Source organism: Lactuca sativa, chromosome 2, assembly GCF_002870075.4.
Source record: "Lactuca sativa cultivar Salinas chromosome 2, Lsat_Salinas_v11, whole genome shotgun sequence".
In the NCBI taxonomy this organism is placed as follows: domain Eukaryota; kingdom Viridiplantae; phylum Streptophyta; class Magnoliopsida; order Asterales; family Asteraceae; genus Lactuca; species Lactuca sativa.
In genome coordinates, this window is record NC_056624.2 from 40,159,020 (window position 1) to 40,224,412 (window position 65,393).

Sequence of the window (65,393 nt, forward strand, 5' to 3'; positions counted from 1 at the left end):
GCATGAATACGTAGCCACAACATCGCCTGGACTCGTAATTCATCACCTACAGTTTATGAGCCTGCAGGTGTTTCCACGGGGTCATCTAGAATAGTCCGTGGTCGCCATCTATATTCTGGTAGATGACTACATCGCCAAATTTGCCACATCGCCGGTCAAGGTTATGGTATCTCCTCTCATCTCACATCACCTATTTATCATCACCTATCTATCATTACCTTTATATCATCACCTATTTCTCATCACCTAATTATCATCACCTATTTCTCATCACCTAATTATCATCTCCTATTTCTCATCACCTAATTATCATCACACATCATCTAATTCATCTACCCATGTTCTACCCAACATATTTGTAGATATAAAATACATACACAGATTAACTCATTTAACACCTATATAAAACATCCATTCCATGCTCATCTCAAATAAACAACAATATATAAACACATAGCACGTATTTCATAGCAAATACTTAATATGTATATGTTAGAAGAAAGTGATCACATACTCACCCAAAACGTATACTTAATACATTCACACAATACTTGTATTGAAATTGTGTTATGAAAGGGACTATACACTCACACATATAAACAACTTTATATAATACACATAGCATGTATTTCATAGCAAATACTTAATATTTATGTGTTAAAAGAAAGTAACTACACACTCACTTGATCAGAAGATGATCAGACAGCACTACTACTTGCAGAAGTAGAAATCCTCAGCAGATCTGGAAGATCTCTACAAAAATCGAACTTCTCGCGGGCAGAGCTTCGGCTCGGGAATCGCACTTCTCAGGATCTTCGGGCTTCGGGACTTGCTTCGGGTCTCGGGGTTGATACCGGGGCTTCGGGGTACTTCTGGCATGCAAATCGAGGTAAAACGGGAGAGAGAAGAGAGAAAATAGCAACCCTAAACGGCTAGCCCTTCAAATCTATTTATAGGGCAAATTTGGCCCTTGCCACGTCGTGGCAACCTTTTTCCACGTCGTGGGCTTGGCCGTCACTGCATGCGTCATCCCAAGTTGCATCTGGGGGCCTCCCGGAGGTGTCAGGAGACTTGCCACGTCGTGGCACTGCTTGCCACGTCGTGGTCTCTGACAGTTTTGGGGTTTCGCGCCCCGAACTTCAGAAATTCATAACTTTCTCATACGAACTCCGTTTTCGACGTTCTTTATATCGCCGTGAAGGTGAGATTATGATCTACAACTCTCGTTTAGACTCCATTGGCTAATTTTGAATTTATTTTTAATATATTATAAGTATATTACTTATGTATTATCTTTAGTAGGCCGGGACAGGAAAACTCCGTTATAAACTCATAACTCCTTCGTCTGACGTCCGTTTTCGTCTGTCTTTCCGTCGTTGCACTACTATCGATGAGATATTCAATTCTCATTTAGATCACTAAGGATAGATATCTATCTACCTTAAATTCCCTATTTACGTCGCGTTGGGTCGCGCTAGGTCGTGCCGGTTCTGTCGCGAAACTTTGACGGGTCATAACTTCTTCGTTATAACTCAGATTTTGGCGTTCTTTATATGCACGGAAACCTTGTGACATATACTACAACTTGGTTAAGATTAATCCTTCTAAATAACCTTCCATCAAAAAGTCATTTTTTTATGCTTATCGTCTCTAAATTGACTAACCCTGATCTACGGGCGTTACAATTATCTCCCCCTTAGGATGATTACGTCCCGGAATCATCAATGAAATAGGATTCGTATAATGACTCCATACGTTATCTCTCCCTCCTAAGTAATAACCTTGATGCTCAATCCTGCATCTGCTCTTCGTATTATCTTGGACTTTCAATCATAACCTTCGAGTTACAAAATAAGTCCTTTTTGAGGACTCCTTCTTCTTCTTAGGATAAGTACATTCCCTTATCTATTGTAACAGACCGATGGGTCGTGTCTCGATGACCTCTCATCGTAGTCGGACTCAATTTGATATGACCACTAGGGTCGGAATAACAACCATCTTACTAGTCATTACCGAAACAATGGTAATGACATACTTGAATAAAAATGAACTCAATTACAAGCTTCTTGGTAACCTTGTGACTTTCCCTGATCCAAGCGTGAGTCCTGTGCTTCTAGTAGTATAGATCTCTACTACTATTCACACCTACTCATACTCGTCCCAAGTATTGTCTCGCAGTCCCCAAGTCCTAAAATCACAAAACAATTTAACACATACTAATATGTCCAATTAATCATAAAAAAATTCTCCTAGACTCTACTAGGACTTCTTCCATGCGTATCTTCTATCATCAATCATACTTCAACTCGATTGGTGATGGAAATTCTAGATTATGGGACAACTTTAAGAATTACACCAATCGTTCCATCATCCTGCCAATTGAAGGTGTACTTCAGACGTACCGTACTCCTCTAAACGTTCCGTTATTTTACCAGACATATACTAAAGGCAAGACACCACTCTTACGATATCTTCCGATAGGTGTCATTCACTATCATAAGCCTTTCATTTCCTACATTTACTCAATTCTCTACGAGTCTTCACCATAACGTTTTGTACATCCAAGCAGACTTTCGGTGCACCGGGCGAGAATTTAAGATAAGAAAGCTTTATTTACAATAGACGTATAAATCTCCTTATCACTCCGAAACGTTTACATGCTAGTTCTAATATCATAGTCGTACGCTTAGAATCCTAAACACATAAGGTTTCCAGATCTGGTCGGCAACAGACCATAAATCCGAACAAATAACATCATATATGGCAAACATATAACATTTAGCACATAAAAGCATTTTAGGCAGCTTCCTAAAATATACTAGTGCTCGTGTCTAAAATACGGTAGACACTCATCTCACAATCATCGCTTGGCATTCTAAGTTTAAGTCTAGAAATCCTACAAATTCCTAGTTCGCTTAAACTAATGCTCTGATACCAACTGTGACATCCCCAATTTCACGGCCAGAAAAGACCGATTTGTTTATGCTTTGTTTTATAAATCAGAGTATTCGTTAAAGAAAACAGTTGCGGAATTTGTTCCCAAAACAAGATATGATAAAAACTTATCAAAATATTTCTCAAAGAAAATGTATTTTTATTAAATAATAAAACCTCGGGATGTCATGTTCCGATACAGACACATAAGCATAAACAGAACATACATTCATTTACTCTAGTGATTTACATCTCCTTTAATCTCTCAGTGCAAAGCAGCTTCGTATCGATACCTGTGATGCAATTAAACTGAGTGGGTCAGGCTTGGGAGCCTGGTGAGCATATAGGGTTTTCAACCCACAATAATATAATTATTATATTCAATCATCAAACAATCAACCCAATTACCCATCCCCATTATCTTATTTTAATCTTCCCTAAAGATGTTATCCTAAGGGTCATCTCCTCTATCATATTTACCGCTCATCTCCTTACATCTTATATCCTTATATGCTTGTTCCTAAGAACTTTTTCTAAGGATCATCGCCTACATTGCGTAGACAATACTAATTCGGGGATCACTCCCTCAATATATGTCTAGTAAGGGTTAGGGTATCATCGCATGATTACGCAGCCACAACATCGCCTGGACTCGTAAATCATAATAAGGGTTAGACTATCATCGCATGAATACGTAGACACAACATCGCCTGGACTCGTAATTCATAGTAAGGGTTAGTCTATCATCGCATGAATACGTAGCCACAACATCGCCTGGACTCGTAATTCATCGTAAGGGTTAGAGTATCATCGCATGAATACGTAGCCACAACATCGCCTGGACTCGTAATTCATCACCTACAGGTTATGAGCCTGCTGGTGTTTCCACGGGGTCATCTAGAATAGTTCGTGGTCGCCATCTATACTCTGGTAGATGACTACATCGCCAAATTTGCCACATCGCCGGTCAAGGTTATGGTATCTCCTCTCATCTCACATCACCTATTTATCATCACCTATCTATCATCACCTTTATATCATCACCTATTTCTCATCACCTAATTATCATCACCTATTTCTCATCACCTAATTATCATCTCCTATTTCTCATCACCTAATTATCATCACACATCATCTAATTCATCTACCCATGTTCTACCCAACATATTTGTAGATATAAAATACATACACAGATTAACTCATTTAACACCTATATAAAACATCCATTCCATGCTCATCTCAAATAAACAACAATATATAAACACATAGCATGTATTTCATAGCAAATACTTAATATGTATATGTTAGAAGAAAGTGATCACATACTCACCCAAAACGTATACTTAATACATTCACACAATACTTGTATTGAAATTGTGTTATGAAAGGGACTATACACTCACACATATAAACAACTTTATATAATACACATAGCATGTATTTCATAGCAAATACTTAATATTTATGTGTTAGAAGAAAGTAACTACACACTCACTTGATCAGAAGATGATCAGACAGCACTACTACTTGCAGAAGTAGAAATCCTCAGCAGATCTGGAAGATCTCTACAAAAATCGAACTTCTCGCGGGCAGAGCTTCGGCTCGGGAATCGCACTTCTCAGGATCTTCGGGCTTCGGGACTTGCTTCGGGTCTCGGGGTTGATACCGGGGCTTCGGGGTACTTCTGGCATGCAAATCGAGGTAAAACGGGAGAGAGAAGAGAGAAAATAGCAACCCGAAACGGCTGGCCCTTCAAATCTATTTATAGGGCAAATTTGGCCCTTGCCACGTCGTGGCAACCTTTTTCCACGTCGTGGGCTTGGCCGTCACTGCATGCGTCATCCCAAGTTGCATCTGGGGGCCTCCCGGAGGTGTCAGGAGACTTGCCACGTCGTGGCACTGCTTGCCACGTCGTGGTCTCTGACAGTTTTGGGGTTTCGCGCCCCGAACTTCAGAAATTCATAACTTTCTCATACGAACTACGTTTTCGACGTTCTTTATATCGTCGCGAAGGTGAGATTATGATCTACAACTCTCGTTTAGACTCCATTGGCTAATTTTGAATTTATTTTTAATATATTATAAGTATATTACTTATGTATTATCTTTAGTAGGCCGGGACAGGAAAACTCTGTTATAAACTCATAACTCCTTCGTCTGACGTCCGTTTTCGTCTGTCTTTCCGTCGTTGCACTACTATCGATGAGATCTTCAATTCTCATTTAGATCACTAAGGATAGATATATATCTACCTTAAATTCTCTATTTACGTCGCGCTGGGTCGCGCTAGGTTGTGCCGGTTCTGTCGCGAAACTTCGACGGGTCATAACTTCTTCGTTATAACTCAGATTTTGGCGTTCTTTATATGCATGGAAACCTTGTGACATATACTACAACTTGGTTAAGATTAATCCTTCTAAATAACCTTCCATCAAAAAGTCATTTTTTTATGCTTATCGTCTCTAAATTGACTAGCCCTGATCTACGGGCGTTACAGTAAGACTCAGAGTCCGAGTACCGATGCCGAAATAGCATAAATGAGTCGAGTACCATATGCTTCCGCCGTTGGCTCGATCATGTATACTATGACATGTACTCGCCTTGATGTAGCTTTGGTTTGAGCATGGTTAATCGATATCAAGGGAATCCTGGTAGAGCACATTGGATTGCAGTAAAGAAAATTCTTAAGTACCTGCAGAGGACTAAGGACTGGGTCCTTACCCTCGTTGGGAGTGATGACTTGAGAGTGAAATGGTATAGTGACACCAAATTTCAAACTGACAGAGATAATTTCTGCTCTCAGTCGGGCTGGGTATTTACCGTAAATGGAGGAGCAATAACATGGAAAAGTTTCAAACATGAGACTATAGCTTATTCAACGTGCGAATCAGAGTACATATCAACAAGCGAAGAATCGAAGGAGGCGATATGGCTAAAGAACTTCATCGGAGACCTTGGAGTTGTACCAGCTGTAAAGGAGCCTATGGAGATTTTCTATGATAACGAGGGTGCAGTCGCCTTAACCAAGGTACCAAGGGATCATGGAAGATCCAGGCACATCGACATAAAATATCACTTCATAAGACATCGAGTAAAATAAGGAATCCTCATATTGAAGAGGGTGTCGTCAGAGGATAACCCAATAGATCCCCTTACGAAGGGACTGAGTAGGGTTAAGCATTTGATGCATGCTAAGAGCATTGGCCTAAGGGACGATATTAGTTTTAGTGATTAGACAAGCAGTTAGAAACTTGTAATAAATAAATGTAATTAACATTTTATGATTAACTAATAAACGTTTTACTTATTAGTAAATCTTAGTGTCTTCTGTCAATAGTTTACTTTGTGTTTCATTTTTGCATTTTTTGACTTCTAAAATAATAAGATTATTCAAATTATCTACAGTCAATCTTACTTTGGAAGTAGGTATTGAGGTTATACTGTCATGAATTGGTTTGTAGATTGTCTAAAGAGTTTAGACATAGCAAATGTTTGCTACAACATTCATGAATGCTCCCGAAATAAGATTTGAGTATTGGATTAAACCCACGCTCACATGAATCACTTCATGGAATTTTTCACGAGTGATTGTGAGACGATAATATCGTATAATCTTCAAACCAAGATATATGAGTTGTTGATTACGAGTTGTTTGTGCATTGACAGTACGAAAACGCATCAGTAACTTGATGTTATTAAACGTGTTGTTGTGTATAATTTAGTAAGTAATTAGTACAAGCATATAAGTCGAAATTTATCTGTTCATTTTATCCCAAGAGGATTAAAAGCAATATCTTGGACCCCCCGATGATTTTGTTCTGACTTATGTGTCGGGCCTGGTCAGGACGTAGTTGATGTGTTCAATTAAGTTCTAGGTCAAACAAATCAGAAGTTGGGAAACAAACTATTGGACAATGAGTATGACTTTATTCCATGTCTTTTTCCACACGATATCTTGAAGAACAGAGGATTATATGATCCCTTATCTAAAGGACGCGTCATTGACTAGGTCAGAGTTCGACCGCGGCGTTTGTGAGCTACGATTGCTAATTAGATTTTGAAGTTACATTGGCAGTTATAGTTATTAGACTTATCCAAGTGGGAGACTGTTGGATTAGGTTTCTAAGCCTAAAACTATGTGCTTGACCCGATAATAGCATGGTCCTTTTGGGTTTCCTTCACTGGAGCAATTTAATAGGATGGATATTTGAGAAAGAGGTTATTTGTGATTTATTAATATATTAAATGAATAATATATTAATTGATAAATCATATTATTTAATTGGTATTGATCAAGAATGAATTTAGTGATCAAAATAGACTGATTAAATTTACAGGGACTGATTAGGTAAATCAGTAATATTTATAGTTTGGGCTAATGATTCATGTTGATTAGGGATGGGCTAAACCTATACGAGAGTCCATGAAGGTTTAATCCAAAGGGCCTATGAAATGTAAAGAGTCATGGTGAATTAGGGTTTGCATGGAAGAAACCCTAGGAATTCTACACTATAAATGTAGCACCTTGCATCCCAAAATCCGCCTATCTCTTCCAAGGTGGAACCCTATCCGATTTTGTGCTTCATAACCTCTCTCTCACAAGCCTCCTTTTGCTCTTGGAGTTTCTAACACATTAGAGGTATCGCACTTGAGGTACTAAGCTCTTGAAAAGCCAAGAACTACAAGCTACAACAAAGAGGTGTTCATCTAACTAGTTTTTATGTTGTATATCTTCAATTGCATGCTAGCTAGGATATATTATTTGGATAAAATGATATTGCATGTATAACTTGAGAAAACTTAGATCTAAAGCATCTAGGGTTGTATGTGCACCATATGATTGTTATAGTGCTCAAAACCCATCAGGGTATGGGTTTTGAGCACCATAACAATCCTATGGTGCACATACAACCCTAGATGCTTTGGATCTAAGTTTTCTCAAGTTATACATGAAATTTCATTTTATCCAAAGCATATACCCTAACTAGCATGCAATTAGAGATATATAACATAAAAAAAACTAGTTAGATGAATACTGCTTTGTTGTAGTTTGTAATCATTGGCCTTTCAAGGGCTTAGTACCTCTAGTGTGATACCTCTAATAAGTTACAAACACCAAAAGCAAATGGAGTATGATGAGAGTGAGGCTAGGAGGCACCAAAACTGGCTAGGGTTCCACCTTGGAGTACAAGTGTCGATTTTGGGAGTGCAAGGGTTCAATTTATAGTGTGGAATCCTTAGGGTTTCATACATAAAACCTTAATTTACCTAAGCCTTTAGGTATTCTAGTAATCCATATGATAGGCCCTTTGGACTAACTCTTCATGGACTCTCACATAAATTTAGCCCATCCCTAATCAACATGGATCATTAGCCCAAACTATAAATATTACTGATTTACCTAATCAGTCCCTGTAAATTTAATCAGTCTCTTTTGATCACTAAATTAATTCTAGATAAATACTAATTAAATAATATGATTTTGTTAATTAATATATCATTCATATAATATATTAATAAATCACAAATAACCTCTTTCTCAAATATCCATCCTATCAAATTGCTCCGGTGAAGGCAACCCAAAAGGACCATGCTACAATTGGGTCAAATATATACCAATTATAGTTATGTGCTTAGACACCTAATCCAACAGTCTCCCACTTGGATAAGTCTAATAACTATAATTGTCAATGTAACATCGAAATCCGATTAGCAATCGTAGCTCTCAAAAGTTGTTGTCGAACTCTGATAATATCATAACCGCGTCCTTTAGATAAGGGATCAAATATTCCTCCGTTCTACAAGATATCGTATGGACAGAGACATGTATTATTATCATTATCTCTGTCCACGTGTTGTTTCTCGATTTCCGATTTATGACGACTGACAACAGACTACAATTGAACACATCAACTTAGTCCAGGCTTGGCCAAGCGCTTAGGGTTTCATCAATAAATCATCGAGGGGCCCGCATATATTGCTTTTATCCCACATTGGGTAAAAGGAATGGATAAACGTCAACTCATATGCTTGCTCAATTTACTCATCAAATCACACACAACAATACGTTTTATAACACCAAGTTACTGGTGTGTTTATGCATCATCAATGTGCAACCGACTTGCATACTACAACTCATATGTCTTTGTTTCAAGAATATAAGATATTATTGTCTCACAATCACTCGTGATAAAATCCATGAAGTGATTCAGATGAGCGTGGGTTTAATCCAATACTCAAATCTTATTACATGAGTACTCATGAACACTGCAACAAACTTGTGTTATACCTAACATTTAGACAATCTACATTCATGATAGTCTTACCTCATTACTTACTTCCAAAGTATGATTGATTGTGGATGTTTGAATAATCTTATTATTTGGGAAGCCCAAAACATGCAAAGTGAAACACAAGAGTAATCTAATCAAATATGGTCTCAAAACTTTTGAATTTAATCACCATATTGATTACACATGTTTCGACTAATCAACTTAATACGTGAATTAAAAAACAATTATCCCATGCTCCAAGCATGCACACTATATTTATCAATGGTCCTTTCTTTGTGAAATAGATCAATTAAACACATTTCTAATGATGCTTATTTCACAATTCCCTAACCCTTATTATAAGTGTAAGAATACAAAAATCCTTGCCAATAATAGAATTCGTTAGAGTCTGAACTTTCACGCAATCTTCCTTTTGTAATGTCGAGGTATCAAAGTCACAGAGACTTGGACAACGATATTACAAAGCGTTCCATTGGAGATTGTTACAAGGAAATTCCCCGAAAATGAAGTCTCACATTCAAGGTACATTCCTTGAACATCCTTCTTGCTTAAATGTTTCTAACTTACACTTAGACTCTTAATATCCAACTCCCATTATGGAAACATTTCCGTAATTTCAATATGACTATCCATTCTAAATAGAATCCTATATATTCAAAATTTTCTCAATATAGTCCATCCATTACTATACTTCCAACTACCCACAAGCGACCAATGCTTAGCGAACCTTAGATCGTCCTTGATAGTTGTTTAACTACTTTAGTCATAACCGGTTCTTTTCCTTTTTTCCCTTTCAATGCCATAGGCATTTGGAAAATTAGAACGGGCGAATATTATAGTATATGCAATCGATCCTATACCCGAAGCATATGGGATATGATTCATAATGTCTTACATAAAGACATGATGTTTGACCAGTCCTTTGCTATAATATTTCCACATATATAATTTCCTTATGTTAAAACATTTCAACATAACATTCATGTATGTACATGACTAGATTCTATTAAAATCTCAATCTAAGCTTTTAGATTCAAAATGAAGTATTAGTTTCTCTCCTTTAGTCTTTCTATAGCGAAACAACTTTTCATCATCTGCAACCTTGCAAATTTAAAATTTTGTTTCCTATAAATCGCATTGCTAACTTGCAACACTTAACTTAATAATTATGCTCCCACTAGCAAAATAATTACATTTTACTGGCATAACACTTATGCTCCCACTAGCTTTGACATGTACCCATAAATTATTTGGACTTCTACAAATCCATACTTATTGACTTTCTATCTGAAGTTCAAATTTTTGATATGAGATGCTTCGATAAGTCTTTATCTAAGCTCATACACCTTCTATTAGAAAGCTTCTATGTGTGTCTAAACCATTTCAGAACTATTAGCAATAAGTCCCGAATGTTCAGACTAATTTTCCATTTCTCATAATTCGAACTATGAAGAGGAATATCGTAATCGTACTCAAATTTGAGAACGCAATCACAACTGCTAATACCTTAAAATCCACTTAGTGAAAGCATTTCCTCATAATCATATTCATGAAGCGGAGAGAAACCTTACATCACTTAGATTTAATGGTGTATGTGTTCCTATCCATGTTAATTTTTCATAACCATAATCACAAGAAAAGGTTTGTGACAAATCCGAACTCATATGGACTGAACGTGTTCAATCTTAATTTCTTGCCATTTGGTAGCACAAGGGCCTACCACTGCTTCCAAGTTATTGAGCAGCTCACTCACACAAATTAATGTACTTTCACTGATCAAGGTGCTTTTCCTTATGAGATCAAATGAGGACTCATAGAACTTACATGCATAGTCAAGTTAAATAGAATGGCATAAAAACAAGAATGTGTCAACATGATAGGTTACGAACCTCAAGTCGTGTGCTAGTGATTAACAATATGTTTACTTTTGATTAGTTCTTGAAACTTTTCAAGATCTTTGAAACTCTCACTGACCTCTTGAAATATAAGATTCTTTTGTCAAGAAACATTCATTGACAGACAGATATTCAAGAGTTAGTGCGGGTTCTTACCAAGAAAACACTTCATTTAATTGGTTTTAGTTGGTCTTTGTTTTAGCCAAAACATCACAACTACCAATTCCAAATGTGCAAGAGTAAGAGAACATTTTTCTACTCCACATTTCATGATGTGTTATAAACCTACTTAAGATATGTCACTCAAGACACAATCTCGGAGTATAACTCTAAGACTCGATTTTGGAACGAAGTACGACTCATCCTTTTGATTTTAACCATTTTAACAATTCCCGATACCTCTCCTTAGTCATATAAATTCACTAAGGTATCCTTAGAGGATCAATTATGATATGGTTCCATAATCATAAGGATGATCATAAAACACGATACTAAAGTACTCTCCTTTCCTTTCAGATTGGAGAAACTTTTATCTTTCTACTTAATTGATTCTTCTTATTCGTTCTGCTCATACTTCGAAACTTTTCAATGTATTACAATTATACTTAATAACCATATTTATTGAACCATTAGTAAATCATGACGAATAGTCTTTATAACTCTTGTGGTGGATCCGACCAGTTCACATCAATGTGTACTAGATCCTTTAGTCCTTCACTTGACTCACATATATATGCGAACAAGGAATTAGTCTAAATTTTCCCAAGTACCAAGATTTATATACTTCATATAATTCAAATCACATGATTCCAAGTTTCTGTCCAATTGAAACTTGGGCGATGAGAATCTTTGCTTACTTAGAAAATTACGACACTACCACAATCGATATAACTAAGAATCAAACATTTTCAATATTGCTATTAATAGAAACATATAAACAACAATTTTCACAAATGTCATTGCAAGGATATATAAAATAAGACAAAATCAAAATTTTCTTCTATTTATAAAATGCGGAAAACTTGTCCTTACAAGACAAATACAAATGAAAACTATCTTACTAAATATGCCTAAGCAATCTATCATAACACCTAAACAGTGGCACAAAAATCTGATCAACGAACCATGCGATCGAAATCCATATCTTCGCAACCAGACTCAACTCACTCTTTCCTTTAAGCTTCCTTTATTAAGAATCTATGAATAAGAACTTAATAGAGTTAGATAGTGGACTTACCTGAAGCAGGGTCATACATTTTGACTTTACCATCTCTTAGATCTCTCAGATAGTCAGGGAAGCTTCGCTTCCAATGTCCCTTTAAGTGGCAGTAAAAATATATGGCTTCTTTTGCATCAGCGCATGAGACAATTCTAGAACTGGCCATTCTCTTTACCATTTGGTCAAACGGTTTGGCCTTGGCCGATCCCTTTCCATTGGGAAAAGAAAACATTTATGGGCTTCCAATGTTTTCATTTTCAATGTCCATGGAAGTTTGGGAGATTGATCTTCCAATCAAATTTGCTTGACCAGTGCGCCAAATCATTGCTAATTCAGCAGCAATTAGCAAATATGTAAGATCGATAAGGGTCACGTTGTGAGCTATCATATAGTTATCTTTAATGAACTCACTATATGACTTAGGAAGTGATTGAAGAACCAAGTCAACAACCAGCTTTCTCGAGATATCGAGACCCAACTTTCCCAGCATGTCAATATGTAACTTCATCTCCAAGACGTGAGCACATACATACTTTCCATCTTCGTGTTTGCTTGCCAACAAGGCTTTAGCGATCTTGAAATTTTCAAGTCGAAGAACATGTGGGTCAGGGAGGATAATTGGAGGAGGTGGAGGAAGTGAAGTATGATTTCTAGTTCCATGATTAAAACATGGAACATCATCTTCATGAGGAAAGCTTTTTCCAAACGATTCGGGAAGATCATAATTGTCAAAACTAGACATCTACAAGGGAGAAATTCAAGTTAGTTGATTTAGTCCTTAATATAACACCCAAATGAAATATTAAGGCTAGGACCCAACACAATAATTCACAAATCGGAAGACGGATTCCGTAGTCCAATTGTAAATTATTTGTCGGTAGATAAATGATGATTTACCAATTCCACCACGGAAACAAAATTTATACGAATTAAGTTTTTGATGAAACTCCTAGATCTTTTGAGACTCATTGAACTTTTCAATGGCATGTTTAATCTCGATTATGCCCTTCAATTTTGTGACTGGGATACCGAGGATCACAAACAAGGTGTGAATAACCATTAAGATTAGTTTGGTACTCTCGAAGTTATTTATCACCTGATCAATGTGTCGGTTAACCACACACGCTCCATTGATCTATGATAACCTACGAGCTACCCATTGCCATCCTTCATCAGTCCCATATTAGTGTGCCAGTTAACCACACGCGCTCCACTAACAACCAATAAGGTGCAATTTCATGGGTTAGCATCAAATTCACATTTTTCCTAAGTAACTAAGATTGGGAATTTATGAAAGGTTTAGTTACTTTATATGTTCATTATACTTTTAATGAGAGTTTGTGTCCTATCCTACCCGTTCGGCTGATGACCCTCCACTTTTCAAGGATGCGATAGGTAAGAGTGTATACCCAATGACGGTCATTTTACAGGCTGCTTCCTTAAACACCCCTTATAGACTAGCTTTGTGAATGAGGCCTACTAACGGTAAGACTGACTTTTAACTTATACATATATAATATATTAGACTTTTAATTTTATATAGTATATGGGTGTATTTTTCTAACATCCCCATTTTTACGGCTAGAAAAAACCAATTTAGTTTATGTTTTTTAATAAAAATGAGAGTAACTTCTTAAGAAAAGTGTCGCGGAATTTGTTCCCAAAACAAAATATGATAAAAGTTTATTAAAACATTTCTTAAAGAAAATATATTTTCATTATATTAAAACAACTGGGATGTCATCGTCAATACAGATCAAAAGCATAAACAAAACATCATAGGCCATAAAACAAAATTGGCCTTAAAACAATATAGGCCTTACAACATTCCGTTTATATTTTGTCAGCTAAAACCGCTCGATCTATTATTCGAACTTCAGGCTATGCATTGTCGATCCGAAACTTAGAAAAATCATAACTTCCTCATATGAAATCAGATTTGGGCATTCTTTATATCTCCGGAATCCTTGTCACGACCACTACAACTTTCTTCATAGATATCGGGTTTATCTAAAATTTTATTTTTTATGCTTATTTCTATCCTTTATTTATTATATTATTATAAACAAGCAATAAGCACACAAAAGCACCAAATTCACATAATACTCAAGTATTTCATCTTTATTACTTTAAAATGGGTTACAATTGTTGACCTAGACTATTACGTCATCGTATCAATGCTTAGCCTCGAAACACGGGGGTTACAATTCTCTCCCCTTAGGATGATTCCGTCCCAGAATCATGCATCAACAAACAAATGCAGATAGCGACTCATCATGTCACTCTCCATTTCCCAGGTGAGATTTGGCCCATTCGAATGTTTCCATCGCACAAGCACTAAGTCGACCATCTTGCGTCGCAACTTCTTCGTCTTACGGTCAACAATCACCTTAGGCTCTTCGATTAGCCTCTTATTCTCATCCATTCTTAACTCTGAAATTGGAATTATGTCAGGAACTTCTCCAGTGAACTTCCTCAAATAACACACATCGAATGTGTTATGAATACCATCTAGTTCTTTGGGTAACTCAAACTTGTAAGCTTGGTTCCCAATCCTTTGAAGAACTTTAAACGGTCCAATAAACCTTGGACTCAACTTTACTCGTTTCCCAAATCTTATAAGTCCCTTCCACGGTGAGGCTTTGAGCAAAACCTAATCCCCAACTTTGAATTTCGTCAGTCGTCTCTTCTTATCAGCATGGCTCTTCTGACGACCGTGAGCTGCTAACATCCTTTCCCTAATCTTTTTCAACTTTTCAGCAGTCTGATTGACTATCTTGGGCCCCATAAACTGCTTTTATCCAGCTTCAAGCCAACAAGACGGTGTACGACACTTCTGTCCGTACAAGGCTTGATAAGGTTCTATCTTAATGCTCAAATGGTAACTATTGTTGTAGGAAAACTCTACCAGAGGTAAGTGTTCATCCCAGTTACCTTGGAGCTCTAGGGTACACACTCTTAGTATATCTTCCAGTGCTTGAATTTTTCTTTCGCTTTGACCATCAGTCTGCAGATGGTAAGCTGTACTCAAACATAACTTTGTACCCAATTCTGCTTGTAGACTTCTCCAAAACCTTGACGTGAAACGACTATCATGATCTGATACAATCGTTAGAGGAACACCGTGAAGTCTTACAACTTCCTTCACGTAAGCATTTGCAAGCTTATCCATAGACCACCTCTCGTTGGCTGCTATGAAGTGTGCACTCTTAGTGAAACGATCCACAACCACCCAAATTATGTCGTGACCGCTCTTTGTCCTGGGCAGTTTAGTCACAAAATCCATGGTGATGTCTTCCCATTTACCCATGGGTATAGGTAAAGTTTCTAAACTCCCATATGGTTTCTGATGTTGTGCCTTAACTCTTGCACATGTTACACACTCAGCCACATACTTTGCAACATCGAGCTTCATCGTCGGCCACCAGTAGTAGGGTTTTAGGTCCCTATACATTTTAGTGTTTCCGGTATGAATCGAGTACATGGTCTTGTGAGCTTCTTCCAAAAAGTGTTAGGGTTTTGGGCATATATGTTCTCTATTTATAATGACCAAAAATCAACCCAACTCTTCGAGTTTTTAAGAACAACCCGACGAGTTTTTTCGATAATCTGCGTATACATTGTGTACGGCAAGGCATCTTCGAATCTGGAACATTCTGACCAACTCGTCGAGTTGAGGCCCAACTTCTCGAGTTCGTTTGGAATCAACATTTTTCTTAAAACATGAAAGTCGTCCGAAATTGTGTCTAGTTTTCATTACATTTTCAATCTCGTCAATCGGATTTACGGTTCATGAGATATGGCCAAAACACTGACGAGGTGTCAAGCTGTCCAACAACATCCTTCTTTCTTCAAAGTCCAAGATCCAAGCTTCCAATCGTCAATTCCAATTCCTTTTCCTTCTAAGCATGTCTTTATTGATGAAAATGAAATTTTAAAACTAATTAAGCATCTTTTGTTCATTAAATGAGATAAAATCAACAAAAAGTATTAAGATAATGCATGAATTTTATAACTAAATATGCCCATATCAAAATACCCCACACTTGACTTTTGCTTGCCCCCAAACAAAACTGAATTTTAACACATTAGTACCACATAAGACAATACCAATTAAACCCGACCATTATGACAAGACCTCAACGCATGCATTTGTGTCTAATTTTTTTCCTTAGGACCCCCTAACCCTATATACTCACAATCCTCATAAACACTCGCCCACTTCTTTTGAACAACGCTCATTTTATGTATCCCTCCGAATCCATCCGCATAAAACTTTCTTAACCTCAAGTCATTTTTGGTTAAACCCCCAAGCACACATACGATAAAATAACCTAGAAAATAAAATTACAATAGAAATACTTGATACTTTGTATCTTCAATAATTTGTAGCTTTTCTTCTTGATATTTCTTCTTTGTCTTCAAAGCTTTGTAGATTTTTCCTTTCAAACATTTCATCACTCTTTTTTTTTTCTATTTTTCTTTCTTCTCTCTCTCTCTCTCTCTCTCTCTCTCTCTCTTTTCTTTCTTTTTTTCAATTGAACTAAAAACCTAGAGAAAAAAACATATGCTTATGCAAGGGGATTTAACTTCATCCTTTATTGGCTAAAGATATTAGTTTTACTGGATACATTTCAAGTACACGATGCTAAACGTGTTTCGTCCCTCAAACTAAGCAATGTTGTGTTTTTGTTCCGTGATTTCACTATAATAAAGGGGGCCACAAATGCACTAGAACGTATATAGGCTCAATTAAACATTTAAGTCCTCAAAGAATCATCAAACACAATACTAGCATGGAATCGTTATTGCTTTTACCAAATTTTTCTAATTTAACCCTAGTAATTTTAATGCAATTTTTTTTTCAAACCAAGGGTTCTAATTTTGACTAAATGTAATTAACCCCCTACCCCACACTTAAGTTATGCAATGTCCCCATTGCATGTAAAAACAATAAAAGAACATAAAAGTAAATATAGAATTGGAACAGACTCCCATGGGATAGAAGTGGTGAGGGTGATCTTTCTTCTTTTGAGCTCCATCTTCAGCTGAATTTGGCGTGGGAACAGCTCATCCATGCCTTGGGTGTCAAAATCTCGTGTGGTTCAGCTCTAAATATACCGGAAAAAGCTTCTTGGAAATGCTCGGAAAATGATCTTCAAAAATATACGCAATGCCCGCGTCGAATGGAATCAAATTGTCGACTCAAAGATAAAATAATGAGCAACTCGCCGAGTTTTATGTGGAGACTCGTCGAGTTGAATTGTGATATGGTCAGAAATCGCGGATTTTCTGTTGGACTCTTCGAGTTGTAAGAGAGCACTCGACGAGTTTAAGGTGTTGAACGTGATTTTCTTCTGATTTTGTGGTCAAAAAGGGTATTAAGTTAATACACCTCTTTATACTCTTCAGTGACGAGACTCCTTTTTAACCATTATAAAAACCGGACTCAACAAATCACTCAAATCTTCTAATTTTCTCGTAAACGACTCGGCCCCTCACTTTATTTCCCTCATGCTTTAAGAAATCACTCTAATCTCACCCTAACTTCTACAAAGATCAAAGACAAAAAACTACATAATAACAGAAAAAAAACATCTAATTAGCATTCCTACATTTCCCTAATAAACTAGAAGGTTAGAAACAAACCAAACCAAACACACAAAATATAAAGAAAAAGAAAAAGAAAAGCAAACTCTAATGACAGGTTGCCTCCCGCAAGCACTTCTTTTTGTGCGAGTATTGAGCTGGACTCCCAACTTAATAAACTTCCAATAAACTCAATGCCAATCTATCCATTGCATTAAATATTTTCTTTGGACCAATTTGTAAAATTTGGCTCGTTGCTTCAAAAATTGGCCAAACGTGCTTGAATTCATAAAACCCAAGAATCTTGACAAGGGTTGGAACCGGTTGGATACTAATTAGAAATGGATCGCGATTCAGAACTTTCTCCAAAGTTAAAATGGTCACCCCATGCTTTGAAACACAAACCGGAAATACAGGGGGCCACGTCGTGGTAACGGTCAAACCACAGCTTGGTTCCTGCAATTCAGCTTGTTGTTGTTCTTCGTCTGACCTCTCTTCTAGCAACCTTTCCAGCTCCTCCAAATCTTTTTCTGGATTAAATTCTTCATCTTGTAACTTTAGCTCTTGTGACATAGATTGTTCTTGTTTGTTAGACAAGATGTTATCTAACCATCTTCCAAATTTCATCAAATCTTCATCTGAGTCATACTCCTCATCTTCTTGCTCAATTTCCTGTACTACTTCCTCAAGAAAAGCATTAAGAGCATCGAGATTTGGAAAATACATAATAAATAAAATTAAAATAAATATAAGAAAATTAATCAATAAATTAAAAACGTTAACAATTAGCAAATAAAATTAACTATTTGAACCATTCCCCGACAACGGCGCCAAAAACTTGATGTGTGTGAAACAAACTAATTTTGATCCTAACAAACTCAAATAAAAACAAACAAACACAGGCGGTGTACCTATCGATTGCAATTTAGTTCAAGCAAGTAGGGTATCGAACACACGGAACGGTAACAGCTAAAATTAATACTAATATTATCTAAATAAAATGATTAATAAAAGAATGGGGGTCTCTAGTTTTGCAAGACTAGAAACTTAAATAATCAATTTAACACTCAAACAAAGACAATTAACAACTAAGAAGAACAAGAAAGGACAACTAGATTCAATGATAAAAGAGACTTCTGTTTAGATTTTATTCACTTATTCCTATGGTTGATTTCATGGCAAGTGCAATGGATCAATATGTCAATGGTTACCGATTCCTAATGTGATTGGGTTCATGTTCACTATTACCAATCCTTTAGTAGACAAGTTAATTCAAACATTCGCCAGTTCATTAAACTAACAAGTTTCCAAGTGTTCAGTTCTTATCAGGTAAGACTTGTAATAATACCTAATCAAATCTGTTCAATTAAATCAACTCATATGTGGTTGTTCATCACACATTGATTTACATATTTTTCTAGTTAACCCTAGTTTCATGTTCACTATTCCTAGGCATACAATCTTGTGTTCACAAAACTATATGATTCAATTAATCAAGAAGATGTTCATGCAACTCAATAACTTACTTATTAACAGAAAATACTTATCATCAATACATAAGGATCTTTAACAAGCTAATAAGATGAATAACCAAATCAATATTAATCCAACTAGTCAATCAAACCATGTTCATAAGATTATCTCATCCAAACAGAAGTATAAAGCTTTTAGCTCATATCTACAACAAGTAATAACCTAAACTCAAAATCTAATGATTCAAACATGGTTCAAAGCAAAGATTAAGAAAATAATAATAATTAATTGCCTTTGATCTCTTTTAAATTGTCTCTTAGGTTGAAATCTTGAAAACTGAAGCTCCAAGAACCTCTTTGATCTTCAATAATCGCAGCTAGCCTCCAAAACGTGTTAGGGTTTCGGGCATATATGTTCTCTATTTATAGTTACCAAAAATAAACCCAACTCTTCGAGTTTTGATGACCAACTCGACGAGCTTTTTCGATAATCCGCGTATACATCGTGTACGCCAAGGCATCTTCGAATCGGGATCATTCTGACCAACTCGTCGAGTTGAGGCCCAACTCCTCGAGTCCGTTTGGAATCAACATTTTTCTCAAAACACGAAAGTCATCCGAAATTGTGTCTAGTTTTTAGAACATTTTGAAACTCGTCAATCGGTGTTATGTTTCATGAGATATGGCAAAACACTAACGAGGGGTCAAGCTATCCAACAACATCCTTCTTTCTTCAAAGTCCAAGATCCAAGCTTCCAATCGCCTATTCCACTTCCTTTTCCTTCCGAGAATGTCTTTATTTCTGAAAATGAAATATTTAAGCTAATTAAGCACCTTCGGTTCATTATTTGAGATAAAATCAACATAAAGTATGAAGATAATGCATGAATTTTATAACTAAATATGCCCATATCAATGTGGCAGATACTCGAGTTGGGGCCATGAAGGCATTGGGTTAGATGCCTGTTGTTCGGTATGTCCCCAACGTTTTTCCTAAGGATTTTCCAGGAGGTCCTCCTGAGAGGTAGGTTAAGTTTTGGAGTAATTTAGTTCCTGGTGTGGCCCCAATAGCCAAGGCACCATATCGCTTGGCACCAATGGAGATGCAGGTGTTTTCTACACAACTTCAGGAGTTGCTAGACAAGAGATTTATTTGACCGAGTAGCGTACCTTGGGGAGCATCGATCATGTTTGTGAAGAAGAAGGATGGATCACATAGGATGTGCATTATTGACTATTGGCAGTTGAATAAGCTAACTATGAAGAACTGTAACCCACTTATGAGGATCGAAGATTTATTTGATTAGCTTCAGGGCACATCTTAGTTTTCCAAGATTGATTTGTGATCAGGTTACCACCAGATGAGGGTCAACGACGATGATGTTCATAAGAAGGCCTTTAGGACTTGTTATGGTCATTACAAGTACGTGGTGATTCCTTTTGGGCTCACCAACACCCCAACAACGTTCATGGATCTCATGAACTAGGTTTCCAGACCGATGCTAGATCGGTCAGTGAGAGTGTTTATAGATGATATTATGGTCTACTCCTAGACCAAGGAGCACCATGAGGAATAGTTACGAGAGGTAGTGGAGACCTTGAGGAGAGAGAGAGTGTGAGAGAGAGAGAGAATGTATGCCAAATTCTCCAAATGTGAGTTTTGGTTGTGTAAGGTGCAATTCTTAGGGCACATCGTCAACTAGAAGGGTATATTGGTCGATCCATCTAAAATAGAGGACATGATGCAATGGGAGGTTCCTAGAACCCCATATGAGATTTGGAGCTTCCTAGGTCTCGTTGGGTGTTATTAGATATTTATACAAGATTTCTCCAAGATTTTTGTATCGTTAACCCGATTAACGAGGAAGAATGTTACTTTTTGGTGGAGGCCCGATCAACAGTTGGCTTTTGAGACACTGAGGAAAAGATTATGCGAGGCATTGATTCTCATGCTTCCCAAGCGCATGGATCCTTTTTTAGTATATTTTGAAGCATCTATCTCGGGTATAGGAGTTGTCCTCATGAAGAGAGGACACATGATTGCTCACATTTCGAAGCTGCTGAAGCCTCATGTGACATCCCCATTTTCACGGCCAGAAAAGACCGATTTTGTTCCCAGTAAAACATGATAAATACGTTATCAAATCATTTCTAACGAAAAGAATTTTAGTCATTTTAAAACATTTGCGATGTCATCGTCAATACAGAAACATAAGCACAAACATAACTTACATTCATTATCACTAGTAATCTATATCTCCTTAATCTCTCAGTGTAATGTGACTTCATATCAACACCTGTAATATAAATAAACTGAGTGGGTCAGGTTGGGAAACCTAGTGAGTACATAGGGTTTTCAACCCACAATATTATAATTATTATGTTAAATTATCAAACAGTTAACCGAATTACCCATCCTCATTATCTTTTTTACTCTTAAGGATCTACCCTAAGAATCAGCTATTTCTCATTCATTCATTCCTAAGGATTATCCTAAGGAATAGGTACAAAGTCCATCGTTGTCAACGACACAACTGTCAAGCACAGCTGCTAGTTCTATCACTTAGGCGCAGCTGCCAGAATTATGACATTCTATGTGAGGCGCAGCTGCCAGTATTGTCCTTCAAGCACAGCTGCTAGGGTTATCTTGTTTATTGACAGTATCATTTTCGAGAGTCCACTCGCAATACATGTCAATGGGTTTTTAGAGTACACCGGTGAACACATCGTTCATAACACCTATAGGTTGCGAGCCTGCTAGTGTTCCACTGGACTGTCTAGAATAGTCCGTGGTTGTCATCCATACTCTGCTAGATGACAGGGCCAACATTTGGGAACAAGGCTTCTTACATCATCCACCTCTCACCTTTACCTCATGGTCTATATCACCTCTCAACCCATCATCCAACTCGTATTTCATCTACCCATGTTTTACCCAACATATTACATAGATATAAATACATATACAATTTAAATCATATAAAACTTGTATAAAATCGTTTATCCAGCATAGAGAGCAAGTATACAGATAATATGCACACATAACACGTAGTTTATATAAAATACTTCATATCTATGTGTAAGATGAAAGGGACCATGCACTCACTTGAAAAGGTGGTGATTCCGAACTCAGATAGCACTTCGCTTCTTAAAAATAATTTCTTTCGACGAAACCTAGTATTATTACCACTAGATATTAGTCTATTATTCGTCGAGAGTAACTAATAGTATAGCTATTATTACTATCATATAAGCGTTAAACAATACTTATATAACCCATAATAATAGCCCAAGTACCTATTATAAGTTCCTAATAACGTTACTATAATTAAATAAAAGCTATATTAAAAATAGTGTAGGCGTAGCTCACTTACAACGGGTTTTATAGAAAACCAGGCTTTGCTTGGAGCAATGTTCTTGAGCTGAAAAGCTCTTCTTCTCGGAGCCGTCGAGCACTCCGGGGCTTCCGCCTCGTGCTAGGGAGGTTCCTTAGGCTTTTCGGGGGGTTTCAGGGCTAGAGAGAGGTTCTAGAGAGAGAGTAAAGAGAAGAAATAATGGGAAAGGTGTGAAGAAAATGAGGGTGGGAGAGGTTCTATTTAGAGGGTAAAATATGGCTGAACTTGGTGCCACATGTCACCATCTGGTGGCAAGACTTGGGGAGAAAGCAATGGCCAAGATTGTGCCATGTCACCTATTTTTCGTACAACACACTTCCGCCTTCTAAAATCCGTAACTTTCATATACGAGCTCCGTTTTTGACATTATTTATATCCACGCATAGGTAAAAATAATATCTACAACTTTCATTTTGACTTCGTCGGCTAATTCTCGACCGATCTTAAATTTAATAGTACGAGAAGATTATACTGTTAAATGTCCGCGTAAAATTCATAACTTCTACATACAGACTCTGTTTTCTTCTGTCTTTTTACCGTTGAGTTCCTATTAATGAGATCTTCAATTCTCCTTTAGGTCGCATAGGCCAAAAACCACTTGATCTAAAATTCAAGTTTCGGGTTGTGCACTGCTAAGCCAAATCTTAGAAAATTCATAACTTCCTCATACGAAGTAAGATTTGGGCGTTCTTTTTTTTCTGTATGTTCTCGGTTTAACGTATACTACAAATTTTTTTAGATCGGTAAGGCTAAAAAGTCCTCCATCATAAATTCACTATTTACGTCTCCCGGTGTCGTGTCGGTTTTGCCGTAAAACTTCGACGGACCATAACTTCTTTGTTATAACTCGGATTTCGGCATTCTTTATATGTACGAAACCCTTGATACGTATTCTACAACTTGGTTAAGATTATTTATTCTAAATAATATTTTGTCGAAAAGTCATTTTCGACCCCTATTATCTCTAAATTGACTAGCCCGGATCTACGGGCATTACACCTTATGAGGCGAATTACCTTACACATGATTTTGGAGTTGGGGGCTGTGGTTTTTGCCCTCAAGATTTGGATGCACTATATGTATGGAGTCAGGTGTAATATTTACACTGCCACAAGAGCTTAAGGTACCAGATGGATCAACCGAACTAGAACATGAGGCGATGAAGATGGCTATATGTGGTGAACGATTATGATTGTAAGATCATGTACGAACATAGGGATCTGAAGTTGAGCTAGTGGTGGCCCTTTATGAGAAAGGATATAGCAGGGTTCATAGAGTGGTGCCTAACTTTCCAGAAAATCAAGGACGAACATTAGAGACCCCGCGGCAACATGCAGTCGTTACCCATTCCCATGTGGAAATAAGAAGAAATCACCATGTATTTTATTACAAAGCTGCCAAGGATGGGGCGTGGATTTGATTCCATTTGGGTCATTGTTGATAGATTGACCAAGAGTACACACTTCATATCTATTTTCGAGAGTATATCTGTAGAGAAGTTGGCTGACATTTACATTCGGGAAGTGGTGGTTCGACAAGGGTGCCAGTTTTAGACGGAGATGTTTGTTTCACCTCCAGGTTTTGGATGAAGTTTCAAGAGGAGTTAGGTACTCAGATGCATTTCAATACAACATACCACCCCTAGACTGATGGAAAGAGTAAGCCAATGACTTAGATGCTCAAAGATATGCTCCGGGCATGCGTGTTAGATTTTGGAAGGAGTTAGGATACTTACCTTCCACTAGCCGAGTTCTCCTACAACAAAAATTATCATGCCAATATTGATCGACCACCCTTCGAGATGTTATATGGCAGGAGGTGTAGGACCCCGGATTGTTGGGGCAAGGTCGGACATCGGGTCATGGGGAGTACTGAAGTGATGCTCAAGACCACAGAGTTGATTCAACAAGTGTGTGACAGACTGCAAGTCACACAAAGTCGAAAGAAGAGCTATGTAAACCGTCGTTGCTCGGACCTCAAGTTTCAGGAGGGGAACTTTGTGCTTTTGAAGGCGTCGCCTTGGAAAGGTATCATCTAGTTTCTAAAATGGGGAAAGTTAGGCCCCTGGTTTATTGGTCCTTTCAGGATTACCGCTCGGGTGTGCAAGGTTGCATACCGATTGAATGTTCCTGATTAGCATAGTTAGATACACAAAACTTTCCATGTCTCTCAATTGCGGGAGTGCGTAGCCGGTAATTTTTGTGGTGATTCCCTTGGATGATATTCATGTCGATGAGCGCCTGAACTATGTGGAGAGGCCGATTGCGATATTCGACAGGAAGACCAAGGCTCTGCGCAACATAGTGGTGGAACTGGTGAATGTGCAATGGCAGCACCAAAAGGACATAAGTGGACATGAGTGACAAAGGAATACATAAGAGAGCATTACCCTGAGTTATTTGCAGAGGTGGACTTCAAGGACGAAGTATGATTCTAGTGGGGGGAGTTGTAACATTCAAATCCCGAGGTACTTTACATTTCTCAAAATTTGGCTTTATTATTGGATCGTTACCACGTGGTGGTGAGACACCACGCCGTGGCAAGTCAAGGTCAACCATTATTGGATCGTTACCACATGGTGGTGAGACACCACATCGTGGAAAGTCAAGGTCAACCCACATGTTCATTTAAGTCACCAAGGCGTGGCAGTTGGCAGATGAGAGACCCTATTTTCCGTGTTTTACTCCCCATTTAAAGGAATGAGGATTCTAGAGTTTGCTCACCCTCAGCCTCTATTAAACCTGTGAAACCCTAATCTCTCTCTCTCTCTCTCTCTCTCTCTCTCTCTCTCTCTCCCTCCCTTACCCTTCCTTCCTTATTTGGTGCCTTTGTGTTCTTGAAGCCTTAAAAGTAAGAAAGAAGAAGAAGTAAACTTGGATTCAACAAGCTAGCCCTCATCCTTTATGTTAGCAATCTTCTGGAACCTTGTAAGTGTCCAAGACTCGACTTTTTTTTTTATCAAAGTAGATTGCTAGATCTTATGTTTTGTCCATTAATCTTCATGTTTTATGAGTTTGAAATGATGGGATCTCATAAAGCTTGCAACTTTATGAACCTATGGGAAAGTGGGTATGATTATTGATTTGGATCTAGTTTCTTGTTTGGTTTTGAGCCATGCATGCATTTTTCATATAAAAACCCTCTTTTTAGCTCAATATGGCTTCAAGACATGCATTGGACATGCATGTTTAAAAATCACCAACTTTTATGTTGGATTAAGTATTAAAATCTGTTGTGGAGTAAATGAGTTATGGACCCTTTGGAATAAGTGCTTATTGGGGAATGTCATGTCATTTCTAGGCCCCTTGAATCTAGGGTTTGGGATTTTGACCTCGTGGATGGTCTTATTGGGTAAAGTTGGAAACTTTATCCTTCTAGACCTTGTTTCAGACTAGATCTTGAATTTGGAGACTTTAGAATAAAAAAATAGCTTAATCTATTAAGCTACTAAAAACCCAGTGGTCACGGTATGGCAATGGAGAAATTTGAGACTGTTTGATACTAGTGGGGATACGACATAGCCATAAGTGGCCACGATGTGGCAGTTGACCAAAGTCAGCATTGACCGTGACTTTGACCATTGACCTTTGACTTGAGCTAACTTTTGGTCAAGTACCTATTTTAGAGGAAGAGCTCAAGGTTTATTTGGTTGGACTGATTAGGTTGTGTGTAGCAACGATACTCTATCAGCGAGAGCAGTAGCAGTAGAGCATTTTCGGTGAGGCGAGTCTCCTCACTATGCTTATGGGTCGAAGGCACCAATGTTGATCCACCAAATTGTTTAAGTAGAATGTTAGTTGATATATGACTCTTACATGTTTGTATGATTCAGTTGAAATAGACCTCATGGCTAGGCCCATATTTAAATTATTGTGCTGAAATAAACCCCATGGATGGGCCGATGATTTTATGATGGGTTGGAAGAAACCCTAAGTCTAGGCGCATATTTGTGTTTTGGGTTGCAATACACCCCAGGGCTAGGCCCACTTGTATTTTTAGTATGTGGTACATTGAGGAACTCACTAAGTCTTGTGCTTACAGTTTATATGTATGATTTCAGGTACTTCCAATACGAAAGGGAAAGGCCCGACGTGATGGCACAACATTCTTCCCTCATGATTTCCGCACTTATTTTGGATAATTGTACTATGATATTTCGACATTGTATTTGTTGATTGACGTGGAAATGTTTGGTGAATGAACATGTTGGTTTTAAAAATGAAAAATTTTATTACTATTTTTGGAATGTTACACAAACCTTTTAAACATATGACATATTTTTTCCCTTTAAAGAAAATGTACTAATGAAATTAATGTCATGTTATAGATATTGTTAATTATTGTAGCATGTGTTGAAGCGTAGTCAATTAGTAGTTAACAAATGTTTTTTAATTTTTTTTTTAAAAAGTTTATGTCATTATTAAGGAGTATATATCAAAATTTGATAAAATTAAATAATTTAATAAAATTAAATATCAAAATTTTATATCGAACCAAGATAACATTTATCGTACTTATATTATGAGCTGAAAACTAAAACATATTTTTACCTTTAACTCAAAACAACATAATTATATTTTTAAAATAAAATAGCAACATACTATTATTTTATAATATTATAGATCTTTATAATAACACATCATATTTTTCATAAAAATAAATACATTTATGTAAGAAAAATAAAGTTAAATCTTGAAAATTACACAATGTAAAAATATAAAAAGTAATAAAATAATGTTTTTATATTTCAATTACTTTTAAATAAAAGATTTAAAATGAAAGTATTTAATGATATTGTAGTTTTACTATTTTATATCAAGTTTAGACAAAAAATTATTTATATATTGAATAAAATATATTTGTATTATCATTAAAATTTATATGTTTTGATTTTGTATTTATATAAATATCATATTTTCTATGTTTTATTTTTTTTTCCTTTTTATTTGAGGTATGGTAATTAATAAAAAATTTAATAGACTTATGTAAAATTTCAACGTATTGTATGGTGTATGGTTTGATCATTAAATAAAATTTCACAAATGGTTTATTACAAAATGCAAGATCATGTTGACATCAAGGAGAGGGTAAATAAGCACTTTGTCGGGAGATTCTGTTGACATCAAAGAGAGGGTAACTAAGCACTTTGTCGGGAGATTCGTTGAACCTATTAAATCATGCCCTAAATTCCTCAACACAAAATTCATGAACCCCCCCCCCCCCCCATGCGATTGAGTACTTAGAAGAGCCTTTCTCTTGAAGAAATCAAATCAGCCATTTGGGCTTGTGGCTAGGACAGGGCACCAGGTCCTGACGGTTTCTCTTTTTCCTTTTCTAAAACAACATTGGGAGGTGATTGGTGGTGATTTCTACCTAGCAGTGAAGCACTTTGAAGCTACAGGACACATAGAAAAAGGCTGTAATTCATCCTTTATCATCCTTGTTCCAAAGGTTCAAGATCCGATCACAATCAATGATTTTCGTCCTATTAGCCTAATCAGATGTTTATATAAAACAATCTCAAAGGTCCTAGCTAAACAACTGAAAAAGGTGGTACATTTGGTGGTCAACACAACACAGACAACATTCACTAAAAACATGCATATTCTTGACGGGCCTCTTATCCTAAATGAAGTCATTAGCTAGTTAAAGAAGAATAAAAATAAAGCTTTCACGTTTAAAGTAGACTTTGAAAAGGATTTTGATAGTCTAAGTTGGGAGTTCCTAGACTCAACCATGCAGAAAATGGAATTTGGGGCTAAATGGCGATCATGGATTCAAGCATACTTATCCTCAGCAAGGATCTTTGTAACAACGTAAATTTCCAAGACAATTTTTCATTTTTAAAACATACATATACTGATAAAATATTGTCAAAACATATTGTATCAATTGTTATCATCACCAAACATCTCCCCAGAATCTCAAACATAAACTCCATAAGTGTGTACGAATCATGTCGGCACCTTCCCGCGCTCATCACTAGTACCTGAAACACATAACACAACAACTATAAGCATAAATGCTTAGTGAGTTCCCCAAAATACCGCATACAACATACACGCCACTCGAGGCTATAATATGACCTTCCGGTCGATGTGTCTCAGCGGGACCCTCCAGTCCCGTAGCTCGTTGGACCCTTTGGTCCGGTCATAGCTCGTTGGACCCTCCGGTCCGGTCTATATCATCATACACATATATATATCACATAGCACATAAACTCATACGTAACACATAAGACCCTCTGGTCAACATATAATACCACTCTAGGTAACGTATAGTGAGAATACTCACCTCGATGTCTCGGTAAGTATCTGACTTGGTAGAAATGTGATCTAGCCTCCGCCTAATCACATAAAGTAAATACTCTCATAAATACACTATACTTAACCCTAAAAGTCAACAAGGTCAATGGTCAAACTTTGACCCGACTCGTCGAGTGCACTAGGGGGACTCGACGAGTCCACACGTGTCCACTGACTCCCTTAGTCCCTCTCTTGGCACGTCAAGTACTTCCCCTAACTCGACGAGTTCCACCTGGCATGAATCGCGGGGCCACACCGACTCAACTCGTCGAGTCTCAAGAACAACTCGGCGAGTTCCAACTTGAACTCAGACTCGCCTGACTCTCTCTGACTCACCGAGTTATTCCCCAACTCGGCAAGTCCACTCACTGAGTGATTAACGGGCAACCTTCATACTACTCGCCGAGTCTGTTCTTCGGACTCGGCGAATTCATGCCATGCACAAACTCTATACAACTCCTGAGGTCAGATCTGTTCCATACAATCATAGATCTGGCCTCCCCAAGCATGATAATCACGTAAAGTTCGGACCTTGGCACTCATATAACATCTAAATGCTCCAAAATGGTGATTTAGCCCCAAAAATGACATTCCTAGCTCATGGCTCCCAAAAGGACTCATAAAGATCCAATGGTTAAGGCCTCTGGACCTCTTTGGGTCCAGATCCATAACACAAACTCGAGAAAGGACCAAATGCTCCACTTAATCAACCTCTAAAAGGGTTAGAAAACCCTAACACTAAGAATCAACACCAAAAACTGAAGAAGGTCCGAGAATAATACCTCAATACAATCTCTATGAGCTCAAAAACCACCAAAATAGCACCTCCTTCAGCCTCCTCTTGCCTTGAACACTTCCTTCTTGCAAAAACACCCACAAAAGGTTCAAGGATGGCCTCTCCTTCCTCACAAACGCTCTAGATCTCTTAGGGTTTCTCTCATGGGGTTGGTGGCCGCAAATGACGGCCCTAAGACCCTTTAAATAGGTCACAAACCCTGGAAATTAGGGTTTCATTAAACAGCGTGGACTCGCCGAGTCCACTAATGAACTCGCCGAGTCCAGCTGTGAACTCGCATACTAATCCGCGACCATACTCGGCGAGTCTAGACGCCAACTCGCCGAGTCTCCCCTCAACACCCAAAAATAAAAGAACAAAATATAATACCTGGGAAACCAGATGTTACAATTCTCCCTCACTAGAATCAAACTTCGCCCTCAAAGTCTCACTCTGTAAACAACTCCGGATGCTGCTCGTGCATCTCACGCTTTGGTTCCCAAGTCAACTCTGACCCCTTCCGATGCTGCCACTGGACCTGCACCAGAGGCACTTCCTTGTTCCTCAAAACCTTGATCTTTCGATCCTTGATCGCCACCGGTCTTTCAACATAATTCAGGCTCGCATCCACCTGAATATCTTCTAATGGCACCACTGCCGATTCATCGGCTATACACTTTTGCAACTGCGACACGTGGAAAGTGTCATGAATCTGCCCCAACTCTGCTGGCAACTCCAAACGATAGGCTACCCTGCCTACCCTCGCGATCACCCTGAAAGGACCAATATATCGGGGCCCCAACTTGCCCCTCGTCCTGAATCGGATCACCCCTTTCCAAGGAGAGACCTTCAGGAGCACGAAGTCACCAACCTGAAACTCGAGCTCGGACCGGCGTCTGTCCGCATAACTCTTCTGACGACTCTGAGCGGTCAACAACCTCTGTCTGACCTGCTGGATCTGCTATGTCGTCTAAAGCACAATCTCGGTGCTACCCATCACACGCTGCCCTACTTCTCCCCAGCAAATAGGGGTTCGACACCTCCTCCCATACAACAGCTCAAAGGGTGGCATGCCAATGCTCGAATGATGGCTGTTGTTATAAGAAAACTCCTCCAAGGGCAAAAACGTGTCCCAACTCCCACCGAAATCCAATACACATGCCCGGAGCATGTCCTCGAGCGTCTGAATCATCCGCTCACTCTGCCCATCAGTCTGTGGGTGGTATGCGGTACTAAAATGCAGTTTCATACCCAATTCCTCAAGAAACTTCTTCCAGAATCTGGAAGTGAAACATACATCTCAATCTGAGACTATCGAGATCGGCACTACATGCCGCGATACCACCTCTCTCACGTACATCTCCGCCAACTTCTCTGCGGAAGAGCTCTCACTGATGGCCAGGAAGTGAGCACTCTTCGTCAATCTGTCCACAATCACCCAAATTGCATCAACACCCCTCGCGGTCCTCGGCAATTTGGTGATGAAATCCATGGTAATATGTTCCCATTTCCACTCGGTAATCTCTAATGGCTGTAGCTTACCATATGGACGCTGGTGCTCGGCCTTCACCCTGCGACAGGTCAAGCATCTCTCTACAAACCATGCGACATCCCTCTTCATACAGGGCCACCAATAATCCTTTTTTAGGTCCAAATACATCTTAGTGGCCCCGGGATGGATCGAGAATTTCGATCGATGAGCCTCCTCCATCAAAATGGTACGCATGCCGCCCACGGACGGTACCCAAATCCGACCCTGAAATGTCATAAGCCCCCGGCTATCGGTAACTAATTTCGATACTATCCCGACAACTCGCTCTCTCTTCTGGCTTTCTGGCTTCACAGCCTCAACCTGGGCCCCACGAATAGCGTCCAACACCAGGGTCATCACGGTCAATCTCAAACAAACATCTCGTATTGGGGCGCCCTCTGCTCTACGGCTCAATGCATCGGCTACCACATTAGCCTTGCCCGGGTGGTACAGGATCTCACAATCATAATCCTTGACCACGTCCAACCACCTCCTCTGGCGCATATTCAGGTTGGGCTGATCCATCAAATACTTCAAGCTCTTGTGGTCCGTGTATATTGTACACCGAACCCCATACAGATAATGTCGCCAAATCTTGAGAGCGAACACTACCGCTCCCAGCTCCAAATCATGAGTGGGATATCTCAAATCATGAGGCTTAAGTTGCCTCGATGCATATGCAATCACATGCCCCATTTGCATAAGCACCGCTCCCAATCCGGATATCGATGCATCACAATAAACCACAAAATCTTCCATCCCTTCCGGAAGGGCTAACACTGGGGCTTCGCATAATTTCTGGCGAAGTGTCTCGAATGAGGTCTGCTGCTCCGGACCCCAAGAAAATGCAACACCCTTCCGGGTCGACTTGGTAAGTGGCACGGCGATCTTGGAGAAATCCTTAATAAATCTCCGATAATAGCCGGCCAAACCCAGAAAACTCCTGATCTCGGTGGGTGATCTCGGCACCTCCCACCTCATGACCGCATCAATCTTGGCTGGATCGACCAATATCCCATTCTGGTTAACGAGGTGCCCCATAAACTGAACCTCTCATAGCCAGAACTCACATTTGGAGAACTTGGCATAAAGCCTCTCCGATCTCAAAACTCCAAGGATCTCCCTCAAATGCTCCTCATGCTGCTCTCTGGATCTCGAATACACCAATATGTCATCGATGAACACGATCACTGAGCGATCCAACATCGGTCTGCATACCCTGTTCATGAGATCCATGAACACCGCCGGTGCGTTGGTGAGTCCGAAAGGCATCACCACGAACTCGTAATACCCATAACGAGTCCGAAATGTTGTCTTCTGGACATCCTCCTCCCGCACCCTCACCTGATGATAACCAGACCTCAAATTGATCTTGGAGAACCAAGATGCTCCCTGCAACTGGTCTAACAAATCATCGATCCTCAGCAATGGGTAACGGTTCTTGACCGTTATCTTATTCAACTCACGATAATCAATGCACATCCGGAGCGAACCATCCTTCTTCTTGACAAAAAAATAGGCGCCCCCCATGGCGAACTGCTCGGCCTGATAAACCCCTTCCCCAGCAGCTCCTGAAGCTGCGAGGATAACTGTTGCATCTCCGGAGGCACAAGGCGATAAGGCACCTTGGCGATAGGTGCAGCTCCTGGAACCAATTCAATACCGAACCCTACCTGTCTCCCCAGAGGCACACCCGACAACTCCTCTAGAAACACATCCGAAAACTCACGCACTATTGGGACCTCATCAACTGACTTCGGTCTCTCTGAACAAACCTCATATCCATCACATATGCCACAAATCCCCTACAGCCCTACTGTAGACTCTGTCGTGCTCTGGCGGTCGAGCAAAATGCTGACCCCGAACGTGTACCCTCGCCGTACACCGTAAGAACTCCCCCACTAGGGTCTCCAATCGTCACCAATTGACGCTCGCAATCTATCACAGCTTCATATCGGCTCAACCAATCCATACCCACTATAACACACACGTCCCCCATCGCGATCAGAACCAGATCTATAGGGAACTCCACACCGAAGATCTCAAGGACACATCCTCGAATCACATCTGAAGCATACACTACTCGCTCATCAGCTATGGAAACTCGCAGAGGCCGATCCAATGCCTCTCTACGGATACTAATATGTTGACTAAAAGCTACGGAAACAAACGACCGACTCGCACCCGAATCAAATAATACCAACGCAGGCACATAACTCACAAGAAAAGTACCTACGCATATCATCATATAAGCATAAAAAAACTCAACCCAAATAAAAGATGAAATAGATTACATACCAGCCACAACATCGGGCGCCGTGCGGACCTCCTATGCAGTCAACTGAAATGATCTCCCATGAGCCTTCGGGGCTTCGACGTTCACCGGCCGAACCTCGGTAGCCCTAGCAGCAGGCGCAGATCCCTGCGCTGATCCCTAAAGAAGCTGTGGGCACTCGACCTTTCGATGGCCGATCTGGTTGCAATGAAAGAAAACCGAAAATCCCTTGGGGCAATCCATCGCGATATGCCCCTCCTTCCCACACTTGTAGCACACCCCAGCCCTGCACGACCCCTCGTAACTCTTACCGCACTTCCCACAAGTGCGACCCTTCGCGCCCCCAGATCTCGAATCAGCAGGTCTAGCCCGCTTGGCTGTCGGCTGAGACTGAGTCGGCTGCCGATCCACCCTCTGTGACTCGGCCTCCTCCCTGGCCTGAGTCTCCAACTCGATCTCCCTCTTCCGGGAATTTGCCTGGAACTCAGCAAATGTCCGACAAGTCGAGTTCGCCACGAACTCCCGAAAATCTCTCCTCAGAACACTCAGATAACGGCTCATACGAGCCTGCTCAGATGAGACCTACTCAGGGCAAAACATCGCCCTCTCATGAAACTTCCTGGTGATCACTGCCACAGAATCAGTACCCTGCTTGAGGGTCAAGAACTCCTGAATCAACCGTTCCCTCTCCACCGGGGGAACATACTCCTCCCTGAACATAGCGGTGAACCTCTCCCAGGTCACCTCGGAAATCTCAGCCAACGTGAAGTTCGCCGTCACGAACTTCCACCAATCCTTCGCTCCCAGGCGGAGCTGGTTCAAGGTAAACCGAACCCTCAAGTGCTCTGGAAAAGAACACGTATAGAAACATCCCTCGATGTCAAAGATCCACCTCATAGCAGCAATCGGGTCCTGCATCCCATCGAACTCTAGTGGCTTCGTGTTGCTGAACTCCCGAAACAACAACAAGTCACCTCCCTGAGATCTGGCAGCAGCAACAGCAGCAGTAGCTGCAGCTGCAGCAACCTCAGTCAACGCTGCATACCGCTCATCAAAAGTCTCAATCAACGTGGTCTTGATGTCCCCAAACATCTTGGGAATCTCAGCCCGGATGGCGGCAGCCACCTCCTCATGAATCAATCGACGGATCTCCTCGTCGCTGACACCACTGCTCTCAGGTGTGTGTCGAGTTCCAACCATGATGCCTCTGAAATACAACAAAGAAATTATTAGAGACTCGATTGAGCATACACATACTCGATGACGCAACCCTACTTCTCCTCCGTTGTCCAAAAGATTCTTACTTGGAATGCCCACTGATCCGGTGTCTTCAGTAGTACGGGCCCAATACTACTGACCACACCGCATCAGCATTCACTCCAAGTCCTCCTCCTTGGATCTTGGATTACAAGTACTCTATCTTCTTGAGCTCCTAACTGCTATCTACCCACTCTCGAAGCATCTCAGCAGCAGAAATCTCCTAGGCTAAGGCATCACAAATCAGGCCACTCTAGTCCTAATATGTATACCTAGCCTACTCTAGCATGCATAATGTAACATAACATATCTCATAACACATAATGTAAGGGTGCTTTTGGGGATTCACCGTTCGGGCGCTGGCTGATCGTACACACGGCTCTGCTCTGTTTGTCTCAAAACTCTTTTTATTCTTTTCAAATATTTTACTTCATTATCAAAATTTTCCTCAAATCCTCAGTTTGAGTTCAGATACGCCCGAAGATGCATCCGAATCCCTCAAACCAAGGCTCTGATACCAACTTGTAACAACGTAAATTTTCAAGAAAAATTTTCATTTTTAAAACATACACATACTCATAAAATATTGTCAAAACATATTGTATCAATTGTTATCATCACAAAACATCTCCCCATAATCTCAAACATAAACTCCATAAGTGTGTACGAATCATGTCGGCGCCTTCCCGCGCTCATCACTAGTACCTAAAACACATAACACAACAACTGTAAGCATAAATGCTTAGTGAGTTCCCCAAAATACTGCATACAACATATACGCCACTCGAGGCTATAATACGACCTTTCGGTCGATGTGTCTCAGCGGGAACCTCCAGTCCCGTAGCTCGTTGGACCCTCTAGTCCGGTCATAGCTCGTTGGACCCTCCGGTCCGGTCTATATCATCATACACATACATATATCACATAGCACATAAACTCATACGTAACACATAAAACCCTTTGGTCAACACATAATACCACTCTAGGTAACGTATAGTGAGAAGACTCACCTCAATGTCTCGGTAAGTATCTGACTCGGTAGAAATGTGATCTAGCCTCCGCCTAATCACATAAAGTAAATAATCTCATAAATACACTATACTTAACCCTAAAAGTCAACAAGGTCAACGGTCAAACTTTGACCTGACCCGTCGAGTGCACTAGGGCGACTCGGCGAGTCCACACGTGTCTAATGACTCCCTTAGTCCCTCTCTTGGCACGTCGAGTACTTCCCCTGACTCGACGAGTTCCACCTAGCATGAATCGCGGGGCCACCCCGACTCAACTTGCCGAGTCTCAAGAACAACTCGGTGAGTTCCAACTTGAACTCAGACTCCCCTGACTCTCTCTGACTCACCGAGTTATTCCCCAACTCGGCAAGTCCACTCACTGAGTGATTAACGGGCAACCTTCATACTACTCGCCGAGTCTGTTCTTCGGACTCGGCGAGTTCATGCCATGCACAAACTCTATACAACTCCTGAGGTCAGAGATGTTCGATATAATCATAGATCTGGCCTCCCCAAGCATGATAATCACGTAAAGTTCGGACCTTGGCACTTATATAACATCTAAATGCTCCAAAATGGTGATTTAGCCCCAAAAATGACATTCCTAGCTCATGGCTCCCAAAAGGACTCATATAGCTCCAAGGGTTAAGGCCTCTGGACCTCTTTGGGTCCATATCCATAACACAAACTCGAGAAGGGACCAAATGCTCCACTTAATCAACCTCTAAAAGGGTTAGAAAACCCTAACACTAAGAATCAACACCAAAAACTGAAGAAGGTCCGAGAATAATACCTCAATACAATCTCTATGAGCTCAAAAACCACCAAAATAGCACCTCCTTCAGCCTCCTCTTGCCTTGAACACTTCCTTCTTGCAAAAACACCCACAAAAGGTTCAAGGATAGCCTCTCCTTCCTCACAAACACTCTAGATATCTTAGGGTTTCTCTCTGGGGGTTGGTGGCCGCAAATGACGGCCCTAAGACCCTTTAAATAGGTCTCAAAGCCTGGAAATTAGGGTTTCATTAAATAGCATGGACTCGCCGAGTCCAGCTGTGAACTCGCATACTAATCTGCGACCATACTCGGCGAGTCTAGACGCCAACTCGCCGAGTCTCCCCTCAACACCCAAAAATAAAAGAACAAAATATAATACCTGGGAAACCGGATGTTACAATCTTGGTTATTAATGGGTCAGAAACAAAAGAATTTGGTATGGAGCGCGAGGTTCGGCGGGGTGATCCATTATCCCCGTTCTTGTTCATTATTGAAGTTGAAGGACTTCACATTGCTTTTGAATCGGCGAAAGAAAAGGGCATATTTAAAGGTATCCAACTCCCCCACCGTGATCCAGTAATCTTTCACCTTCAATACGCTAATGACGTAATATTTATGGGATCATGGGCAACGGAAAATACGAAAAACCTGATCAGAATTCTAAGATGTTTTGAACTGTCATCGGGACTCAAGATTAATATGTCAAAAAGTAAATTATATGGGTTTGGTGTTCAGAACTGTGAGCTGGAACTTGTGGCCCGTAGTTTCAACCATTCGATTGGTTCTCTCCCTTTTACCTACTTAGGTCTCCCTGTTGGCGCTTCTATGGCTAGAGTCACCCACTGGAAACCTATCATCGAAAAATTCCAGGCAAAACTATCCAGATGGAAAGCCTCCACCTTGTTGTTTGGGGGTAGATTGACCTTATGCAAAGTAGTACTAAGTAGCCTTGGCTCGTTTTACTTCTCTATATATATGGCTCCTATAAAGGTGATTAAAAGTCTTGAAAGAATTCAGATGATGTTTTTTTGGGGAGGCTGCCTGGAATCAAGGAAAATGGCCTGGATTGCTTGGGATAAGATCCTCGCAGCTAAAGAAAAAGGTGGGCTCGGTGTTGGTAGTTTAAAGGCGCAAAATCTTGCTCTCTTGGGAAAATGGTGGTGGCGTTTCAGAAAACAGCCTGACAGCATATGGGCTTTGGTGATTAAAGCCATTCATGGACCTAATGGAGGCGTTTCTCGACCTATGGCTACAAAAAGAAGAAGTGGTTGCTGGGTTCAATTGCATGCCTGCCAATATCGTTAGAAAAAGAACAGGTGTCATTCTTGAATTACTTCCAACATGTATTAAATGTAGACAGTTCGTCAAAATGGACATGATCACTTGATCCATCGGGGGAATATATTGTTTCTTCATTGGGAAACCATATTGATAATCTGGTTCTGCCTCATAGTAATGATAGATGGATATGGAACCCACTGGAGTCGGGTAAGATAAACATTCTAGCTTGGCGAGTCTGTCAAGGTAGACTTCCATGCATGGAGAACCTTTTCAAGCTTGACATCAACTCTTCAGATTTGTGTCCGATGTGTCATGAAGCCCCAGAAACGGTAGATCACATCTTTGTGGGCTGCCCGATCACAAAGGAAGTTTGGCTGCAGGTATGTAGATGGTGTCGGCTACTGGAACACTCTCCTAGCTCTTGTCAAGAGTTGTTAGAATGTAAGGAATTGTTAGGAGGACATCAAAGGTTGAAGGTGGTTCAAGAAGCTATAATGTTGGTTTTCTTGTGGGTAATTTGGGGATTTAGAAATAGTAATACTCATGCCTTAAACTCAAACTCCATATCAAAAACGGTACTGGCATATGAGGTACAAGAACATTCGTACTTATGGATCAATGTGCGGAATCGATAAGGACAAAATCTAAGGTGGATTGAGTGGTGTTGCGACCCCATCTTGGAGTATTATTATTGGATGTAGTTCTCTTTTTTTCCTTTCTGTTTCTATGTTGCCTTGTTTTGTTTTATTCTTGGAACATTTTGTACCTCCTAGCCCCTGACTAGCTTTTTCTTAATATACGCCTGCACTTAAAAAAAAAAATGCAAGATATTATACATATCTAAAAAAAAAAAAATTCATTTTAATAGATCAACCTACAGACATCTATAAAATAACTATTATATGCAAGGTTTACTTTATAATAAAGACCATTCATTGAAAAAAAATAATTGGTAAAGACTATTTTAAGAAAAATTGAAAACCTTAAATACCACTTGTAAATTTTTTTCTAGAATTGCCGACCATTCAAAAAAAAAAGAAAAAAAAAAAGGACAGCTGGACACCACATAACATTACAAGTAACAACTTTTGGTTTTTGACTTTTTGTTGATATGATATGAACCACAATTAAACACGTCATTCATTGACGTAATGTCTCCATTTATACCCCACACACCCACATTTATACAACCACTCATTTCTGAAGTTTTTTCACAACTGAAAGTAGATATGGAGGATTTTTTCGAGTCTTTGCCGGAAGGTTTCATAGCAGAAGCATTAGCACTCACCAGCCCTCGAGATGTTTCCCGTTTGTCCTCCGTCAATTCCGTTTTCCGGTCGGCGGCACAGTGGGATAGCGTTTGGGAGAGTTTCACACCGCCGGAGTACCTGACGGAGACGGCGGACGGTGGTGCAGTCGGATCGAAGAAGGAGGTGTATCTACGTCTCTGTGATCATCCAATCATTATAGAGGAAGGAAGCAAGGTATACTTTCGTAAAATTTTCCTATCTGATTTCACACTTTCTGTTATTTTTCTACCAATAAAAAAAATGAATTTCGTTTTTGAGATCTCGAAACATGAATGAAGCTTCGGATTGTGTCGATTCGATCTAATTCTGCTTTTCATTTAATTTTCAACAGAGTTTCTGGTTGGATAAAAGCAGCGGGAAGAAATGTTACATGTTAGCCGCGAGACAACTGTCAATTGCATCTTCCGATTCTCCAAATTGTTGGATATGGACACAAACACCAGAATCAAGGTATTAATCAACACCTTTTACAGATCATAAATTCAAAATGTTATCTCTCTGAATTTAACTCAAATCTCGAATTATAGATTCAAAGAGGTAGCAGAACTTATCAGTGTGAGTTTACTTGAAATCATCGGCAAAATCAATACTTCAATCTTCTCCCCTGATACAACATACGTTGCTCTTCTTGTGTTCAAAACAACATCGAAAGCTTATGGGTTTGAGTACCAACCGGTGGAGGTGTGTATTGGTTTTCACGGCGACCGGAGTCAAACCCGGTTGGTGTATCTCGACCCTGAAGCAGGGCGGAGGCGAGGACTCCGATCAAGGAGGCGGATTGGGATATTTAGCAAAGGGGCATTCGCGAATTGGGATGTTGTGCCTCCCCCTTCTAAAGAGAATGGTCCGAAACAAAGAGACGATGGGTGGTTTGAGATTGAGATCGGAGAATACTTTAATGGCGGTGGTGATGCGGCGGAACTGGAGCTGCGTGTGGCGGAGGTGAACGGAGGGAATTGGAAGACTGGGCTTGTTATTCAAGGTATCGAGTTTAGGCCTAAAAAGTCGTAAGTAAGAATTAAGAAAGTAGTTGTTGTGTTGGAAATTGGAAATCAGTTAGTATGGTTTATAGGAAAACAGCTGATTTTTTTTATTTTTTTTATTTTTTTTTTTAGCGATATGATATGGCTTTAATTTAGAAATTGTAATGTATTGAATATTGTTTGGGATTTTTCTGAATATAAAAGTTCTAAAATATTTCTAGAATCAAGAAACGCCTGTCATGATTTAGCCATGAAGGAAAGGTGTAAAGTTAAAACAATAAAAGGGTTTCTCTAAGAAATGTGGTTGACTTGACTATTAACTAAAAAAATTACTATATTTTAAAAATTAGAACATGTTTCTTTTTAAACGGCTAAAGACGATATTGGAAATCAGGCCCAAAACATTGGAAGACTGTTCAAGGGAAAAAGAGACGTACCAATTAGTACAAACACATTGAGGGGTGTAGGCCTGGCAATCGTGCGGTGTTCGGGTTGGCGTGCCGCGGGTTGGCGGGTTGGCGGGTCAAAATATGCCAACCCAAACACGACCCATTTAAATATACAGGTCACGGGTTGGCGTGTCACGGATTGGCGGGTTTGGAACATAAACTCATATATGACCCATGAACCCATTTATTTTTACGGGTTCACAGGTTGGCGGGTTTGTGGGTTAGATTTGGGTTCGTGGGTTAGATTCCATAAATAAAATTAATAATTAAACATGAATAAATTCTTGATGGTTGATGCAAACATATCTAAATTTTAGACACTTAACTACTTAAGTTTTAAAGTCTTAAACATCCAAATGAAAATTAAAAACATTCATAGAAACATATTCAATGCCTCAATCGCTCATACAGCCATACACCGATACACCATTTGATTTAGGGAAAAAATGAGGAAAATCAATTGGTTACAAACTTACTTACGACCTTATGAGTTAGGACCACAAGTCAAAATATAAATACATTTAAAAATAAAAAATATATTTTTTTAATTAAAAATATAAACGGGTTGACGGGTCAACCCATTTATTTTTTGAGAAACCCATATATGACCCGTTTAATAAACGTGTTGGCAGATTGGCGGGTTGACGGGTTGGCGTGTTAAAAAACTCAACCCAAACCCGTTTATTTCGTGTCGTGTCGCGGGTCGTGTCGCGTGTCGTGTCGAGAATTGCCGGCCCTAGAGGGGTGTTATACACCACACATGAGATAAGATCATTAATTTGGGAGTTGATTCTTCCGCTTCAAATTTTAACTAATTTGAGGGTTGACTCTTCCACATTAACTTTCAATCAATTCTTCCTTATTAGCTTTTAATCAATCAATCCATAATTTTTATGTGGTACTAATTTTGTCTCTCATTTGACTCTTCCAAATTAAATATTAATCAATTCTTCTACGTCAACATCTAATCGATCTGTTTTTAAAAATGGCAAATCGGTAAATAATATTAAAAGACCATGCGATTAGCAAGTAACTACATGTGAGCAATAGTACAAGGATAGCATTGAGAAAGTGTAACATTGCAGTAATTTAACAAAAATTAACAAAAAGGAGGGACACTCCGGCCAATCTATCTACCACACATATTCCATAATCTATATTTGAACCCAGAATACAACTCAAAAATGACCTCGTTATCAATCTTGGCAAAATTTGTATTAATCACCTTGAAAATCTTATCGTTTCGTGCCTTCCAAGTGAACCATAGGAGCGCATAGAACACTGCAGTGACTTTTACCATTTTTCTTGGAAAGTTCCCCATGTAGCCGCACAATTTAGGAATTCAGTCGCACTATCGAATTGGGTGACCTGAATTTCATACTATTTTAGGATCTAGTCTCTAACATCAATTGTCATCAATCATCTAACTAGCAAGTCATCCACCGATTCCTGTTCAATACCAGATAAGGGACTTAAAGTTGAAAGCACCTTAATGCCCCATGCTTTCGAGCTTCATAACCGCTAGGAGTCTACCCAAAGCCGCCTTCCATACAAAACATGGGAATTTTAATGAGACTTTTTTTACCAATTGATTTTCAGTTTATTATACGTAGAAGGCTTAGAGTTGATCTTTTTACAATTTAAGTTGACCGAGTAACCATCATCAAGTTTTAGCTTAAATTGAAAACCACAATATGAGTGTTTTTGTTAACGGCTTACATTTGCAAGTTTTCAATATCTATCACGACCTTTGTTTCCATGTCTTGTGATTTTCATCTCCACATAAAACAAGAATTAATTATCATCTCTGAGACGAAAGAAAGTTTCACGGCTTCTATAAGGTCACACCTTATGATCTGATGAGTCAAACACTCATACAAGCTATCTGTCATCGTTAGCGTCTTCTCAACTATCAGCGCCAGTGTATCAAGCTTATCAGCGTCAGTGCATAATATAGTTATTCTATGTAATCTTTTGTTGTTGAAACTAAACAAACATTCTATAAAACTGACTGTTTAAAAGGAAATTTTAAGAATAGATTTGTGAGCTTTTATTTTATAAATCAAACTTTAGTTGACACTCACTGCTCCACTGATTCTAATGGTATCACCAAATGTGTTAATCAATTATTTGCTCTTGATCTTTCTCATCAACCTCCTCTTCATGAGTATGTTCTTGCTTCCACTAAGATTTTGCTAAAAGTTTTTATCTGTAATGATGAAGTCATCGAGTGCACTTTTGAAACGAACACCATTCACGCTGATAAAATCATGACTCGTAATGATAAGTGGATCAAAAAGGGAAACTTGTTGAACTGTCTCCTTGAATGATTGTTATAATGTTTTCACTTAAGTGACTCGTTGCAAAATGAGTCGACGTATATTGTGTGTATTTTTGATTATTTTTTTTGAAGGCATATTGTGTGTGCGTGTATATATATATATATATATATATATATATATATATATATATATATATATATATATATATATATATTTACTATTATATAAAATATTTTTGATGTTTCTTGAAAATTAAGAGATACGCCTATTAGAACATAATGTACAATTTTTATAAGCATACAATGAAAACGTCTACACTCTCCTTTCATCGTAAATTACGGTAGAAAACCCTAATATGATTTACACACCATCAGTCGTCGTTTCTTCTACCTTCCGTCTCTCTACTTGATCTCTTCAATCTCCAGCAGGCCTCCGTTACCACCCCCTACCGACATTGCCAATACAACCTAGAAGCAGGTCACCGACCACCCAAATGTTCTTCCCTCTCAACTGGATGATCGGGGTGTTGTTAATGGCACCCGAAATTTGGGTCAAAACCATTACAACCTTAAAGTCAAAACCATTGACATATAAATTTTTTACTGATTTCTTTTTTACCCTTACTTGTCTTCTTTTTTAAATAATTTTTTTAGAATATTAAACGATGGTTGGCAATGTGAGTTTCTCTATACCTCAAAGATAGCACATGTTTGTGAATATATATATATATATATATATAGGGAAAGGTTATATGGAAAATAAAGAATTAGGACAACATATGTTGGAACCAATAAAAGCATGACAACACATCATTTTGGAATAACTACATAAATAACTTCCATAGTACATTGCTTATGAATAAAGAAATGGACACGTGTCACTTGATCATTGGTTCCAGCATATGTTGCCCTAATTAATCATTTTCCATTGAACCTAAACCTCTATATATATATATATATATATATATATATATATATATATATATATATATATATATATATATATATATATATATATATATATATATATATATATATATATTAATAAATTATTTTTAGTATATTTATTCAAAACCCACCAATTTTGCATGTAGTTACATTAATATTATTTTTTGTATTATTATATTATTATTTATCTTTGATTTGTTTCATCTTAATATATTGTTTTTATTTTTTATATTGATTAGGTTCGTATTAATATCCGATAACTCTTTAGGGGATTAGTCGGCGTCTTGGTCACATCTAATTGATTAATTTTTACATAGACAATTCGTAAAATTATGATATTCATCATATACCGACAGGGTCTAAGGCCTGTTTGACACACAGCTTTTGGAAGCTTTCTCGCTTCTAACTTTTAAGAAAACACTAGTAAAAAAAACATTGTACGAGGATCTATTTTGTTTATTCGAGGCAAAGAAAAATAAAAAAGTAAAAAAAAAACATTTTATATTGTGACCGAACAAGACGTAATAAAAATATTAAATGATATATTTGATTAAGACGCCAAAAATATTAAAAGATTTTTAAACTACAGAAACAAGTATATTTGATTAAGACGTCAAAAATATTAAAAGATTTTTAAACTACAATATATATATATATATATATATATATATATATATATATATATATATATATATATATATATATATATATATCAAAAATATTAAAAGATTTTTAAACTACAAAAACAAATATGAATAAATAAAGGTAAAAATAAATAAGAATATGATATATGTAATTTATATAATTAATTTAAAAAAATACAAATAATTTTATAAAAAAGCTATACATAAAATTGTTATATAATAATAATAATAATAATAATAATAATAATAATAATAATAATAAATAAATAAATAAATAAATTGTTAACAAAATAATAATAATAATAATATATTCTTTATATAAAAGAAAGACTAAAACCGTAATATTTATATACTATAAGGATATAACATATTAATTTATAAATTTAGGAATCAAAACTATAAATCAGATCAAAACACAAGGACAACTTCTGTAACTTACTTAAAATAAAACATCAAAATGGTTTTGAAAAGGAGACACGGTGTGGTGTGATTCAGTAATTACAATCATTACATTTTTAATATTATTTTAATTAAAATTACTACTAGTGGTTTTGTACAGGTGGTTTTGACTTTTTTTATAGGGTGTGTTTAAAATCCCCCGATGATCGACACCCTTGAAGTCCACATTTGTCGCCACCGCCGTTCGCCATCCTGTATGTCACCAGGCTTCTATCGAAAAGAGAAACCCTAACCATATCCCATCACCATTAATGCCAACGTCACACACCCCTAACCCTAGGAGATGGTTATACGATTAGAAAAGTGATTATGTAAGAGAAATGATGTATTGTCCATTAGATGTAAATGTTTTACACCTTCATCTTTTTCTTACGCTATTTGCTTACTGTATGGATTTTTGATTCAACAAGTGTTGAAATATGTCATAGTAACTAGAAATTTGATTAGTGTTTATACATTGTGTGTTTAGATCTTGCACAACCAACAAGAACAACCGATGGATCAATTTCATCTGTTTTGTAAACATTATGGTAATAGTTCTTTTCCTTTTGACTATTATGATTATGTTAGATATACAAAATTAATTATATCAATGTAGTTTACAAATACAGGGTTGTGAACCCTTAAAATTTTCATATCCTGGATGCTCTGTTACTATCGGTTTGATTATGTTAAATGAAATTATTAAAAATTTATTGGTTGATTTTCACTTTAAGTCTTATATTTTATTTTTGTATCTTCCATTTTGTGATCTGATAAGGACTGAGTTTTTTTCTTCATATTTGTGTTTTTGTTTCATGTTGCCATGGACATCATAGAAGCATATTGGGAATATGGTTCTAAAACCATGGGATATGGCTTTTGAGTTTTGAATATGCACAAAGAAACACGATGCGTTGCTTTTTCTTGCATGATGATTTTATATTGGTGCCAAAATACCAAAATGATCCCCACCTGGATCACATGTATCTTGCTCTTATTTCTATTGATGGTATGCAATTCTACTTTTATTTACCATCATTATTTGTTTTATTTTTTCCTAACCAAAAAACAAAATATCTAAAATCTTTATTTTTGGTTTTAAAAATCCAATATAAATTGAATTACCAAAATCTCATTACATTGTAGATTCATTCGGAAAAAATGCATAAATTCGATTAATCTGTATATAATTTTGTTAAATATTAAACTAATTAAAATACACTAATTGTTTTGCATTCAGGTTTCAATTCAACAAATTTATGTTTGACCATGACATTGAATTTTGACTATCAATGTGGGATAACTTTAGATTTCAGTAACTTTATAAGAACTTTTGATGTAGTTGGTCATCAAGGTATAGGTAGTGTCATTATTTTGTCCTATAAGTTCATACCATCATAATATTAATAATTAATGAGATAACATCTTATTAAACATTTCATACCCGGTTTGATAGAGAATACCCGACCTTTATGGGGGTGCACTAACCGGGTTCCGCAACAGGTTGGGACAATTTTCATTGTTTGAGATAATGATTGGAATGATAGTCTTATGTGATTACTGTCCCACAACACCTAAAAAAGTTTCAACTTTGGTCTTAAAAGATCACTCATTTATACTTATAAATGCTTTTTCATTAAAAAAACTCAATTTCATCAAGTAACCATCGGGTAAAGGTTCTATAAATATAAGAACGAATTCCCATACCGGATGTAACCCCCATACCACATAATGGTTGTAGACCCCCGAAAACACATGTATAGAAATAAAAAATTGAAGATATTTCAATAGAAAGGGAAACAAAGGAAGAGAAACAAGAGAACTAATTGATTCAATGATCTGATCAAATAATATTTTTATCGTCAGAGGGAAAAAAATCGATCAATACGGAATTTTAGGAACAAGAACCAGTCCCATTCACATGGGCTCTGCTTATGGAATTGACAATTCTAACCGAGTTCCCTTTCTGAAGGTGTATACCCGACTTTCATTCTCACCCATACTTTATATGCGTATGTTTTATGGCAATTGAACTCGATCCATCTATTTCATGTAAATAAAAAATCCAAAACCCCCAGAACATTAGGGTAATTACTAGCCAAAACAAAACCATTCGATATGTGTTCCCAAAGGTATGTTTTCAAAAAGAAAACTACATGGCACATATCAAAAGAAAGTTAATTTGCGGAAAAGACTACTTACTTCGCGCCTGCATTCTTTGTCGTCGCTTTGTGCGGGTACACCACTTATATATATATATATATATATATATATATATATATATATATATATATATATATATATATTAGTTTTAGGGTAAAGAACATATTTGATATTTAGACAATGGATGCTTAAGACATATGATTGGATTCAAGTCTCTTCTGGAAGATTTCATAAAGAAGGATAGTCCTATTGTGACATATTTATATAATGGTAAGGGAGCTACAAAAGGATATGGATCTATCAAGTGCAACTCATTAGTATTCAAGAATGTCTCTTATGTAAAGGTTCTTCAACACAACCTCATCTCAATCAGTCAACTGTTTGACGCTGGCTATAAAGTACTTTTCAACAAAAGAGAAGGAAAGGTCGTTGATCAAAAAAATATCACCATTCTGTCTGGAAACAAACGTAATGACATTTATGTGATGGATATGTTTTCTGTTGACAACTCTTTCCGTCACTGTTTTTTTCTCTCGTGCTCAGTCAATTTTAAATTGGTTGTGGCACAAGAGGCTGTCACATTTGAATTTTAAGAACATATCGAAGATATCTAGGAATCAACTTGTAAGGGGGATTCCAGAAATGCAGTTTGTCAAGGATAAGTTGTGTTCAACGTGTGAAAAAGGGAAAGAAAACCAAGTCCTCTTTCAAACCTAAGTCATGCAGTTCCATTATCAGACCTCTTTATCTTCTTCACATGGATATTTTTAGACCACTTCTGGTAAAGCTGGGAAGAAATACTAGTAATTTTGGATGAATTTTCAAGATTTACGTGGGTAGTCTTTTTAAGAAACAAGAATTATGCTACAGATGAAATCATTGCTCACATCAAGCAGTGGGAAGTTCTCTATGATCACAAAGTAAGGTAATTGCATAGTGATCATGGAACTGGATTCAGGAACACCTTTCTGGAAGACTTTAGCTCTAACTCAGGAATCTCTCAAAACTTCTCTGCTGTTAGAGCTCCTAACAAAATGGTATTGTAGAAAGAAGGAACCAAAATCTCATTGAAGCCGGAAGAACTATGGTTGTTGAAGCTGGTCTTCCTCAGTCATTTTAGGCTGAAGCTGTTAACACATCGTGTTATACTCAAAATTGATCCATTATTGTTAAGCCTAACGAGAAAACTTCTTAGGAGTTACTGAATGGAAGAAAGCAAGATATCTCATACTTTCATGTGTTTGGATGTGTTTGTTACATCTTGAATCAAATAGATCAATTCTTGAAGTTTGAAGCTAAAGATGATGAAAGAATTTTTCTTGGTTATTCCAACATATCCAAAGCTTTCAGGGTATTCAATCTTTCAAGGGAAAATGTTAAGGAAATAGATCATGCCACCTTTGATGAAGACTCGTTCATTCATGATTGAGTTGATCATCCTTCATCAATCCTGAATGAACTTACTTACAATCCTTCAGACCCTATTCTTGATCTCTTGCCAAATAATCTTGAACCTGTTGTTCCAAATGTTGATTAATTTATCAGATCACAACCTATCTCTGAAGATTAGCCTGTCATCCCTGAAGAAGCTGATCCATCCATTCATGAAGACTCTGCTTAAAGTATTACTAATGAATGTTCGAATCTAGGAATTCTTCGAGATCATCCTGAATCTCAAATCATTAGAGATGTAAATTATGGGATTCTCACTTGTAGAAGAGTCATCAAAAACTTATGCATGTTTGTAAACTTCATTTCAATGATTGAACCAAAGAATGTCGATGATGCCTTGAAAGAAGCTTATTGGATCAAGGCTATGCACGATGAGCTGAATGAATTTGAACGTCGTCATGTATGGACTCTTTTTTATTCTTCTTTTCTTCATTTTCTATTTAAAAAATTAAAGTTAAACATGTGTTTTCATGATATGAAAGTTATGATTTATACATATAATTTCCAAGTTAATGATTAATTGATGCATCTAAATATAAATATTAAGAAAACTATCATAATTTGTTAATATAACAAATCATAATGTTTTAAACATATCAATCATAGATTTTGAATGTGATTTTGCGATTCTATGATCTACAACAGTGATTCAGAATATGAAATTAGGTTTTCGATTTAATGAATAAGCTCATAAATGATTTTGATTCAAAAATTTTAGCAAATAACTTAGATATTGATGATTTCCTAAACGATTTTAAGAAATTTAACTCATTAGGTTTTTGATTTTTATAGAAATTCACAAAAGTTGATCACCCGAGGGTTTGAATTTTGTTTAAAAGTTAAAAAAAATCGATTTCGTAAATAGAACATTGGTCATAGATTGATCGAATATATACTGTAAGAAGAAAGGGAAATGTTAACACTAACAAAGTAAAATGTTATTTTATGCAATTATACTAACATGAATGATTCTTGTAAATATAAAAAAAATAAAATTAAAGCAGGTCTGTGGACTTAAAAAATCCAGTGGAATGTATCGGTCAATTAAAAATGTTATTTTCATGTTCAGTTCCTATTATGCAAAATCTATACATCATTGATTAACATATGGTGAAAAAATGATTAAAGGCCATATCAGATAATAAAGTTTACATTGCATGTTTTGGATAGAATAAGAAAAATGATACCTTGGCCACAGACATGAATGTTCACAACTTTCATCGGGATGTAATCCAACACATATAGCATTATACATATTTCCATGAAATAAGAAACCAACTCATGAATGAATATTGTAGGATATAACTATGTATTTCTTATGTGGAGATTATTAATCTAAGAGCAATAACTGTACCACATATTACATGAATCAGAAGCACCAGGGTATTGCTTTTTCTTCTATTTCACTCCTTCCAAGTGTAACTTTAGATGAGATTGTGTAAGCATCCAGTAATGCCCCGATTTTGGTATGTTATTTAATATTATTATTTATTCAAGTTTCAAGAGGGACTCAACGAGTCTGTGGCCTGACTCATCGAGTAGGGACAGGATTTTGAGCACGTTTAAGTTGACGACTCAGCGAGTCTATATCCTGGACTCGGCGAGTCCATCAGTCTGAATGAAACCCTAAATTCCTGGGTTTTGCACCCTATTTAAGCCATGTTATGAGCCCCAACCTCGTCCCCTTCACCCTCAGAGCATCATTTAGCAAACCCTAACCTTTCCTTAAGCATTTTGAGCATTTCTTGTGTGAATCTTGAAGTTTTGAAGAGAAGAAGGAAGCGAGATCCAAGGGAGTAGAAGGAGGTCCAAGATCTTGCATCTATTGCAGAGTTATTGAGGTAAAAACCAGATTCCCTCTATTTCTATGATTGATTCTCCTTTGTTGAATCACATTTAGACCACTTTATCCATTTCTTAGCTTATTTATGGTAGAGAAATCACATTGGGGTGATTGGCCTTCGGGTCTAGCCATGTTTCAGTCCCAAAGTCGTGGATCTAACACCTTTATGGAGCCATTTTTCTTGAAAGCCCTAGATCTACTCCTTTAAGTGTCTTTTTACCCTTTAAATCCCTTTTCATGCATATGTACACGTAAAGTTGGAAACTTTACGTGGTAACTAAGCTTTATGAACCCAGATCTATAAGTTGTATGCATTAGATTTGAGAAGAATCATCGGAGTAGAGTTGCATGCAACCGCCTCGGCGAGTTGTTCTTCAGACTCGGCGAGTCGAGTCATGAGTTCCTGATTTCTTCCCCTTTTATGTGTCATGCCGAGTGGAACCAATGAGTTATAGGTGGACTCAGTGAGTCGGAGATCGGACTCATTCATGAAGGGACTCGACAAGTCCAAGGCAATCTTCATACCTCAAGAACAGACTCAACGAGTTGTTCATACAACTCGGCGAGTCATAGCCAGAGTGTTCATGTGCTGAAGGAGGACTCGACGAGTTGTTCATACAACTCGGCAAGTCGGATGCAGATTGACTGAGTGTTAGTATCGAAGAGGAACTCGTCGAGTCTATGCCAAACTCGACGAGTAGTAGCGAGCAGAAGCAAGAAAGTGAGAGTAAGGACTCGACGAGTTGGTGACCCAACTCGACGAGTCAGGTCAACTATATGTTGACTTTGACTAATAGGTTGACTTTGACCAGGGGTAAAATAGTCATTTTACCCTTAGTATAGTTATCAGTGATTGATTGAGTGTACTTATGGAAATTGTAGCCAGGGAGATACCGGAGCAGCAGCAGACAGTTTCCCGAGCAGTTCATTCAGCAGCCAGATTTCGAGGTGAGTTTCCTTCCAGTAAGAACGGGTCTACGGTCACAATGCCGGCCCGATTAGCTAGCAGCAGTTTCCAGACTTCGGTCCGATGCAGTAGATAGTGTGTTTGATGCCTTCGTGGCTCAGACAGGATTTATGTGTTATGTGTTCCGAGCTACGGCCTGATGCAGTATGTAGTATATGTGTTTATGCTATGCTATGATCAGTCAGTTCCGGACTTTTGTCCGATGTAGTCAGTTCCAGACTTCGGTCCGATGCAGTTAGTTCCAGACTTCAGTCCGATGCAGCTAGTTCCAGACTCCGGTCCGATGCAGGGGACAAGGTCCCAGTCAGCTCCGGACTTCGGTCCGATGTAGTTTCCGGACTTTGGACCGGCAAGGCCCAATATGTGATTTGTATGTATTGTACGATATGTAGTAGTTTGGGGAGCTTACTAAGCTTTGTGCTTAAAGTTTCAGTTTTGGTTTCAGGTACTTCTGCAAGTAAAGGGAAGAGCTCGGGATGATGGCATCGCACACACCACATCTTCAGTTTTTGTCCTGGGAGTTTGTTTTGATTCTTAGTCTGATTTGATACAGTTATTTCACGACATTTTATTATGATTTGAGATATTTTACGTATGGTTTTCTGATATGACGTTCAGTATATGATTTTTATTATTATTAAAACAAAAAATTTTGGGTTGTATTTTTGGATGTTACAAGTTGGTATCAGAGCCTTGGTTTGAGGGATTCGGATACACTCTTGGGTGCATCTGAACTCAAACTAAGGAAATGGTAAAAGGTTTTAAAAGAAAAACATTTTTGAAAAAGAACCTAGAAAGAAAAGAGTTTGTTAAAGAGAAAAGGGTGTGGTGCATGCGATCAGCCGAGCTCAAGTAAGTACTCCCAAATTACCCATACAAGTTTATATTATGATTATTTGTTTCAGTTTTAGTAGAGCAGCAAGCTAGTATAGGACTAGGGATCTAGGAGGATGCCTTATGTGCCTGTTTTATGTATTTCAACTTTATGAGAATTGCATGCTAGTATTGAGTAGACAGCAGTAGGATAGCCTGTTTAGGTTATGCCTGATAGCATGAGCTTAGCATTGTATGCTAGTACAGTTCTCATTATGAGGATAGAACTGCTTGAGTAGTTTTCCGTGTCCGAATGCTGTTTGCTTTGTGCTTTGTGGGACTCTGAGTGATGGGAGTTATCCATTAGGTGAATATGCCACATCACATGTAAATAGGGTTGAATAATCTCAGAGTGTTGGATTTGTCCCTACTGCACAGCTCTTGTTTGAGTCTAATCGTTGTGGGGACGAGTCTTTTACTCGAAGGATTATCTGAGCCTCGCCACATGTGATGGTATTCAGGTAATGGTTAATTGGCATTACAAGGAGGCCTTCAGTAGCTGAGGACTGGTTGGGTTGAGTCAGAGGTTTCCCTAGGGCAAGCCTAGGATGAGAGCATTAGAGATCAGCAGCAGTAGTAGTGGCTAGGTGGAGTCGAGGCAGTTCTTGAGGAAAGTACGGATAGATGTGGAAGGTAGTAAGGGCCCATACTACTGGAAGCAGAGGATTTGTACTTGAATCGAGGAAGGCTGAGATGAGACCGAAAAGCCGGTAGTAGTAATGATCCCTCGAGTCATATCAGTGTTCTGACATTTATTGTGATGTGTTTTCAGAATGGTGGTTTTACGCCCTAGACCAGCAGGCGGCAGTTCAGGTGCCGGAGAGGGATCGGGATCAGGCTCGGGAGCCGAGCAGTTGGATGAGCAGACTAGAGAGTTCTTCACTTCAGAGGTTACTTGTATCATTGCATACCAACCCCCCATTTATGTGACCATTATTGTACCTTCCGCAAAAAGGTATAAACATTTGTTCCGTGTCTCTGTGGATCGACCCTACTTACCTTGTATTACATTTCTAGTACAAAGTAGTAGTGTTTAAGGAGTCATTAGTACCCTTTATTTGTTGGGTTTGACACGCCTAACAGTTACCGATCTAAAATATGTAATGTAAAAGATGTATACTGAAAACATGGTTACTCTTGTGAACTGTAAGGTTTAGTGATCTGGTTTGTTACACGAATCTGGTTATGTACATATGTTACCCTAGGAAAATCCCATATTTTCCTGAATGTTGGTTACCAAATGTGAAAGATGTATACCGAAAACCTTGTTGTCCTTGTGAAATGTATTCGTTTTAACATGTATATAAAACTAATTTATACAAAGTAAACATAGTTACTTTAATCATTATTACTATTTAGTAAATCTCTGTTATCCAAATTGCGAGTTCCGTAACCATACGATAGACTAGATATGGCAATAAGTAGTCCACATCACCTTATGACTTTCGTCACCCTTGAACCTTTCGGTTCGGCTTTAGCTAGCAGCCAGGTGTGGGGACGTCAGCCCCGTATAGATCTATACACTCAAGTCATGTTACCTATCCAAGAGATTCTGGTTATGGGTGCAGTCCTCTACTCGCGTATCTCTATGGAGTGTTCACCGAGGACATGTCTCCAATTTATAGGAATAACAAATTTACTAGTAATAATATAGAAAGATCCTGTTACACATAATGATCCTCCACTCGCGTATCTCTGTGGAGTGTTACCGAGGACAAAACAGTGTACTAAGTTTCATGTTCAAAGTTCAAATATCATGATTTTAACTGATATAATGTGGAAAACCATTTGTGAAATATAAAACAAAACAGTTTGTAACGTATTTCACAAATAATGTGTAATAGTGTTCTGTAAGTTCAAACGATTGTCTATTACGATTATCAGTGTTAAAAGTATGTAATATGAAACACAACACATGTAAAAGAAGTTTTGAGTACAAGTATACCTTGTACTTTGCTTGTATTCCCCCCTGAAAACAGTGAAAAACATTGAAAAATGGTAGGGGTATGAACTCACCAGTCGGGAAAACGTGACGGTTTGGATGCTAGTTGTCAGTTCGGGGCTTGATTACGCTCGAGGTTCCTATGTAGTATGAAATGATATACAAATGTATCTAATTAGACATTGAACCACTAATTAGATATGAATATGCACTCCAAGACGTGAAAACACTTCAATTCAAGTGTTAGGAGTGATCCGGGTGGCATCTAAGGGTGTGTAGGGCCTAAATATGGAGTTTACTCTTCAAGAGTAAACTCCTTGAGGAGTTTACGGCCCATTGACCATATCCCCATGATTTTATGACCGTAAACTCATGGGTGGTGGGTTCTTGGATGCCAAATGGTCATACAATGCACACGGGAAGGTTCTAGGGTCGATTCCATGGCTTAGGAAGTGATCGGGACTTGAAATGGCCTTGGGAAATGAGTTTATGGTCTAAGGAGATGTTCTTGGGTAGTTTACTACCTTAAACTCATGAGTTTACAACCATAAACTCATGTTTGTCCATGAATCAAGGGCTTTGGTGGTTGTAATTCAATCACATGTGATTCTAGGTCCAAAACCAAGCTATTCAAGGGGTTAAAGGCACCTTAACACCCTTTGGGGGGTGTTTATGGCCTATGGCGGTGGGTTTACGGTCCAAGAGTGTTCTTGGGCCGTAAACTTAAGTTTGATGCCTTTGAGGATGTTTTGGTGCATCACATGAAAGATTATGAGGTTCTACACTCCTGTGGAAGCATTTGAAGGTGTTTAAGGGCATTTTGACTCACTAACATGAGTTTATGGTCCATGATTGAGGGTTTACAGTCCAAGAACATGCCTAGGCCGTAAACTCATGTCCATATATCAAATGATGCGATTTTGGGGTCCTAAATTCATGCATGCAAGTTTTTAGGCCGAATCTAAGCCCTAGAAGTGTTTTGGAGGGGTTTTGAGGCTTCAAAACCCTCATATGAGGTGTTCACGGTTTTGGGAGGGTCCCCAAACCGTAAACACATGTTCATGTGTGTTTTGGGTGATTCCAACAAGAATTTGCAAACCATTCAAGTTAAACAACAAGTTTAGGATGGATTTCTTACCAAATGATGCTTGAAATGGGGTTTTTGGGCCAATTTTGAGTTCTAGAGAGAGAGTGTAGAGAGAGAAAGTTTTTAGAGAGAGAGTAAAAGCTTCAAAATGATGTCACTCAATCCCTTATATAGGGGTTGAGTTTGTGGCCCGGTGGAATTCTACCCGATACTACCGTTAGACGGTGCTTTTGGTCGAACCCGATAAATTTGTCGTAATCACGATTTAGATGAAAATAATAATTTTCCAAACAAATATGGAAAATATTTTAATGATTATAACACATCCTGACACTTACGAAATCAAAATAAAGGTCGCGATAAAATTAATTTTACGCAAAGGTTAACGGAACAAATTGAATACGACGGTTTATATTCGACGGGAACGGTTTTAGTGACGGAATAAATTACAGGTTGTCACATTATCCCCCCGTTAGAGGGAATTTTGTCCTGAAATTCAGAATTAAGATACAAATCATGGTTTTGGAAAGAGATGTGGATACTTCTGTTTCATCGAGTCTTCACGCTCCCAAGTGAATTTCGTTCCCCGCTTGGCATTCCAGCGAACCTTCACTATCGGGATGCGACTTTGTTTCGTACGTTTGATCTCTCGATCCATGATTTCTATTGGTTCCTCCACGAAGTTCAAGTTTTCGTTCATCTCGATCTCGTCTAAGGGAATCACTATAGTTTCATCAGATAAGCACTTCTTGAGATTTGAGACATGAAAGACAGGATGAATGTTAATGAGCTCATAGGGTAATCGAAGTTTATAAGCTACCGGACCGATCCTGGCGAGGATCTCGAAGGGTCCAATGTACCTTGGGTTAAGTTTCCCACGCTTTCCAAAGCGTACCATGCCATTCCCGGGCGAGACCTTTAACAGGACACGGTCTCCAACTTGGAATTCCAGAGGTTTCCAGCAATTATTTGCGTAACTCTTTTGACGATCTCGCGAAGGTTTCAATCGTTCCAGGATTTGAATGATCTTCTCGGTGGTTTCGCGGATAATTTGAGGACCAATGAGAGCACTGTCGGGGACTCGACTCTTAGCTAGCTGCGTGTCCCCTACCTCGGGCCAGCACAGAAGGGATCTGCATTTGCGATCGTAGAGGGCTTCAAACGGAGCAACTTTGATACTGGTGTGGTAACTGTTGTTGTATGAGAACTCGATCAAAGGCAAGTGTGTGTCCCACGACTTTCCGAAATCAATGATACATGCTCTAAGCATGTCCTCCAGGGTTTGGATAGTTCTCTCACTCTGTCCATCGGTCTGAGGATGATAGGCCGTACTCATGTCTAGTTTGGTTCCAAGAGCCTTTTAGAGAGACTGCCAGAATATGGAGGTAAACCTGCTATCTCGATCAGAGATAATGGACACAGGTACACCGTGCAGTCAGACTACCTCTTGGATGTAAATTCGCGCGAGTCTTTCCATCTTGAATGATTCTTTGATCGGAATGAAGTGAGCAAACTTTGTCAAACGATCGACAATTACCCAAATGGTGTCGTACCCACTCGGACACTTGGGTAACTTGGTGATGAAATCCATGGTAACCATCTTCCATTTCCACTCGGGTATCTTGGGCTGCTGGAGCAGACCCGAGGGTTTCTGGTGCTCGACTTTCACCTTGGCGCAAGTCAGACACTTGCCCATGTATGTAGCGATCTCAGCTTTCATGTTTGGCCACCAGTATTGTTTCTTGAGATCCAGGTACATCTTGTCTGAACCTGGGTGAACAGAGTATTGTTGGATTAATGTCTAAGTCCATAACTATATTTGGTATGTACTTGACCCGACCTGGCATGGTCCATTTGGGTTGCACTTCACCGACACAATTTATATGGATAGTATTTTGAGAATAGTATATTTATGATTTATATTAATATATTATAAGCTCTAATATATTAATATAATCATATTATTTAATTAGTATTGATCAAGAATTAATTTATAATTAATTAAGTGATCAAAATGAACTAATTAAATATGGACTCTTAGATATATATATGTGTAGTGGGCCAAGTTCATTTAGGTTTGGCTAAGTCTTCATGGATTGTCCATGGAGCTTTAACCCATGGATCCTAGGAAATGAAAGGTCATGGGTATTAGGGTTTAACCCTAATCCTCCACACTATATAAAGATGTCCTTGGTTGGTGAAATGGGCACTAATGTGGGTACACAAAGAGGGCTAGCCAATTTCACTAGAGAGAACCAAGTATCCATATTCTCTAAAGTCTTCCAAGGTGTTTTGGTGATTTGTGATTCCATTTGAGGCTTCCACACTATTGGGGCTAAGCTCTTAAAGCTTGAAGACATCAAGCTACACCAAAAGGTATGTTATCTAACTAGTCTTTGTAGTATAGTTACCTCATAGTATGCTAGTTAGGATTAAAGCCTTGGAAAGTTCTTATTTGCATGTATAATAGAGAAAACATAGATCCAAGGTTTATAGGGTTGCATGTACACCATAGGAGTGTTAGAATGCTCAAAACCCAACAAGTATCTGGTCTTATGTGCTTCCTCCATGACAATCTCTCTGAATCCTCCGGACTTTGGAATCCAGATTCGGTTCATGAAATAGTAGACTCCGTCACCTCTGATCTCAAGTTTCTTATCCATTCCCCTCAAGGCTTCGATTGACACGTTCTCGGGTTTGAGGGCTTCTAACTGGGTGTCTCAGATTTGCATTGATAAGTGGGAATGGATAGTCATCGTCAGGGTCTTCACTTTTCGACTTGAACTCTCTTTTCGGCTAAGGGCATCTGCTACCACATTGGCCTTGCCGGGATGGTAACGGATTTCACACTCATAGTCATTGAGTAGTTCTACCCATCGCCGTTGCCTCATGTTTAAGTCTTTCTGTGACAACCCGAAATTTCCATTTGTACGAACAATATCTATTCAATAGAAGTCAGTCCAATTTCAGTGATTTTCAGACTTTTCCGAACAAGTTAGTGTACCTTAGGGTTTACACTTTAGGAGATATCAGGAGAGTGGATGCTCTTGAGTTTGTGAAATTTGGACATTTCAAGTTTCATAATGTTACAGTCTAGGTTCAAGAATAAAAATATTTTCTGTCAAAATATTTCAGGACTATAAATAGTTTTCTGAATTTATTTAATTCATTATTCACAATTCCAACTAGAGAAAAGCCATTTTCTCTCTGACAGATCTTCAGGTTTTTATCCCAGATTGTGAGTAACTCTTTCTAGTAGTGCTAGAGTACATATTTGATGCTTATAACATGATTTAGTGGGCTAAATCATGAGATCTAGGAGTTTACTCCCCAAGGTGTTCTTGGGTGGTAAACTCCCGAAACAAGGCCAAAACCGACATTGATGCTAGAATAAGGCCTTAGGACATTAGGTAAACACATTAGGGACATGAAATCACACACAAAACCACCCAAGATTGGGAGTTTACGGCCCAGAACTCTCTTAGGCCGTAAACTCCATTTCAAAGGGCTAAATGGTGGTTTTTGGACTAAAGGACTTTAAGGCTTGCATCTAGATTAATTCCCCAAGTAGCTTAAGGTCTTAAACACTTCAAATGACACAAAAGAAAGTGAGTTTACGGCCCAGAACTCTCCTAGGCCATAAACTCCATGTAAATGGTCACAAAGGGTGTTTTCATGACACCTAAGGCCCTAGCCCTTTACAAGAAATTGTACCCACTAAATGGAAGGACCAAACCACACCAAAATCACATAAACAAGTGAGTTTATGGACAAGACATGGTTCTTGGGCCGTAAACTCCTATAAAGGGCACTAAGTGGTGCCTAATGCCTTCATATGCTAGGATTAAAAGTCTAGAACACATCCCACTAGTACAAGAGACTTGAAATCAACCAAGGAATCACCCCAAGGGAGTTTACGGCCGTAAACTCCAAGGGGAAATGTCCTTTAGGCCGTAAACTCCTATTTGGAGTACTTCTAGGCCTTAAACCCTTCCAAGAACATAGCCACTAGGTTAGAATAATTCTAGAAAGCATATTGGACTTCAAAACACACCAAACACACATGTTTGGGAGTTTACGGCCGTAAACTCAAGAGTTTACAACCGTAAGCTCCATGTGTGATGGTTTATGGAGAGTAAACTCTCATATGGGGTCCTTTGGAAACCCTAAACTCAAGTACCCTGTCCCACAATAGCTTAGATGAAGTCCTTACGGCTTAAAACACTTACATAAAGTGTTATCTATATCTAAGATGTCTTAAACATTATCAATTAGTCTTTGGGGTCTAATTGAGTGCATATATATGTGATTATATGTTCATTAGGATCGTAGTGTGTGCACAAGTCCTCGCTTGACACCTAGCCATCCGATACCGTTCAGTTCATTCCAATCACCAACTACAGGTGAGTTCATACCCCGTAAATCAATGTTTTAAAGGATTTTAAATGCTTTAATGGGGGGGGGGGGAATACAAGTAGAAACAAACATGTTATTAAATCAGTTTCATGTATTTTATAACTATGTTTTCACTCAGTAGATTTCACATATTTCAAAGGAAGTCACGTGAAATGGTTTTTCTATCTTAAAATACTTAGACAACAGAAGTATTAGTTTTGAATTGTATAATGCCTTCAAGTCACTTTATATTATTGTTCAAAGCTCCTAGATACCTTGCATAAACATACTTGAACAACAACATACTTTCCAGTTAGCTATCATAGGGATAGTCAGAAGATATCAAACAAGAGTCAGTTCATTCATGAGTCTATACTAGCACATTGCCTGATACATGAGTACCTTTACATATACTTACATGATACATGAACACGATTACATGAACGCATTACATGAGTACCTTTCCATAGATACACTTCTCTGTATACATTAACAGGATTACTTATATCTCGAATTACGAGGATGATTTATCAGTACCTTCTGTGTAAATCTTCCTACATATTCCACAGTACCTCGGAATATTTAAGACAGGACCCTATCCCATAGTACCTCAGGATACCTAGATGGGCCTATATCCCACAGTACCTCGGGATATACGTACGGGACTAACCATTCCGGAACCCATCTGTTAGCAACAGTGGGTAATGAACATCTACGGATGCCTACGGTTAATACTTATACTAGGAGTACCTTTACAGGGACTAACCATTCCTTCCACCTGCTGCTGCTACAGAGGAAGAATTGGACTATCTTCGGATGTCCATTAGGTTATATGTAATATGTTAGCCCCAGTACCTCAGGTCAACATTTACATTTGTTTTGTTAGCACTAGTACCTCCGGCTAACACTTACCTGATTATATTTTTCCTGTTTACTTTATTTTGTGATATCTTTCACATAAACGATGAGTTAGACTAAGCACTTTTAGTACTAGTCTACACAAAGGAAAAATACTTCATTCATACAAAACATTCGGGTCTTGGTAGAAGACTGCACTTCATACATACAAAACATTCGAGTCTTGGTAGAAGACTACACTTCATTCATACAAAACATTCGGGTCTTGGTAGAAGACTGCACTTCATACATACAAAACATTCAAGTCTTGGTAGAAGACTACACTTCATTCATACAAAACATTCGGGTCTTGGTAGAAGACTGCACTTCATACATACAAAACATTCGAGTCTTGGTAGAAGACTACACTTCATTTATACAAAACATTCGGATCTTGGTAGAAGACTACATTTCATACATACAAAACATTGGGTCTTGGTAGAAGACTACACTTCATACTTATAGAAAATAAGGGTTTTTCTAGGGATTTCATACTTACCTCAACATTTTCACTTAAAGGTTTTCATGGCATTCATAGCAGGTTTTCACAAACAAAGCAATGACACTTATATACTTATGAACTCACCAGCTTTAAAGCTGATACTCTCTTTCAAAATAACTTGTATTCTCAGGTCGCCAGTAGACAGGTACGGAGGACAGGTTTTGAGAAGACGCAGCAGACAAGTCTCGTCTTTTATTTTGATTGTATATTTTTGGTGTCTTCCACAATGAAAGAACACACATGTATAAAACTTTACTTATAATGAAATGGATGATGTTGTTGCTTGTTTATTATATTACACTGTTGTGATACTGTACATGACGTCCTACACCCCTGAACGTTTCCACCGTTCGTGGTTTTGGGGTGTGACAGATTGGTATCAGAGCATTGTTTATAGTGAATTAAGTATATCAACCCATAAAAGATATACTAACTATAAATACATGGGATTAAAACACTCTGTCTAAGAGTTATGCTTTTAAATAATAAAATATTTAACAAAGTATACGTGCCTGCATTCATACTAAAATCAGTGTCACAACGACAAGAACAAAAGTATTACGATTGTTGGATATCACAAGTAAGCCTGGGGATATATAGTCAGTCTTGGGAATGGCATAGCCTGATCAACTATGCTGGTCCAAGGAGTGATTAGCATATGCCCAAGAATGGTTGTGATGTGGCAACAAGTCTAAAAACTTACCAACACAACCATAAAGAAATACCATATGGGTATTTGATCTTACTGTAATTATCTTAGTTAGTTCGTCTATTTTAGCTATCTCTTATATCCCTTTTCTCGCGTAGATTAAGATGGCTGGATTTCACCACGGCGAACCGTAATTTCCGAACCAAGGCAATGCTGGTTGGCTAGAGGCAGAGCCAGAAGATGATCACCCAATCCCTTTGGATGATCACCATGCTGAGGGCTTTTCCGATAGTTCCGACTCGGAGCCAGAAGTCAATAACCTACCCCCGGCTGCTCAAAACCCAAACCTGAACCCTCGCCCTGTGTTTCAAGGACCCACACCCCTGTGGGCCACTAACTTGATAACATGGAGTCATGAACAGGGTCAACCCATTCCCTACAATGGAGACCGAAGTTTCTACAACCTCACAAAAGGAGGTTCTGCCGATAGAGTCCTACCAATCATGGTGCGTAGGATGTCTAGGAACTCGATAATAGCTCAGGCGGCTGTCAATCAAGTCTTAGAAGTTGACGCCAGCTTTGGTGTTAACACTGTCCACATTCGCCAACTAGAGTCTGCTCATGAAAGGACTCTGGTCCGTAATGCAAATCTGCAAAGGGAACTTGCTGAAACCCGAGCCGAAGTTATAGAACTCCGAGCTCAACAAGCAAGGTCGGACATGCGTATAAGGGACATCGAACGTCTACTGTCGGAATCAAGGACTCATGCTAGTAGTTCTCGTCGCCGATAGAATATCGATATCTCATCTTTTGGATATAACCTAGTTTATGTAAAACTATGGTCTAATTTTCTGTCTATATAAATCTTAGGACTGTTAGGTCTTTGTTTAATCTTAAGTCTGTCAAAATTTTCCATCTTGGTTGATGTAAGGCCTACTTCTAGGCCATTTTTCCCAAACTTGTTACATCTGTAATTCCAGTTTTATTGACAGATATCTAATCTTATGGAAATTATTATCCAACTGTTCTCTTCTTCATTTAGTCATACTATTCTTTCTGTTGTTGGACTATGGCGATTTAGTCCATGAGACACATTCATTTATCATTTATTCTTATCCATGTGGTCATCTTTTAAACGTATAGTTAAAGATGCCGCCACGCAGGAATCCTAGGAGGAATCCAAACAACGAAGCACCTATACCACCACCTCCACCACCACCTGTACCTCTCCAACCACCAAATCCTTTTGATGCCACTATGTTCCAGGCAGCTTTCACAGCAGCAGTTACCGCTGCTGTGTCAGCAAGCAACGCTCCTGCCCCTAGTGGACCAGGAACAGGTGCACCACCCTCAAACCACGGCGAAAGCCATGGACACCCTCGGGAATGCACCTACAAGGATTTTACTAACGCCAAACCTCGGAGCTTCAATGGGACTGGGGGTGTTATGGTGTTGAGGCAATGGATTGAAAAGATGGAATCCGTCTTTGAAATCTGTGCCTGTCAGGAGGGCAGCAAGGTCAAGTTCGCAGCTTGTACCTTCTCTGACCGAGCACTAACATGGTGGAATAGCCATGTTAACTATCTAACTCTGGTGGTGGCGTATTCCATTGGCTGGGAAAAGTTGAAAGAAATGCTGATGAAGGAATACTGTCCTCCAGGTGAAATACAAAAGCTCGAGCAAGAATTCTGGGGTCTAAAAATGGTTGGATCCGACATCACTACCTACACAAATAGGTTTTGTGATTTGGCAAACTTATGCCCCGACATGGTTGCTCTCCAGAGAAAAAAGATCGAGAGGTATATCTGGGGACTGTCGCCCCAGATCCAGTCAAGTGTGATCGCTTCCAGGCCTATTACTTTTGATAGTGCCAAGGAACTAGCACAATCCCTCATCGATCACAGGAAACCCCAAATCACGTCAATCCCTGCACCTGTACCACAGAAGACCAACCCCGACTACCACAAGAAGGGGTGGAATAAGAGGAAAGGAGGGGCTCCGCAAGGGTCCTCCAAGAAACAACAATACGTGGCGATCAATGCTGCCACAGTTACTCCTGTTGCCCATGCCAACCTCTTACCAGCAAGGGCATATGCTGGAACCCTCCCGAAGTGCACCAAGTGCAGCTTCCATCACCTCGGACCTTGCAAGGAGATGCAGTGCTCTAACTGCAACAGGAAGGGGCATACCGTCCGCTTCTGCAAAACTCCAACAGCTCAAGCTGCTCAAGTTCCTAACGCCGGTATGGGCCAAACTTGCTACGGATGTGGCGAGGTAGGCCATTACAGGAGGAACTGCCCTAAGGCGGGGATGGCTGGCGGAGTGGGAAGAGTTATGGCTCTAGGCCACGAGGAAGCAGTAGCTGATCCAACGATAGTTATTGGTACGTTCCTCCTTGATAACTCTTATGCTTGCATACTTTTCGATAGTGGAGCCGAGAAAAGTTTTGTGAGTCACAAATTTGCACACCTGCTTAAACAAAAACCATGTGCATTAGATAGTTCATTCACGGTAGAAATGGCTAACGGGAAAACAGAGAGTACAAACTGCATATACATAGGTTGTACTTTAACTTTAGATAGCCATACCTTCAAGATAGATCTTATGCCTGTTACCATTAAATGTTTCGACGTTATCATCGGTATGGATTGGTTGAGTCTTCTGCGTGCCGACATTATGTGCTTCGAAAAAGCAGTCCGTCTTAACCTTCCTAACAACGAAACCTTAACTATCTACGGCGACAAACCTAGTACCAGCCTTCACATCATTTCGTGCATTCAAGCACAAAAGTGTTTGCGGAAGGAGTACCATGCATTTCTCACACACGTCGTCGATACCAGCCAAGAACAGAAAGACATCCAGAAAATCCCAGAAGTACGCGACTTTCCTGACATATTCCCAAAAGAACTTCCCGGTTTACCACCACAACGCCAAGTCGAGTTCAGAATCGACTTAGTGCCAGGGGCTACCCCCGTAGCCAAATCTCCTTACCGTCTTGCACCGGCTGAAATGCAGGAACTTTCCAGTCAACTTAACGAACTTCTCAAGAAGGGATTCATTCGACCAAGTTTCTCACCATGGGGAGCACCGGTCTTGTTCGTCAAGAAGAAAGATGGATCGTTTCGCATGTGCATAGACTATAGAGAACTCAACAAACTTACCATTAAAAATCGTTACCCCTTGCCCCGTATTGACGATTTATTTGATCAACTTCAAGGAGCCAACTACTTCTCGAAGATAGATCTGCGATCCGGATACCACCAACTACGAGTGTTAGAGGAAGATGTTCCCAAGACAGCCTTCCGAACTCGTTATGGGCACTACGAGTTTGTAGTGATGCCATTCGGACTAACTAACGCGCCCGCAGTATTCATGGATCTGATGAATAGGGTGTGTCGTCCTTACTTAGATCAGTTCGTCAACATCTTCATTGATGACATACTAATCTACTCTCGAAGTAAGGAGGAGCATGGTCAACATCTCCGAAAAATCTTAGAAACATTGCGTGCGGAGAAGCTCTACGCAAAGTTCTCGAAGTGCGAATTTTGGATTCGACGAGT

At 38.7% G+C, this 65,393-nt stretch overlaps 2 protein-coding genes across 2 annotated transcripts; both read left to right on the forward strand.

Annotated features, from left to right (window-relative positions):
* Positions 1 to 37,164: 37,164 nt before the first annotated feature.
* LOC111886414 (uncharacterized) lies at positions 37,165 to 38,031 on the forward strand. Its single transcript, XM_023882660.1, has one exon. The coding sequence runs from the start codon at positions 37,165 to 37,167 to the stop codon at positions 38,029 to 38,031; it is 867 nt and encodes a 288-aa protein (XP_023738428.1).
* Positions 38,032 to 39,143: 1,112 nt separating this feature from the next.
* LOC111886609 (F-box protein PP2-B10) lies at positions 39,144 to 40,523 on the forward strand. The gene is made up of 3 exons (XM_023882873.3): positions 39,144 to 39,491; positions 39,649 to 39,767; positions 39,845 to 40,523. The coding sequence occupies exons 1-3, from the start codon at positions 39,159 to 39,161 to the stop codon at positions 40,326 to 40,328; spliced, it is 936 nt and encodes a 311-aa protein (XP_023738641.1). The 5' UTR covers positions 39,144 to 39,158; the 3' UTR covers positions 40,329 to 40,523.
* The last annotated feature ends 24,870 nt before the right edge of the window (positions 40,524 to 65,393 follow it).

Coding starts and splice junctions, on each gene's coding strand:
- LOC111886609 (XM_023882873.3), top strand. CDS start 39,159: ATGTCTCCATTTATACCCCACACACCCACATTTATACAACCACTCATT. Junction 39,492..39,648: donor TTATAGAGGAAGGAAGCAAG/GTATACTTTCGT, acceptor AATTTTCAACAG/AGTTTCTGGTTGGATAAAAG. Junction 39,768..39,844: donor ACACAAACACCAGAATCAAG/GTATTAATCAAC, acceptor CTCGAATTATAG/ATTCAAAGAGGTAGCAGAAC.
- LOC111886414 (XM_023882660.1), top strand. CDS start 37,165: ATGGAGCGCGAGGTTCGGCGGGGTGATCCATTATCCCCGTTCTTGTTC.